Below are 72,089 nucleotides of genomic sequence, written 5' to 3' on the forward strand. Positions count from 1 at the left end.
TCAGCTTGACTGATATCTGGGGCCCTTGCTCATGGACTTGTTAGAGGTGAACAGATTGACAAGGGTTAGGTAAAATCAGACCTTAGAAACCTGAAGACAGGTAAATTGCCAGTCTGCCAGTTGGGGCAACTCAAGCCACTGAGAACTGTCTTGTTAGTTAGCACTGCAGGCCAGGTTTCATTATATAATAAACAGAAGTTTTAGGGATATGCAATGTAAACTTCAAACCACAAACTTTTTGGCAACCCCCATCCCCCAGATCAATTTGGTATGTGTTTTTGTTCAGTTTGTTAGTTGTTATGTGACAAAGTTTAGAAGAAATGAGGTGGGGGCTACCCAAAACTGAAGGCAGGGAGGTTAACTGGGTGGCTGATTTGGCACCTGCTACAGATGTTAAAATGGAGGGAGAAAATATAGAAGGGGTTCTTTGAAATCCTCTCTGAAGGTCAGTGTCGCTGTCAGAAATTTATCTTAGCACCTGGGTTGAGGCAGACAGTTCCGAGGAAATGAACGCTTTGAAGCTATGTTCTGGTGGCTGAACAGATGGCATGGTTTAATCTTCAGAGACATTATACAAAGCAACGGAACTGTACGATTTAACCTGAGATGTATTGTGAACTTATGGACACAAACTATTTAAGTCAACGTTCCATACAGGGTCCCCTGAGGAACGCCTAGTGTAACAGAGATATACTCTCGCGTGCCATTACACACAGCTAATTTTCATGTTTGCAGTATCCCTGCAAGTTAGCGGTTTGCTGAGAGAAGCTTATCTTTCCACATTAAAAGACTGTGATTGACGTGGACAGTGGAAGAAGCGAGAACACTTTCCAGTGAAGGTAATAGTGAACCCTCTTACTGTCAAGATCTAAGTTGGGGAATGTGTCCCTTCACTGATAGCACAGCAGAAGTAGACAGTACGCCTAACAGTTTCAACATAATGGACATTAAACATACTTGGAAGTCAGTGTACTACACCAGAATACTACAAGAGTTATAAATATTGATTTTCTAGGTAAATACATTCTTTGTTCTAAGTAAATGTACAACTTGAGAACTAACTCTTATACCAAGGAATGTGCTAAGTCATGAAAGTTTGTCCTTAAAATGTTCCTCTCCTTAGGAATGGGATAGTAAATAGTCCATCCTTAAACAACAGATGTACAATTATTTCTCTTCTAAATAGTTTCATGCTCAATTGTCCCTCTCTCAGGCAGAGGCACATTCAATCAGTCCTCTTCCAAACAATGCAGGGTGCTGAATTGTTCCTCTCCCAACAAGTGAACGTGTCATTGTACCTCTTACCAGCAATGAGCCATTCAATTATTCAGGTGAACATTGTGGAAACATTTACATTCTGAGCATATTAGAGCAAAGCTGGGTCCAGGCCACTGGTTTACTAATTAGGAGACAGAAAATGATTATTATCACTGACACTGGGATCAGGGAATGGAACCTAGGACAGGGTCCAGGAGATCTGTGGGCAATGATGACTACAGATGCACTGAACCAAAGGAGAAGCAAACAGTAGTACAAAAACAGCAAGGAAGACGTGAGAAGTGGGAGGCTGGGAGGTCCAGGTGAACCAATCTGTATCACCGCCATCTGTGGTAAACCGAGTGATACTGATGTCACTAAACTTTTGACATTGGAAAATCATTTCCAAGTGCCATATTGAATGGACCATTTGCCTTATAGATGAATTTTGCTTTGCTATTGCCAAATATCTGAGGCAAACAGCATAAAAAGAAGCAATCTGTTTAATTTGGTTCATGGTTTGAGAGTGTCACTAGTGAGGTTCTCTATCTCATGGTGGTTGGAAAGAAGAAAGTGAGAGAGTGAGAAAAAGAGGGGCTGAGGGAGGGAGGGAGGAAGGGAGTGTGGAAAAAAGAGAAGGGGAGAGGAAGGGAGGAAGAGAAAAGAAGGACGAGCCAGGAATGACATACAGCCTTCAGATACTTCAGGGATCCATCTCTAATTGGGGCAGTGTCCTTAGCTAGAGCCCATGGCCTAACATTTCCTGACCGCTTAAAAGAGTATTGTCATCTGAGAAACAAATGCCTGATAGATAAATCTGTGAGGACATTACATACTAAATCCATAACATAATTTGATTTAGTTTGAAGGTTTCGAATAAGTGGTTTTCTTGCCCCTCTTTCTCTATCTAGTGATCTACTGGATCTCTGTATCTTCTACCAGTCACAAAGGGCTTTGGTTTGGGATGGCCTCAGCTGCTAGCTCTGTTTTGGAGAGTGATATAACCTTTGGGAGGTAATGTATAACAAGGGCAAGTAGGTTACTGGGTGGAGGGCTTTGATGTTGATGGCTTGTCACTGTTTCCCATTCCGCTTAGAAGTGAAGAAGTGTTCCATCCACATGTGTCTACCACCGTGGAGCCATCCACTGCCATGCCTTTACCACCACGATAGACATATACACTGGAATCATGAGCTAAAGGAAATCCTCCCCTCCTTAAGCTTCTTCTTGTCAGGAATATGGTGTCAGTAATTACACACACTAAATCACAGTTGTCTCTTCATTTAACATATGAGATTATGGATGTCACACAGACAGGACTCTGCTATGGTGAAATGATTATTATTTAATATACATTAAGTATGGCTGAGTTGAGAGCAAATACCATCTCACTCCCAGAAAGCTTTTCTTTTACCTAGATAAGGAAATATAGCAAGAAAGAGTCAGCCGTGGAGTGCCCAACTACCTAGACACTCAGAGGGAAGGGAGCTACACCTGGAGAGTCAGAAAAGAAAATTGAAGATGATCCATCTATTTACACCTTAAAAATGTTAAGGACTTTGACAAAGGCAGAATAGAAATGACAAGCATGGGCAGAGGTCACAGCACAAACATCCTATAGAAGCTCCTTCATCAGAGAAAGCTGCTAGCCTGAAGTATTTTTATGCCTAGGACACCTGGAACAGATTCACTGTGGTGGACCTGCAGTGACACTCTCTGGAGCTTTGTTTCCCCTCTGTGTCCCAGCAGTTACACAGAGTGCAGAAAGGCAGAAGAGGGAGTGAGTGGCAGCAGGAAGCTCAGAGTGTGGTCTCAAGCTCTTCCAACTAAATCCTGATGATGCCAGTGATGAGGGCTTGGAGGAGACGAAGAACACTCAGGAGTGTAGAGTTATGACATACCCGAAGGACCCTATCTCCATGCAATTTGAGTTCCTAATCCTTCTGTGCCTCTTAAACTTCTAAATGCAAGTTTGAAAACAAATGTCCCAAGTTATGTTCTTACTGGAGAGACCCCATAGCCATCTTGGAGGAATGTTTCTTAGAGAAAGAATTTACACACAGAGGTGGTCTTTTATAATTAATCAGCATGGAGAAGTGGGTTTTTTTTTTCTGGAAGGAGAAAGCTACATCCAATCAATGCAGAAGTGTAACCAAGATATTGAACCTATAAAGTCCATTAAACATTTAAAATTATCAGTAGTAATGCTTGCAAAAACAGTATGCCACTCTTTTGAAAATAGGAAAAAATCTGAAATATATCAAGGTAAACAATCATCATTTATGCTTTCCTCCCCCAGTCAACATCTTATACTCAGTGGATTTTCTCCTCTACCATGCTTGAGCATACGGCAACCAAAAAACTGTCTTAAGCAAAATATATATTTTACCGATATTCTCATTTTCCTGATTTACTGATATTATATATTTACTGATATTGGATATTCTGCATTTTACATGTTAATATTTTTTTGGCTCAGGCAAAGAATTGGATGCATCAGAATCTCAACTCAGTGCTGACTTTTGAGCTGCTGTTGAGTTCATTTTGGAAGACAGAAGAAGCTGAGATTGCAGTCAGCAGAGGGCCTCCTAAAAGCACTCAGAGCGAAGAGGCGAAGGCAGGAGTAGACACAGGCTTCTCTGATCTTTCTGTATTTGGATGATCCATTGGAAGGCACTATTGAAGGGCAGGGCTCACACTGCAGTTCATCTTCTCTGGAAATGGCCTCGTAGGCATGGTCAGAGGTATGTTTTTTAGGGAGTTCTATATCCCATTAGGTTGCCAGTTAAGACCAACCATCACAATAAGCAATATTTTTAATTTTTAATGCTAAATATATACAGCATAACATAAATTTACCATGTTAGTATACATGTGACATAGAGTACATTCATGTTGCTATAAAATACTCATCTACCATCACAAATGTTTCTCATTTTTTCATTCTGACATTGTACCCCCACCCCCACATTTCCTCCCGTGATAGCCCCTGTCAACAGTCGTTCTCCTCTCTGTCTCTATGAATTTGCTTATTTGCCATATAGATGGAATTGCACAATTCTTGCCCCTCCAACTTGCTCATTTCAGGGTTTATCTATGTTGTAATATGTGTCAAATTTCCCTCCTTTTCAAGGCCAAATACTATTCTGTTCTATGTATATGCCACACTTTGGGCTGTTGGGAATAATTCTGAGTGTGGGTGTGTAAGTGTCCATTCACCTTCCTGCTTTAAGTAGAAAGGCTGAGTCATGTGGTGATATATCCTTGTGGTTTTAGGAGTGGTCATATTGTTATGTTGCCATGTTACAAATGGGAAAATGGGAGCAGAGAGAATATGTGATTTTATAAGGCCCCATATCGAATAATTGACAGTGCTGGGATTTAAACCCCTGGTAAATTTGGCCTCTGTACCGATTTCTAATGCAGCTAAATATGGATTTGCCCTTTTCTTCTGTGTCAAACCCAAGGTATTACCTAAGGACTTGATAGAATTTTAACTCAACTGAAGCAGAATCTCAGGGATGAAACCCACATTGTGTTCTGGGTTCTTATAACTCCCCTCCCCCCACATATTACTCCGATAAAAGAGGAGTTGGACTCCTGGCATGTAATGTGTCAAAGATAAACTTCCAAGTCATCACTAAATAAAGAAGCCAGACCCAAGAGAACAAATAGTGTATGAATCCATGCACATACAATATCTAGAACAAATGACGAATTCACGGAGACAGAAAGTCAATTTGTGGCTGCCAGGTGTGGGGGTTGGGAGGAATCATGGGTTCATAGCTGTGCATGGGTGTGAAGGATCTCACTGGGGAAATCCTAACTGTTCTAAATCTGATTTATGGTGCTAATCACCAAGTTAATAAATAGCATTGAGTCATATACTTGAAATAGGCAAATTTTATGATATGTAAAATATAGCTTAATAAAATCTGGTAAGGCTTTTTTTCTTTTAAAAAGATATTATTCCAAGTAGTTCTGATGCTCATGACCTGAGCACAGTACTATTTCCTAGATGAATGAAAGTAATCACAAGTCACTTGCAGCGTTTAAGGAAACAACCAAATTCCAAGTGAAGTTTTTCCATCCACTGGGTATGTTTGGGAAGAACTGATGAGAACTTAATTATTCTTGGATTGTTTCATGTGAAAAGTATTTGCTCTGCAAATATGAGGACCTCAGTTGATATCCCCAGCACTCAAATAAAAGCCCGATAAGGTGGTACAGAACTGTTATCCCCCTCTGAAGGTGGGAGGTAGAAACAACAGAATTAAAGGGGCTCAGTGGCCACGCAGTCTAGCTTAGCACCAGGTTCTGTGAGAGAGTCTGTCTTAAAAAGTAAGGTGGAAAGCAATTGAGGAAGACACCATCTTTAACACCTGGTCTACACACACCAGCACATGAAACAAAACCCATTTGTTCTCTGTTTTGGTCATACACCGCAACCGGAGAGAGCTTTAAAACTACAGCCACCCAAACAAACCTCATTTAAACATTCAAGGTGTTAGAAGGGAATTCTAGTCTACAGCCAAGATGAGGGCCACTATTAATGGCTGCCCAAACTTCCAGCTCTTGTGTCTAGCAAACCAAGAAATACGTGGACTATTCCTTATGGTTTAGGGTGGTAGTTCAAATTCCAGTTAACCCAGTGACCCTTCAAGAACTAGGATAGAGGAGAAAACAAAGGAGAGATATTTCCTTGCATTTTCAGGGTGAGATGTAGGATCTTATTTGCCATTCTTTCTCCTACAACTTCATCAGAGAGACACTGTCATCTTCCTGCAAGGAAGATTAGGAAATATAGCCACTAACCGTAGAGCTTTATGCATGGCTAACCATAATGGTTCTATTTCTAAGGCAGAAGTAAGTGAAACAGAACTGGAGCCAACAAGAAAGCTCACTGTTAGGAGGTTACTTTAATTCATCTTCTCGGACAATAAAAATTTAGATAAAGTTGCTAGATAACATGTAGACTGCCCAGTTGATTTGAACTTTCAGTGAACAATATTTTAAAGAATCATTGTGTTCTAGATACATAGAAGGCAGACTTGAGATAAAAAATATTCATTGCTCTATGGGGTGTTCAAGTTAAGCTCAACTTTCTGTATTTCCATTTGCTAAAGATGACAATTGTAGTGTCATTTTTGAAAGATCTCTAATAATTACAGAAGCTGACTCAAAACATGGCCTTTGTAACTCTGGAGTTAGCTGCAATTCTATGAGTGCTAGTTGACTCTTTTCCACACCCCGTAGCATTAACTCCCTTGTATCTGTTTTGAAGTCTTCTCTCTAGATCAGTGGCTCTCAATCTTCCTAATGCTGAAAACTTTTTAATATAGTTCTTCATGTTGTGATCCACCCCAGTCACAAAATCATTTTTGTTATTCTTTCCTAAATTATAATTTTGCTACTGATATGGATTGTAATGTAAATATCTGATATATAGCACATAAGTGATAGATGGTGCCCCTGACATACAAACACCCCCCAAAGGAGTCACAACCTACAGGTTGAGAACTGTTGCTCTTGATAAAGGCCACTCACTGCCTTCTGTACACAGGAAATCCAGGCACAGAGCACTTGAGGAAATTCTAGTTTTATATCTCACTAGAAATATGACCCCAGGCATATTTCTGTGTTGAAATTTTTCTATTTGAAAAGTATAGGCAAAATGATGACAGTGACATTACATCAGGGTGAGTTGCTATGAACATTTAAAGAGCATGGGTCTAAAGTTTTAGCACAAGGCCAGCCACAGGGTAAACATGTAATAGTGTTAGGATAATTCATCATATCTCTTACTGGCCTATAATGCATACATCTGCTTTGTCTAGATGTTTTTACTCAGGACCCATTGCAATGCAGTAGTAATGTAGACACATGTGGTTATAGATACTGAAGGGCAAGAGTGCACTGCTGTGTGGATTGTCATTGGAGCAAATTTCAGTCCTAGTGCTTAGATTCCGAGAAGATGCCTCTTCACTTCTGTATTTCTATATGTCTGCTTATACAGTTTCTCTCCCTTTTTCTTTCTCAGTTCTGTCAGCAGTTTATAGCTGTATTAGCCTTTTTTTAAAAATTAGCTTTTGATTTTATCACACATCTTTTTGTCCTTGTCTCTGGTATTTTCTCTGTCATTTCAGCCCTTTGCAGGTTTTTATTAAAACTCTTTGACTAATTTTAAATTGTTCTCCTTTTATTTGAAGGTTTTTTTAAAATGTGTATTTCACCACAGATAAACACATTCAGGTTTGACATGAATATATAACTATAGCCATGTGCTCGTTTTTGCTTAAAGGAATTGGGCTAAAAATGCTTCCTCATATTCTTAACATCATATTTACATTAACAATTTATGTTGAGTTCTTTCATGTTCCTCTTAGTATGTATATGATCTTTTACAGATATGCATATACAGATACATACCAACAGTATGCTGGCATTGGTTAACAAGTATCTGTGGGATTTTAATAAACAATCTTTCATATACTCTAATGATCTTACAAAGTGATATTTCAGAGATCTCTCAAGACATTGAAAATTGTCTAATTTGCTTTCAATAATGGTTAACCTAACAGTCCATGGCATGGCTGCTGACTCAGCCATGTGTCCGTTGATTGGCATCAGCTTATTTCGTGTTCTTTAGCAGAGCGACATTGAAATAAACACACTGATATTCACATTCTCAGGCAGGTATGCTTTCGTTCTCATAGGAGACACGCTATTCACTGAAATGGGTGGATTAAAGCAAGTGTGTTTTTCTAATTCTAACAAATGATAGATGAATTGTTTTGTATAATGCCATACCCTTCCTATGTGAGAGATTTATAAATGAACACTTTCCAGGTAATCTTTGTTGGCAACACTGTAGTACTAACTTGACTTCAGGAATTTTATTTCCCACTTTCATTCTCAGTCTCTTCTTCCCTTCATTAATCCCCCCACTCCCCATTTCCTTCTATTTTTGGATATTCTTGCAATTTTTTTATTTTGTATGATGTTGACATTTATATAACAATGTCACACTTCTTAACAAAACAGAATAGAGAATTCGCACATCGATCTCAAAGTAGTTGAGCAGTTCAAGTGGTAGGATTAAAAAAAGAGTATTTAAAGGAGATTGATGGACCAGGAACAAAACAAAAATAGGTTCCCACGGCATATTCTCTTAGACTGCTCAGCTGTCCTGACAGAATATATGGAATTACTTAAAAAAGAGACAACCACTTTTTCATAGTTCTAGATGTTGGGAAGTTCAAGATCAATGCACTGGTAGCAGGAGGAGTCTCAGGAATTCCCCACACTCCAGGTTCGTTTCTTTATGAGAACACTTATGCTCTGGTATGAACAGACTACCATTGTAGTCTCATTTAACCTTAATCACATCATCATAGGTCAAATATCCAGATCCAGTTTTGATAGAGGTTAGGTCTTCAGTTATATGAATTTGGGGGAGGAATGAAATCCTGTTTATAGTACACACATACAAATAAGGACACAGGGGTTCTGAAAAGGCTCCGCAGGGAAAAACGCTTGCTGCCAAGACTGATGAATTTGATTCCTGGAAATCTACAGAGTAGAAGAGAGAACTGGCTCCCAAAAGTTATCCCCTGGCTTACATATACCATAACACCAATTCCCTCAAAGAAATAAATTTTTAAAAGATTTAAAAATGAATTTCACACAGGTAAAATATTTAATCATATAAAGAATAAATGAATCAAAGTCTTACAAAGTGCCCAGATAATTACACGTACCATCTGGTGTCCTTGGTAACCCGTGACTCAAGACTAAGAGGCAGTAAAAGAAAGAATAGACAAGCTTGTGTATTATGAAACTTTAATATTCTGTGTGACAAAAGACGCTATAAACAGACTCAATGCACGGACTCAAATAATAGATTGCAAATTTTAATACTGCAAATAGTCCAAGAGATATTATCTATAACATAAAAATATGCTCATGGTTTAACTAGGAATAGATTGTATTATAGGAAAATGAATAGAAAAGGCCAGTCTAGGACTACTCTTTTTTTAAAATCGAAGTCTGACATAATGAAGACCCTAATATGTATCCATGCGTGGTGGTTAATAGTTATTGTCATCTTGGCAAGATGTAGAATCACATAGGCAACACGCCTCCAGGCATACGTGTGTGATTGACTACCTACAATAGGCTAGCCTCTGGGCATGCATGAGAGGGCTTACTAGGGTAGGTTAACCAAGGTCGGAAAATCTTCCTTAATTGTGGGCAGCATCATTCCATGGGATGAGGTCCCTGACTCAATAAAAGAGAAAAATAAGCTGAGCACTATCATTCATTTTCTGCCTTCTGATGGTGGGTGCAGTCTAAATGTGACATCAACAATGACTTTTCCACATTGATAGACTAAGGATCCCCACCAGTTCTTGCCAAGGAGAAAGCTAGTTAATATATTCTGAGCCCTACAGTACAGCTAGGACAGTGTTCCAAATACAGAACATGACCAACACCCAAAGAAGTACATCTTTTCTGTGGGTTAACATTAGCACTCAAAAAATAACTACTATTCTGATTTCTATCATCATTGACTAACATAGGGCACCCTTGCAAGGCAGGCACTTTACCAACTAAACCACTCCTGTATATAATATCCCTTTCCACACATTAGATCATTAGGGCACCATTGAGGAGTAAACCAATATCGTACCTGGCTAATGAAAGCTCCTTGTTTTTACAGCAAAGGGATCCTTTCCTACACGTCTTTATCGAAGAGAGGGAGATAGAGCAAAATGTGTGGATCAATGCATCACTGCATTGCAATTTAAGATTTTACAGGTGCTTTCACATAAGAAATAGAGAAGTTCAGCCTCCTGTGTCTCACAGTGTAAATGTGACCTCTGGGTGAAGTGTGCGCTTCCTGAAAAGCTTCTCTTGGGAGCCTGCCTGATGCTCTCTCGCAGGTGACTGATTCAATAGCAGCCAGTTCAGGGAAGTGACTAATCTGTTTAGAGTAAAAATTGTTTTATAACCAGAGATGCTCTCCCAGAAATTTGAAAACTGAAACACCCCACGCCTACCACAACCCATACAGAGTGCCGCTTCTCAGACCTCGGTCTCTGGTTCAGTCCTCCACAGCAGGTGCCTGTTTCTGGACAGCATTCTCAGCCTCATTTGGGAGAGGGGCAGCCCTTGGTTGCATTAGACTACTCAGAGGGAGGCAGAGAACTTTCTCCAAATGTTGGCCCAGATCAGCAGGATATTTGAGCCCTTTCCCCTTTGAAATGCAAATGAATTGTACGGTTGGGGAGAAGACGAAACCTACCGAATGGCAAGTTTCCTTTGGGCAATTTGCGACTCTCTTGAGTTTAAAGTGTTTGGAAAACAATTTTTTTCCAACCTTCCTTGTGTGCTCTGTGGACTCAGGGCTGCAGGAAGGGAGAGACCCTGAGAGTAGCTGAGTGCTTTTGCTTACTTGTGCCCGTGTTCCTATTTACTGTCTTTCACGTCAATCCGCTGTGTGGTCTTGCTGAATGGGGGAGGTTGATACTTGATTCAGACTCTGGAACTTTGCTATATCTAAAGATCTCAGAATGATTTTAGTTGCTAGCAAGTAAGGGACATTTGGGGTGACAGCTTAACATTTTCAATCTATTCTTTACCTATAAACGGGGGGCAACAATAGCATCCTCCATGTGCAATGGTTGCCAAAATACAATTAGATAAATAATATAGAAAATGTACTTGCTAAGTACTTGAAGGAAGTTTATTACAGTATAAATTCTATTTTCCTATGAATTATTGATGTGGACACCAATCCTTACTGCGTGGATGATGATAGTTTTTACAAAGTATCTACTGGAGTTTATCTTATTCTTCTAGGATTGTGACTTAAGTTTAAACTTGAGTGGGAAAGTAGTATTGTGTATTCCAAATTCACAAAGACATCACCAGTTGACCTCAGCACCCACTCCAGAGGGTTCATTAAGACAGTTCAGCCATTTCAGTAGCTCTGGCCTCTAGAGTCTACAGCCATCTGGTAATGACAATGACTTGATGCAGACAGGTTCTTTCCAACACTCAGACCTTTACCACTTTATCCAAGCCAAAAATAAAGAGGGAAAGGAAATAAGCAATTCTGGAGGACAGAAAAGAACCCCAAGAAGTCTAAGGGAAATCACAGAGGAGAATTGAGGAAGACTGCCGCAGGATGAACACCGGATGCAGTAGAGAGAGTCCTCGCTAAGCTGCTCAAAGACAAATTCAAGCCTTAAGTTCAAGAAGCTCAGCAGCTTTTGAGAAGGAAAAACATACGAAGCATTGACAGCCAGGTGAAAACAAAAGACAGACCACTAGACATGTTTTAAGGCAGCCAGAGCAAAGGACAGATGGCATTCAAATTAGCTGCTTTGAGGAAATCCTGTTTCAACAGGCATGAGATTGCAGAAGACAAAAGGCAGGCGTTTCAGAAGGCTGTCTGCATAAAATTCTACTCAGGGCTAAAGTGAAAGGAAATAGGAACAATGTCAAAAAACACAAAATTGAGAGTTTATTACCGCTGTGCCAATGACAAGGGGAATGCCAAGGATTGATTCTTTTCAGACGAGGGAGTTCATAAGAATCAGAGGACTAAAAGAGGGATGGAAAAATTAATGTGTGGTAAATTTTAAAAATGAAGAAATTATATAAGAACTTCTTGACTTTAGTAATCCATTGACATTTTTAGTCTTTTCATAACCACTAAAATAATAGTAAAATAACACAATATGCAAACTAATAAACATGTGACACACACACACATTTAAAAATCAATAAGGAAAGAAATGAAAGGAAAGAAAATTAAAAGTGCAGAAAAAAATCACAAGTGGCAAAAGTCTAGTTCTAACCCCATAGATGGCAATAACTACATTAATGAACATTGATTAAATATCCCCATAAAACATGAAGGTACTGAAATCAGATGAAAGGCAAAGACGCTTTAAGATACACATTTTAAATAAAAGCGTTAAAAAAAATGAAATGAAACAATAAACTAGAGAATTCCACAGTATGAAAATATTGAATTTTTGATAGCATTATTAGGGAAAAAGAGTATTTCACAGTGATATAAAAATTAATACCTTCATAAATTGCATTAGATATCAATAGGTTATGTACCAACAAATGCAAGTTCAAAATATACAAACAAACATTTATATATATATATAATATATATTTCCCTAATATAATATATATATTCCTTAAACTGGGATTATAAGAATTAACCAGTAATTTAAAAGATTGATAAATTCAAAGTCAATATACAAAAATCAAATTGGTAAATATAAAATAAAATGTTAAATAATAACATATACAATATCATTAGTGGGTTAAATATGAAATACTACATCTAACACACATAGGACTTTACTGTCTCATAACAAATACTAAAAGAAAATAGGAGACTTTTATGGATTAGAAGATTAAATATTGTTAAAATCTCAATTCTTTTTGAATTTGATCTCGATATTCAGTATAATGCTGATCAGCACTACCATTTTTTTTTGAAAATTATAAAATTTGCTTTAAGATTTTATGCTCTTTTAAAAGACCAAGGAGAACAAGAGAAGCTTGATGAGGAAGAACCAAGTAATACGAGCTTTGTACTGGCAGATTCTGTAGAACAGATTCCTATTGCCAGGACACATCTACTGAAGAACAGTCACATCACTGGGTTTGAAGACCCTAAGGGAGGTGACGAGGGTTGACTGAAGTCATAGGATGGAGCCCTGACACAGTGAGGTTAGCATCCTTAGAAGGGGAAATGTGAGATAGTAAACTTCCTTTCTTCACCGTGGAGGACACTGTGGGAAGGTGCCCGTCATTAAGCAGGAAACAGCACAGATGTCATTACCAGGAACTGTACTAACTGGTGCTTTGAGCTCCGGACTTCTCAGCTTGAAACTATGAGGCTGTGATCACTGTCGTTTCTGACACACACTCAGTCCATGGCATGTTGTTATGTTACTGAGGCAGACTAAAACAGCCCATGCCAGGATTCTCTGAAAACTTTTATCTTGTCCCGTTCTTCTGATCCAGTAAAGGCGACTGGGTAATAAGAGTAGTTAGGCTTTAGTCACTGCTAGGAGTGGGGATGAGGCGACTAAATTTATGTGTTTGTTTCTTTGGTGTTTATGTGTTGTGGTATACATATGTATAATGTGTGTGTGTGTGTGTGTGTGTGTGTGTGTGTGTGTGTGTGTGATGCCCATCACATACATGTAGAGGCCAAAGAGGACATTGGACATTGGATGTCTTCCTCTGTAGCTTTCTGCCTTGTTCCCTTGCTGAAAGTTCTGGGTCAGTGGCTAGCTAAAGCCAGTGCTTGGCTCTACCTGTGCTCAACTCTGAGCCTGGAGTTACAGACAAGCACAATCATGGCCAGCTTTTGATAGACTGCTAGAGAGTCTAACTCAGGTGCTCACGCTTGCACAGTGACCATTCGTACCCACTGAGCCGGCCCATACCTCTCTGAATTTAAATGTAGATGGGGCAATAAGTGGAAGGGAAAATTCAGAAAGTTACAAAATGACAAGAGATGGGTTTAGTGAAAGACAGGCGTATCAAACTAATGGCTGTGGATGTTAAGGGCCACATTTGATCCTTCCTATGATGGTATCCCATTGATAAAGCTGGCACTATGTGTACTGAGAGGAAATTGTCTGTTTAGTAATCTGTTCTGGTTCAACCGAATAGCAAGTAGAAACAGGTAACTAACAGCACATACATCATGCTATTTATTCACGGAAATCAATCAGAGGATTTTAAATTTAGATGAGGAAAAAAGATTTATTAGGGTACAAAATGAACAGAGACTTGACCATATACTGTTACAGTAAGCTGAGAAATTTCTATTTACTGAAAGAAACAAATAAAGAAAATAATTATTGCATATAACAATCACTCATTTAGAATATGTGACAGATCCCATGTTTAATATATACACTCATATATGCAGATAAACATGTTTGTGTATTCTGATGTCCTTATCATCAATAAGCAAAAGACAAGAGAAAAACTGAGCAAAAGCCTTGAACAGCCTTTTAAAACCTGAAGGAAGATACCTGATGACTCCAGATAACATAAAGGGGCTTACTTAGCCTCCCTATTCCTCAGGGAGCTGCAAATTAAATAAGATAATTGAAGACATGAGATAACCCTAATCCTAACCACACACTGCCACCAGAGTGACCTAATTAAAAGACTGCCAGCACTAAAGTTCTACATAGCATAAGTTAGATTGGTTCTCACATGCACTGTTGGCAGGAGTTTCAGTGTTATCACCAATTGGGAAAACCGTGTAGCACTAACCACCTCTAAGACAATGTGTGCAAAAATTCAACTCTACGTTTCCATTACTAGGTACGTATTTTACAAGAATATGTGTACATGTGAGTACCAAATGATATACGGAGATGTTTTTAAATTTTCTGGGTTTTTTTTTTTTGTTTTTTTGTTTTTTTGGTTTTTTTTGGTTCTTTTTTTCGGAGCTGGGGACCGAACCCAGGGCCTTGCGCTTCCTAGGTAAGGGCTCTACCACTGAGCTAAATCCCCAGCCCCTTAAATTTTCTGTTTTGAGTGTTTTGCTTGGATGCTTGTGTATTTATTATGTGTGTATGAAGTGCTCATAGAGTCCAGAAGAGGGGAATCAGACCTTCTATAATTATAGTCTGGGATGATAGTGATGAGCCTTGTTGGTGCTGGGAACTAAATGTGGGTCCTCTGTACGAGCATCAAGTGCTTATTACCTCCAGGCTTTATGTGGAGGTATTTTATTACAGCATTATTTAAGGCTTTAGTCTTGGAATCCAAATAGAATTTCCACCAATAGGAGAGTGAACAGGTGTTTATGCAAATCATTATTAAAATGAAGGACCAAGAAGATACAACAACAAGTGAGTGTGTACAGGATGAGGACGGCACGGCAGGATGCTTAGAAGAGTATCCACGAGCAAGTGAATGCAAGCCTCATGACTTTGGTCTAGTTTGTGGCAGGGGACAGCAGGACGACCTTTGGCGAAGGGGCTGAGGCTCAGGAGAGCTCCCAGGTTTTCTGGCAATCGTTTCCCAAAAGTGCTTCTCACCTGGTGGTAATTTATGAAGCCTGCACCCTCGTATCCTGAGCAAGCTTCTGCATATATGTGTATTTCAGTGAAATGTTTGTTAAAATCTATGTAACAGAGTTGGAGGGGAGTTACTGGAAAAATAGAAGCACCTTATTTCCATTTCAATGTGTTGCAGCTGCTCTATGAATCAGTTAAGATACTGCTGCTGTGACCATTGTTATTGGAAGCCACAGAATTTCTGGGAACCTGGACTTGGCACGCAAGTGAGTCAGATCAAGAAAGAATAAATTGAAAGTTAATAACACAGTCCAATTAACCAAAATGTCAATCTGAATGGTCCAACCAAGGGACAGAGCCAGGGAATGGGGAAACTAGGAAAAAAGATAGAGCCAGTGGCTTTTGATTGTAGTACCGGGTTGCAAACATTGGCAGACCATCTAGGGTTTGTTGCTAAGAGACAACAAATGGAATTAAATCAAGTACTTAGAAAATTAACCTATAAAAATGAAAGGTTTAGTTTGGCTTATCCTTCAGGGGCTGCAGCCTAGGGATAGGGACAGGGTCACTGGGACGGGGTCACGGACGGGGTCACTGGGACGGGGTCACTGGGATGGGGTTACTGGGACAGGGTCACTGGGACGGGGTCACTGGGACGGGGTCACTGGGACAGGGTCCTGGCGAGGTTCTGGGTGGTCGCAGTAGAGAGTAGGTGGAGAAGAAAACTGCTCAGTTCACTCCAATATGTGAATGACTGTGAGGAAAGGTCTGGATGCGAGAAGAAAGAGGTCCAACAGGGCTTTAGGGGGCTTGTAAAGGTTGATCCTAATTATCAATCCCATTTCTTTCCCCTCAGAAAGGGCAGGACCTACAGATAAAAGCAGCAAATATAAATTGCTCTGAGGACAAAGCGGCAGTCACTTGCTTGTTCAGCTTTCTTCTTTCTAGTGAGTGTAGCTATGCTGTTACTGTCACCTCAGCATACACTGTCCTTCACTGACCCCAGAACCCAGCTCCTTAGACCTTCCGATGTAGACTGGCTCTTCAGGAATACTCCCAGCCTTCAGCACTGCAGCACAGAGACTTGGGATACTCAGTGGATTGAGTGGATGTGGGGTTCTTATCTCTCCAGTATGAAATGGCCATTGCTAAACTATCTAGCCCCCATTGTGTAGGTAAATCCAACAATTAATTTCTGTCCCTATAGAGAACTCTGATTGATGAGGAGATCCTGATTCCCCTACTCCTAAGGGTCCTGCCACCTTAAAAGTGGTCCATGCCATGTAGACAAGGAGTGTAAATCCTTTAAATGAGGCTCATTCAACATAATTTTCTTTGTATGAATTTCTAAGTATGTTCGGGAAATTTGGAAGTTGCACTTTTCTCTAAACAATGTTCACACATTGGATAAATTATCCCTTTATAAATTAAAGATAAATTATAGGGTATATGTATATATATGTAGATAGATAGATAGATAGATAGATAGATAGATAGATAGATAGATAGATGGATAGATAGATGGATAGTGATCCATGCTTAGAACCCAACTTCTTTTTTTTTCTTTCTTTTTTTCCCGGAGCTGGGGACCGAACCCAGGGCCTTGCGCTTTCTAGGCAAGCGCTCTACCACTGAGCTAAATCCCCAACCCTAGAACCCAACCTCTTAAATTGAAATCATTAGTGGATACTTAGAATTCAAACTTGGTTGTTTTCAGTATGGAAATAACATTTGTTTTACATTGTGAAAAAATAACAGAACCACCATTATTTTCTTACAATCCCTTTGTCTACCAGTAACTCACAAAGGACCTAGAGAGATGATTGTTGATGACGATCCTTCTGAGAAAGGTAATTTCCTAGATATCTGACACACCTGAATCATAGCCATTGACTCACTTTAGTTGTCGTTATTCTCCCCTCACAAGGAGTAACTGATGCCTAAATCTGTCTTGAAGTGATTTGTGTTATGACTACTCAGGGCTGCAAAGAGATTTGAAATCCTCTGTATCTTCCTTCTTCTTAATTCATCTTAACTCTTTAAGAGCCTTATAGAGCCTCCATGGTCAATTGGCATTGGGTGAGCTAGGCACCACTAACACTTTTTGTTTTGTTTGAGACAGGGTCTCTCTGTGTAGTTCTGACTGTTCTGAAACTCATGGTATAGACAAAGCTGCCGTCATTCATACTTTTGAAGAAAACTATTCAGGCTGGTGAGATGGCTCGGAGGTTAAGAGTATACGCTGCTCTTTTAGGGGACTTCCAGTTCCCAGCACCTACTCCCAGGCAGCTGACAACTGCCTGTAGTTTCATTTCTAGCAGATCTGATGCCCTCTTCTAGACTCCGTGGACACCAGCGCTCCCATGATCCCCCACCCCACCCCACCAAACATGCAAGTACATGCAACTAAAACCAAATCTTCTAAAAAGAATAGTTTGAGACTAACAGTCCTCTTTACATCTGATAGAACTGACCCACAGAGCTAGGAGTTTTCTCTGACGAACGGGTTTTGCTTGGTCTACGTTTTGGTTGGTCTACGTTTCTTAGTCTTCACTGATCAGCTCAAATTTTCTGTTTTCTTGTGATTCTGTCTTGATAGACTATAATTCTGAATTTTGTCGTGCTGGGTTACTCAAATTACCGGTTGATGATTCTGCATATTTGTCTCATTATCCTTTGTATTTTGATGTCCTGGGCGATTATTTTTATTTCATTTCTAATTCTATTTGAGTCTTCCCTATTGGTCTTTTAAAAAGTTTCATCTACCCAGAGATTTTTTGCTTGATATTTTTTGAAGATCCAAGTGTATGTTTTCTATTTTTCTACTTTCCAGCTTCCATATTTTTATTTTCCAATATGTTTATTTCTGTATTCATCTTTGCTATTGCCATTTGCTGTGCTAGGCTTCCATTGTGTTTCTTTTGACTCATGATAGGAATTTTCATCTTGCCTTTAGAAACACGGTTTTTCAACTCTACATTTGTAAAAAAAAAAAAAAGATATCATTTTCTTACTGTTATTGATTCCAAGTTGTATACATTTGCAGTGAGAAAAGAAATGTTATTTGTCGTCCTAAATTTGCTATAGCTTATTGTGTGACCTAAGATATGCTCTACCTTACCTGTGTTCTATAATCACCCAGAGAGAATGCATCACTCTGCTGTTCTGCCTGTGCCCAACACGTGAAGTCCATTTAGTAGGCTATATTTAAAGTGCGCTTCAAGTGTGGTGTTTCCTTATTGATGTTCTATCTAGACCATCTACCCATTACTGGTAGTGAAATATTAAAGTCTCTATTATGAGTCTTTTGCTGTTTATCTTTCTCTTCAGATCTGTTTGGGCTTTGTATATTTAGATTCTCCTTTCTTGGCTGCATATACATTTATATCATTTTTTAGTGAAATGCCTTATCTCTCCTGTTGTAGTTTTTATTTGCTCATTTTGTCTGCTCTAAATATAACTGCTCTTGTTCTCTTGATTTCTATTTGAATAGGGACAAATTTTATCCATTCATTCACTTTCAGTCTATCTATATCTTTGAATCTTATGATTGAAACTCCACTGGGAATGTTTCTTTAATTTTTCTTATTCTTGCTGTGCTATATTAATATGTGTGCAGCTGATGGAGCAGCCAGCTCTTCCGTATTTTATGGTGTTGTTTCAGTAGATGTATAAAGAACTCCTATTAAAACTGTATGTGAAGATGCTAGGTGGGTAGTTGAAACAGTTCTGGCTCTGTGAGCTTACAGAAATGCAGTGTCTGTATGGCTCTGATGGCTAAGGTCAGAATTGGCGATCATTGCAGGGACCCTCCGTGCCAACGTTGTGGGTGTCTGAAAAGGTAGTAAAGATTGTTGGGTCATAAGGAGGAAAGGCTTTTAAGGTATCCTTGATCTATTTTTCTCCTACTTGGGAAGTTTTAGTAAAGAGGCCTCTCCTGACATTTGGTCTGATTTGCAAGTGTGGTGTTGGCGCTACATCTGAAGGGCAGTGCTAAGATGTAGAGAAGAGCTCCAAAGTCATGGGGAAATGCTACCTGCCATCACAGCATATGTATTCACTGGTTTGTGAAAGGTGTGGGTGCTCTGAAGAGTTCAAGTTTCACAGAGCCGGCTCTGGAGCCCAAGTAGAGCTACATTTGCTCTGCATAGGGTTCATGTGCTTCTTTTGTATTATTCCATAGTTCAGAGAGGCACTGTATCCTATTTATTAAGACAAGTCTCTGACTCAAATCTGGGGCTTATGAATTAGGCAATCTAAGGTTCTGCCTGTCTTAAAAAATACCAGTACTAGAATTTGAAGCGTACCTCCATGCCCCATTTTTTTATATGGGTCTTGAGGACCAAATTCAGGTCTTAATTTCCATGATATAAGCACAAACTGAGTTATCTTCCCTGTCCCATTATGAGGCTCTGAAGGAGGCTGTGAAGTTAGGAAGTATCTTAATTAGGCTTTTACTGTTATGAACAGACACTATGACCAAGGCAAGTCTTATAAAGGACAACATTTAATTGGGGCAGGCTTATAGGTTCAGAGGTTCAGTTCATAATATCAAGGTGGGAACATGGCAGCATCCAGAACTGGCCTGGTGCAGGAGGAGCTGAGAGCTCTACATCCTCAAGTGAAGGCTGCTAGCAAAATACTGACTTCTAGAGAGCTAGGACGAGGTCCTTCTAGCCTACACCCACAGTGACACACTTACTCCAACAGGGCCATGCCTTCTAATTGTGCCATTCCCTGGGCTGAGCATCTACAAACAAACCATCATAGGAAGGAACACTTTGCCTTAAGAATGAAAAGAACTGAATCCCGTTCTCACCCTTACATAACTATGGTATGTCAGTTTCCTCTCTGCGTGGTGATCGATTCTCTTGAATGGTAGGATGAACAGAGGAGACTGTTACAGCCTTTGAACCTCTAAGACCTATGGTCTCTGAGTGCAGGATGTAGAAGCATCACTGTACTGAACTTGGGACCTCACCTGGGCGCTGAGCCTCTTTCAAGCCTACCAAAGACCTTCAGGACCCAGTCCCTTTTCTGAACTTTATTTCAAGTTAAGAGGTGGGTAGGATATCTAATGATCTTGGCTGTCTATGACCTGTGACCTGACTTGAGGCCATCATATTGACCAAAGGCTGATGCAGTACTTAACTGAGAATTATAGAATCTCCCTCGGAGATGACAGCGGTGGTGATGGTGACAAAGGTGGTGAGAACTGTTGCCTGAACATGCATTATCCTCTCTGTTATGTGCTTTTCCTGCATGACATCACTGAACTCTCAGGACAGCTTTCCTTCCTCTTCGTTTTATCAATGAAATAATGAATCTGCAAGCAAGATTCTCTAAGTCACAGAGTGAAGGAGAGCAGAAGCAGAGAGTAGAAATCAGGGCATTAGCTCCAGGATGCCCTTCTTGGTTACATGGATGCTCTATCATTTGAGCTTGAGCAAGTTTATATTGTTATAATGTATTATTATGGAGCCTCACGGGTCATCCCTTAGAATTTATAAAGTATTTTTAAGTTATGTACATCTGACGAAGTGTTTTTCACACTGTTTGCTGTCTGGTTTTTGAGCTGAGAGAATTAGCTTTGGGTGAAGCAAGTGAATTTACAGGTGTATTGTGGACACACTTTTGATTCAACATTCAGGATTTCTTCCTACATGGCAAGTAACTCTATTAAAGGAGAAATAACACCTCCCTGAGACTTGCCTCATAGGTGAAAATGTGAGGAAGTTATTTGGAAGGTGTGAAATGTTCTAGGAACACACATCCTTATGATTTTAAACTCAGAATTGGGTCTCATCTCCCCATACATGTATCCGTCCCTAGCCCCTTCCAACACACACCTTAATGAGCTCTACGTGGTACTGCAGATGGGATATGACAGAGTGAAGGCAGACAACTCTCCTTCCCTTTGGCATTTCAGCTGTTTAAGGCTCTGGCACCTCACAGGTCCCAATGGCAGAACAGACATGACAAGTTAATTCTGAAGCCAGGAGACTGAAACAAGCCTAGGGATTGTGTAATGAGAGGTATCTGATTTCTGCAGCAGGAAATAGGAATCCAGACACGACAAGCAGATTATCAGAGACAAACTGTATTATGCAAGAAGAGAAGTTATATCTGTCAGTCTCTATCCACCTAGTATGGCTGATGAGGTAGGGTGCCAGGTTGGTGACTATTTCACTGTGTAAAGAGTTTGGAATCATATTTGATGTTGGTAATTTCATGAAACAAATACTAGAAATGTTTGCCCCTAATTTTTAAAAGGGCTGACAGAATTATATGGTCCATGGAGCTTTTTGCCAACCATGAACTGAACCATTTGAAACCATGAGCAAAAGTGCATAATTTCTTAAGTTGTTTGTGTCAGGTTATTTCATAACAGCAGTAAGACACTCTTCTTTCTCTCTCTCTCTCTCTCTCTCTCTCTCTCTCTCTCTCTCTCTGTCTCCCTTTCTCTCTCTTTAAATATGTATCTCTATATCTCTTATTCTACTTCTATGTCTTTCTCTTACATACACATACACAAAAATCACACACTTGCACAAATGAACACATAGACATACCCATATGCACCTTCTCTCTCTCTCTCTCTCTCTCTCTCTCTCTCTCTCTCTCTCTCTTGCATGCACACACATGGACTAACCCATTCTGTACATCAGATAAGTAATTTCATAACTGTTCTTCCACAAATCTAGGGACAGACTCATGATCCAGTCTGGCCCTAGAATGGGAATCTGCCAAATATCAGTCAAAAATAATATGGTATAATCTGGATGACAAGGAGGGACAGGCCGAACTGCATTCATCTGAGAAACTCACAGAGAATGCTCAGAAAACCAAGATGAAGCCCTAAATTCAAGTTCAAAGTTAATGTGTGATATTATTACATTGTTATCAGTCCAGCAGACCAAAATCAACCCACAATACTGAAGATCAGGTAAGACATGAAGGCATATTAGAGCAGACCTGAAGTGAGGCAAGAAAAAAAAGGTTTTAGGGTGATCTTCAGTGGACTAAATTATTTCCTCTGAGTGTCATTGTTCCCAAAGAAAATGACCTACTCTTGGTTCCATTTTACTTGTCTTCATTTGTAGAGTGGGTAGAGCACAGGAATGCAGATGGGACTAGCTTAAAGGATCGAGGTGGGGGCAGACAAATCTAGGGACCCTGGAAGGACATTTTGTTTTCAAACCATAATGAGAGGTGTGGTTGAGGAACTGGGCCACATCAAGACTGTTTTCCCAGTATTAAAGTAGAGATAATAACACTGTATTAGTGCGCATTCTCCAGAACTGAATCAGCAGGACACACAACCATTGTTCTCTGAAGTCTAAAATCTCAGGATTCAAGTCACTTCTATAAAATGTCAGGAAATTTACATATCACCTAAGAAGTCCTCCTGTATATTTTGAATCATTTCCAATTATGTGTAGTACATAATGCAGTGGAAATGATGTATAAAATAGTTTTCATACATTATTTAGCAAATTATTACAAGAAAACAAAAGTGAGCACAGATTCAATTTCCTCCCAGGCCATTTTGATTCACAGCTGGATAAACCCATAGTGTGTGTGTTTGGGGGGAGGTGGTCATTACAAATAATTGTGTCACATGATCATGGCCACTGAGAAGTCTTAAAGTCTTCTGTGTGAAGACCTTGGAAAGCAAATTGATGCCACTAAGTCTAAGTCCTGTCTTTGGCTTCAGAACCAAGGAAGCTGACAGTGAAAACCCAAGGCTGAGCTCAGGAGACCATGATGAGGCAGATGGTGATATCTGTTCTCACTTAGTTTATAATATATAATATAATGATTCCTCATTCTGCATCCCTTTGTTTTGAGACCATCAACACAACATTCATTCTTGAGTTGGCAGATGTAGGTGCTTGTCTTGACTGGGTATACCCTCACCAACATCCCCAAGGAACAAGGCGGCATCAGGCCCACTGTGACTGCTTGCTTTCCCTAAATACCAATATCTACACTGGTCTTTGCAATGATAACCATCACCTCCGCTCTCCACTGAGCACTAGTGCTGGGCTAAGCATGTAGTATGAGGTAAATATTTTACTCTTTTACCTTACTGAAAGTGAACCTAAGACATAAGGAAATTGATACTTGGACAAGGATAGTCAGCATTGCAGAGAGAGTGTAGAAAGCACTTGAAGCAAGGATGTCTTTATTTGGGACCATATTGATTCTAGGATGGAGGAGAAAAGCAAAGTTTCCTAGTAGGTTGGGAAAGATGGCTATGATGTCAAGTCATGAAACAGTTGATGGTTCCCTGACTTAGTGAACTGGCTAAATAGCTAGAAGTAGGGCATTTCAGAGTTTATGTCATTTATGGGGTCCCAGTGTGTTTGGGGCTACAGACCCTTCCTGTTTTCACAGCTGGACTTTCCTGTGTCACGTACTTGCATCTGGTCTAACTCTCTATGTTAGTCAGTCACACAGATGCAGACAGCCCTGGGTCAACTTGCTCCTTACTCTCCCAGCAAGGAAAGTGTAACTTCTCACCTTCCACTAAGCAACATCTTGGGCCTCATCCTCTTTGGAGAACATTGGCCCTCAGGAGAATGCCACATGCTGCCTGGTATAATGACAAAGGAACCTGACACGAATGTGACAGCGTTTGTGTTTGAAAATTCTTTATTTGATGGTTCCAGTGATCCCTTTTATTTCTGGCATGATGAATATCACCACACAAGAGGGACTCTGCTGTATATGGATCTTTCCTGGAAATCTTGTCATCCTCCCAGCTGTCCTACCTAGGAGTTGACAGAAACCTATTCTAATCTTCCTCTGGGAAGTGGAGAGGGGAACTGAAAACTGGCAGGAGAAAGGAACTGGTTGGAGGCCCCAAGGTACTTTCTCTGTAGTCATTCACCCAATTTCTGAACGGTGCACAGAGGGAGATGCAGCTGCGGCTTTATCCTGCTCTATTTCTTATGGAGTGAGGGAAAAAGTCAATGGAAAAAGTGGTTAAAGAGATTATGGGAGGCAACACAGCCTCACTGGCAAGCAGAAAAAGCTCAGCATGAAGTTTGGCAGATGAAGTGGAAACTTCTTTCCTTTTTTATTTGAAAAGTTGGTTTCTGAGACAAACATGTGAAGGAACGTTTAGCTGAAGCAGACACAGGAGAAAGGACTTTCTGCTAAAGCAAGCATGTGAAAGGACACATCATGAAGGATTCTTTGGTAACAACATGCATGTATTGATCTGCCTTACATTGTGTAGTGGAGCTCCATAGAGAGGACTGAGCCTGAAATCTTCTGGTGGTATGCTGGGGACTCAGACTGACTGGTTCAGTGATGTCAGCTGAGACAGATCTTCGCTTTGCTGAGAGAGCCACAGCCAAGAGCTTCTCCTGGCATTCCTCCTGGTCCCTCCTTCTGGCTTGAGGTTGAGGCCTGGCTGTCTCTCCTAGGTTGTGTCACTGGTGCTGATGACCTGGTATTTCCATGAAGTGTTTGTGTATGAATCGAGCTGCTGCTGCTAACCCTTAAACTGACCAACCTGCCAATTTCCAAATAGCACAAGCAGGAGATGCTCTGAAGAACCTTACCATGTGTCCTTTCTTTCTCACCACCTCTGGTGGGTGGTAGGTTAAAAAGGAGGTTCGAGCATTTAAGAATCATCGTTAAAAATTGGTTTTAAAATATTAAAGTTATAGGCATAACTCTTTTTAGCATGCCAAAAATAAAAAAAAAAACAACAAAATTTCTACTGTATTCCAGTCACCTGTTCTCTCTGACCTTTGAATCAGCCTTGAAAAGAGAGAGGTTGGGGTAGACTAGGGTCTAACAATGCCCTTCAAGGGCACATCTTCAATGACCTAAAACCTCTTGCTAATCCCCATCTCTTAAAGTTTTTAGAACTGTTCAAAAGCACCATAGTCTGAGTACAAACAAAACATATATTCTTTAGGGGACACTTATTCAACTATAGCCCCTCCTGACACCTTTGCCAAACCCTATAGGCTGCAACTTCCCTTCTAAGAGTTGGACTCAAGATTGATGTAACTCCCTCACCTCTATTTCTTAAAGAGAATTAAAACTGGCTTGTGTTTTCAAAAAGATTTTTCTAAATGTTAAAGGCAGCTGCAAGGTAAAAGCAAAAAGACAGTATAATGATAACCAACTCTAGGAACCACAGTGGAAAGCAAGCACAGAGGGCTTTCCTCTTACAACAAACCTAATATTAAGAAATTGCCCTCTTACCAAATGAGTTCATATGTAGATCTCAGACTTATCCGTGCTCTGGTAGAAGACGGAGTCAAAGGATCTGACCTGGGAGGAAGAAAGAGAACAACATGGTTGCAGGCTTTACCTCTTCCTGTAGAATCTCATCCATTGCTGTGTTTTTTATGCCCCCTGTGGCTGATGCCTCCCAGGTCTTGGTCTGTAGTTGACAGCACTTCTAGGATGTCTCTTGAATGACTCAACTCCTCTTCACTTATCTCCTTCTATGTTCTTTCTTCTTGTCTAGCACCTGGCGCCATCATCTGCCAAGTTGGACTATAGAAGCCAGAACGAAAGTCTTTCCTGACTGTTCTCCTGTATCCAGTTGTCATTTAGTGTCTGCCAAGCAGCTCCCTCAAATCTCTTTCTTCTGTCACATTCTCTCATTCACAACTTCCTTTGGTCCCCGACTCCCAACTCTTCCCACAATCAGGTCACCTTCATCTCTCATCTGGATCATTGTCTCAGGCTCTAACTAGCTTTACTTCCTTTAATGTATTCCCTCACAGAAAAATAAGACATTTCAAATATAAATGCAATTAGATCATTCCTTTCCTGCTTACAGGTCTATGAATTTCTTCATGTACTCAATGATGTAATTATAATTTCAAAAATCAATTAGTATCTGACTCTCTTTACTTTGTAACTCCTCTAGGCTTGCACCATTGCGTACACCCACCCCTCTGCACATAATATTTGAACTTGGTGACTTGACACTTGTGTCTGATCCTGTCATTCTGAGCCCCTATACTTTTTCTAATATGTTGCTCTAATCTATGAAACTTGTCCAGCTCTTTCCTTTAAATGGAAGAATCTGAGCCCAAGCCCCTTGTCTGGCTTCACCTAATAGTTCTTAAGTCTTACTCGCTCTAAAATGTGCTCTTCTTGCTCAAGTGTATGAGTATACGTGTGTGTGTGTGTGTGTGTGTGTGTGTGTGTGTGTGTGCAAGTTGCATGCATATGCATGTAATGATCACTGAACCTGGAGCTCATTGATCACGTTGGCTAGCAAGCTGTTTGATTCTCTCCATCTTCAAAGTTATACACGTGTGCCACCATGTCTAGCTTTCACATCTATGATGAGGAACTAAAGAGAAGACCTCATACTTACAAATCAAGCACTACTGACTGAGGCATCTTAACCCTACCCTTAACACGCATCTCAGGATACCAGTTTATATGCCTTACTTGTGAGTCCTAATGTAATAATGGTGGCTGCTCACATCTTTTAATATTTATGGATTTGGCCATGAGGAATGTGACATAACATCTAATTCATTATTAATCTATTGCTTATCATCACAGAAACAAAACACAAAGTATGCAGCATTTACTAGTCATCTCATTAGTAGCTGAATAGATAAATAGTTGGATATGCTGACTGTTAGGGGTTTCCAACTGATCCTTGGAAGATCAGTCTGGGCCAAGGAGTGCAGCAAAGATCACACCACAAAACAGACTATTTGTGGGGGAGTCAGAGTTAGGGACAAGAGAGAGAGAGACAGAGAGAGAGAGAGAGAGAGAGAGAGAGAGAGAGAGAGAGAGAGACAGAGAGACAGAGAGACAGAGAGAGAGAGAGAGAGAGAGGAAAAAGAAGAAGAGGATGAGGAGGATGAAGAGGAGGATGAGTAGGAGTATGAGGATGAGGAGGAGGAGAAGGAGGAGGAGAACAGTAGAGAAAGAGAGAGGAAAAGAGAAGGGAAGAGAAGAGAGAGAAAGTGAGAGAGCACGGCATGATGGTGTGGACCTTTTGAAGCATACACATGTCAAATTTTGCAGCTGGTAGTACTGTGGCTGCTGGTGCTGAGAAGCTGAACGCTGGCTGGGGCTAACACTGTCCATAACCTTGGAGGCTATGGCTTAGTTGAAAATTCGCATAGAAGGCATAAAAGTTGAGTCACTTGACAAATGTTTCCAGACTATTGTTTTCAGTTGGGTTTCTGGCAATATGGACCAGCAAGACAAGGGCCAGACTTCTTTCTGGTCAGCAGGAGCTTGACCTTGAACCACTTGATCTATCAAATGGCATTGTGTACTCTAAGCAAGCAAGTTGCCTGGTCTAGTTTGTTGACAGAGAAGTAAGTTTGAAGACAGAAGTTCTTTTCTTTCCTCTGTTCTAATTTCGCTTCCTTTTCTCCCTTGTTTCTCCTGCAGATGAAATCCATACCTCGTCTGTATTGCCCACTTCAATCTTAAGCCATCTGGGATGCTCTGGGCTCACTCTCCTTGTGCTTTCTTTAAGGATGTATTGGTGGGAACAAGGCTTAAGGTGGGGTTTTAGCATCTAAATTGACTACCCAGGATGTTCTCAGCGTGAAAGGCCCTACCTAAAGTACCCTGCAGGAGGAGGCAGTGGTGAGGGAAGCCACCAAAGACAAGAAATTAGTGTTCATTCCCCACAAACACCTTCTTGTGCTGATTCTCAGTCAGTAAGAGATTAGACAGGGGAGAAGGTTTAAACATAGCCATACTTCTCATTTCCTGTTAATCCTCTCTCCTCCATTCACACCCTAGCACATGTACAGAGCCCTGGGCACGAGTCTGGATGAACACACCCATGCAAAGTTTCTTTTTGGTTCTAGACTTCTCTGGGAAGCCACAAGCAGAGATTTTTCACTGTTATTTCCCAGAAAATGCAATCCTGGCCGAAGTGGAAGAATCTTGTGGTCTTTGAGATTTGTGTGAAGTAAACTGAGAAAGGAGAGGTATGGATAAGAAGTAAGAAAGAAAATAACCAGATGGAAAAAATGTTTTCATCAGGATTGTGGCTGAGGGAAAGAGACCCTTAATATTAACACAGGAAAAAGAAACTATGGAATACCAGATGTGTATAAAAATATGGCAGGTGCCAGATTCCTTTACCTTCAATCGTGAAAACAGTCTCTTAGAACGGACATGGAGCCTGTCTATACCCACACAAACTTGACTGTTACTGTTCAGTCGAATGCTCTACTCTCTCAGTACAGGCATCTATGCTGAAGGGGGGAGGCTTCCTGGCTATCTTCCTTGTAGGGTATTTATGTTTCTTTTCTTCAGCCTAGCTAGCTTTCTGCTTCTTGAACTATACCCCTGTTTTGTTGGGGTTGAGTTATGGTAATGCCTTTAATTTTTCTTTATTTCTGTTTCTTTTAAACAATTCTTACTCTGCAATGTTTGAATATCCAATGTTTAAATTCCATTGACGCAGAAAAAGTACTCTCATTGTCAATTTCAAAAATCCTTTCTTAAACCAAACCCTACACGAGACAGAATAGCTTGTCCCCCAACGATTGGCTCCCAAGTTGTTCAGAACATCCTTAGCTCAAAGGCATGGATGGGCATGCAGGGACTTCAAGAAGATGAAAGGTGGATACAGCTTTCTGCAAAGATGTTGAGTAAGTGTTCTGAGTAAGCATTTTACAAATTGGTTTCACTCCTTCATCTGAAGGCACCTAGATTTCAGGCAGAAAGAACTTCAGGCAGGGCTTCATTCCCCTGCATGCAAGCAATTCACTGGCTGTTGTTTATTTAAAACTGCTAGCCTGCTTTTTCGTTCTCAATATGTGACAACTGTGAAAATCAAATCTGAGAACGGGAAAGTTACTCAGTACAATGGCAAGCTCCACAGAATAAATATAAAATCTCTCTCTCTCTCTCTCTCTCTCTCCCTCCCTCCCTCTCCCCCGTGTGTGTGTGTGTGTGTGTGTGTGTGTGTGTGTGTGTGTGTGTGTGTTTGGAATAAGTTGTGTGTCTCTTGGATAAAATTTTAAACCCTACAGTTGCGTGTTTCACTCTATCTTGCCTTTCCTCTGTCTTCCCCCCAATTCCAATTGCAGAGTGCTTTATAATAATGGTTGGTGAGAAGTGCCAGTTGGTACTGGAGCTTTTAAATTGTATTTATTTTATGTGTGTGTATGTGCATGCACATGCGTGTGATCATGTGCATGTAGGTGTGAGTGCAATGTGTGTACCATAGTACGGATGTCAAGGTGGGAGGACAACTCTCAGGATTTAGTTCTCTCCTTCCATCATGTAGGCTCCAAGGAGTGAACGCAGGTCATTAGGGTTGGGAACTTTACTTTTATCTACCGAGCGATCTCAACAGTCACATTGCCTTTATTTTCACTGCAGTCTTTACTATCATTGCTGTCTCCGTGGTCCTCATGGTCCTCTTCCTCTTCCCATTGCCAACATCTCCTTCCTTGAAGCTTATTTTATTTTCTCTACCTGTATTTTCCTCTCTGTGGTATCTAAAGAAGAAAGCTGAGTAAATGACATTCTCTGCACTTTCCTGCCACTTGAATTCTTGTTTAGCTTTACCGGCAAGGAGACTTTGTGAGAGAGTAGAGGGGCCTAGGTTTTCTTACCATTTTTCTGCCTTTTTTGTTAGTGATCCTGGAAAGGGCTGCATCCCTTTGTGATCCTAGCAGTTCCTTTCTAGGTGCCGAGCATCTCAGCAGGAGTCACCGTCTACTCCCAGCAGATCTTCCGGCTTAGCTCTACCACCACCTGGAGCCATCTTCCTAGTGTTGGTAGTACCCTCCTGGGCTCAGAACAAGAACACCTCTGCCTTTAGCTCTGTCAGCCCCACAGGAGGTGGCTGCTTCCGGCAGCGACTCATCTTTGTGTTGTCAAGCCAGCCTCAGCCACACTTTGGTCACTGGATCCTTTACTTATGAAATGTCAAGTTTGTTGTCTGGTTTTTTTCTGTTTTGTTGTTATTTTTGTTTTTCTTCCAGAAAACTGACTCTTAAAGAGATTTCATTTGCTCACCCCATGGAGGCAGGGATTACAGTAATTTAATATCAAATACTTTAGGGCTAACTGCTTTTCATTAGTTCCTCTAGCAGAACATCAAAATGTAACTAAGTAACTTCCAAACTGAGTTTCTCAGGGCTACAAAAGACAAAGAGAAGCATATGTGTCCCCCACTTCCCTCAATCATTTCTGACTGTATGTGAAAAGCCCCAAAGGTGGTCGTTCTGCTAACTGATTTTAGAGCACTAATAACAAGAGTCATTGATCCCACTTTGAATTTCTCTCTGTTGTATATATATATATCCCCCCACACACACATACATCCTCTCCTGCTCCTCTGCTGCTACCATAGGGAAAAGCATCTTGAAGACCTTCAGTGCTAGCAATGGTGCTTGAAGAGCTAATATTTATTCGGCGGGGGGGGGGGTGTCCATGTGTTCATCCATCCATCCAAGAAAGTTCTGTCCATGCTCACTGCTATGATAGCCACAGGAATTAGTATTCAGAAGGGTTATTCTCTAAAGTGCACCATGCAATGTTCTCACCATACGATATCCAAAACTAATTTGAAATCACACCCACGACAAGTCCGAAGGTATTCCTGGCATCACTCACCAGTGTCTCACAGGAGTATTTCTGCCAACTTGGTTTCAAACACACAGCATACATACCTTACACTGTACATGCTGTCACACCAGCAAACTGCCTTGCTGTTTGCCCAGGTCTGTGGATACCGAGGAGTATAAATTGCACTGTATTTTGTTGCATGTAAACATTTTCTTCTCTTAGAGAAATGTGTTTAGAAAAAAATCAAAAAACCTAATATTTTCTTACCATCATTCTTTATAAGTATCAGATTTGTACATCTTCAGGTTTAAACGTTAAATGGTATTTAAATTGCTGATTTGAGTTTCATAAAACAAACAGCAAGCAGACGAATGAATTTTAATGAGATTGAAACAGCATTAGCAACAGTGTTTGAAAAGGCCATCTACACACCCCTACTGCTCTGTACTGTACACACCCCTACCATTCTAGCATACATGTGCATTAGATAAATATGTAGAGAAATGTTTTAATCATTGTCATCTATAAAAATTCAAAATTTCAGTCCCCAAAACTGCTGAAGATGCTTTGTTCTACAGTTCCAAATACCCTGCCAAGGTTTAATTATTTATGTAAAAAGAAACAAGCACACACATCTCATTAGTATGTAAATTTGCTTTAATTTTTAATGAATGGTAAAATAATATGTATACCAAAGAATTGTTTAAAATACATTTAATTATGATTTATTATCAGGAATTGTTTGCTTATTTTATATACTTACATACTGTGGACAAAAAGAGGTCAGAATGAAAAAGTTCAAGGAACCCTGCACAATAATACCTTGATAATTCATCCAGAGCAAGCCCAGGAATGTCGTTCTGTATTTTTGCCTAGCCACTGGGATGCAGGAGTGCCCACATACAGCTTAGGGAAGGTGATAGGCTGTCTAAGGTAGGGGTTTCAGCCTGTGTTTCTCAGGGTGAAAATACTGGAGGTGGGGACAGAAGCTGTGGTTCTCAAACTCCTGTGTACCCAGACATTGCTGAAAACCTCGATGAGTTGAGAACAGTGGTTCTCATTCTCCTGTGTACCAAGAGTCTTCTGGGGACTGAAGGGAGTTGGGACCAGGAGACTGTGGCCTTAGTAAGGGGTTTGGAGTATCTGGCCTAGTTCCATGCGGGTGCCAAGAATAGAGGGACTTTTACAGGAAACTTAGGTATGGTGATATATGTTGAAGGCCTCCCCCTGAGGCAGTCCTTGATGAAGGAGACAGTCCTTACTGTCCAAACTGCTTTATTCATGGTAGATGAAGATAAATACATCTTACTCGGGGTGAAACAGAGCTTAAATACCTTTTGCAGAAAGGGATGTCCAGGAAGGGAAGCGCTTTGACTAAACACTCAGACCTATCTAGATACTTTAGTAGCATGGAGAACTCTAGTCTCTATGCTGTGTGAGTGGTTGTAATGCTCTTAGTTGGGTGTCATGGTTACGTGCTCCAACCTAGGAATCTGGTCAGGAGCTAGTTTGAACTCCTGCCATTCTCAATTATGAGATTTACCAGAGTTCTGAACTTGCTACAGCTTTACCAGTTCTTCTGTCTGGTAGTATGTTTTACTGTCTCACACAGGAAGACAGATGTAGAATGGTAAATGGGTGGGGTGGAAGACTTAGAAGATAATGGTAGGAAGGCAACCTTTACAGAAGCTGTGAGGTGAGAGGGGGCCAGGAGAGGTGTTCATCTAAGACACCGAAACTGAGGACATATTCTTTCTAACATGAAATCATGGTTTTCCCAGCTGCTCTTTCCCTCTCGTTCTTAAACAACAACATTTTGCATTGTTTATTTTGCATGTATGTGTGTTCATACATGTATAAGTGCTTGTCTCTATCTTTGTTGGCACAACTGTACCATGGTGTGAATGTGGAGGTTAAGGAACAACTTATAGGAGTTGGTTCTCTCCTTTTTGTACCACGTGGGTTCCAGAGACTGAATTCAGGTCATCAGGCCCAGTAGCAAGTGTCTTAACTTAGTGAGGCATCTCACCAGCCCTCTCTTTTGTACCTAATAAAAGCAGCAGCAACAATATACTAAACTAACAATTAGTATAAAGTTGGGGACTAAGAAAGGCTGAAGGTACAGGGTGAGCTCTTCCACTTTCCTTGAAGTAATGTTAATGCTAATTTTTATTTTTATTATTTACTCATACCTGACATTGGTAATGTGTCCAAGAATATGAAACTAGGTAGATCATGAGCCCAAGAAAACCTAAAATTATTATTCTGCTAAAGAGACATAGTAAATAGATTAGTGTCTCACTCAACCCACTAAAGAATGTTTCTTCTTTAGTATGTGGGAATTAGCATAGAGCCCCATAACTGAACAATGTTCAGGGGGTAAGAGGCTTTGGCGCACTCAGTCCCAAACAGGATGCCGTAATCACTATCACCACCCCACCTCCCTGAGGCTCAACTTTCTATGTGGAAGAGGAGGCAGAAAGATTCTAGGAGCCAAAGGTGAAGTCTGACTCCAAGGAGATGGTAATAATACACTTATGAACCCAAAGGCTCACAGACAGCAAGCACAAGACCTGCACACATTGAAGCCAGATGAACTGAGGTTCCATCCCTGAAAGGCAAAAGTGGACACAGGGTCCTATCCCTAATCAGAAGCTCTGCAATTGATATCCACTGGTGAAGAGAAAATTAATTTTCTCCAATGGAGTCTCATACCAGGGCAGGCCCCGTAACCAGGAGTAGTTTGCCATTACAAAATGAATTTAATGGTATTTTGGTGAATCTTTGGTCTTATTTTGCTTTGCTTTGCTATCTTCATTTTGTCTTATTAGACTTTTGTTTGTTTGTTTTGATTTTTATTCTTGTGATTTATTTTGTGTTTTGCTCTTTTATTTTATTTTTTAATGAAAGAGAAAGAACGGGGCAAAAAACAAAGTTGGATGAGTAGAGAAGGGAAAGGGTATAAGAGGAATTGGGAGAGGGAAAATCATGATCACAATATATTGTATAAATTTTTTTCAATAAAAATATTTTTTTTATTATTGACTAAAACTGTCTCAGTGTGTTTGTGTGGGAGTATGTGCAGATGAGTACAGTTGACCAGAAGAGAGTACAGGATCCACAGGAATTGGAATTACAGACAGTTGTGAGCTGCCTGACATGGGTTTAACTGAACTCAAATCCTCTGTAAGAGCAGTGTTTGTTCTTAACTATTGAGCATCTCTCAAGCATCAGTATTGTTCACTGAAAGACAATTTTGTCCTTGTCCCCCAGGCTCCCCAGGTTGGTTTGATCTTAGTTTTTGAGTATGGAGGAGTGTTCGCTCCATACCCAATTCTCAGGGTGTCTCTTTCCTCATTCATTTCCATCTCTTTCTATCTTCCCCTTCTATTTCTCCTAAATTTTCTCTCCATTACTTTTTTGTCCTTCTTTCTTTTCTTGTCAATAGGATGTCTTTGGCTTGGAATAATGTGCTTACAAAATGGGTGAATATACTAGAAAGATTGTCTCAGGATAAGTCAAGTCTATGAAAAGCCAAATCTAAAAGTATGAAGCTCCCAGGTTGGTGTCTTAAGTCATTTGGTCCACAACTCCTTTGCTTTCAACATTCTTGATTGCTCTCTGATCTGATAACAAATGGCTGCTCAGACAAACACACACACACACACACACACACACACACACACACACACACACACACACACACAAACACTCAGGAGAAACAGGTCCAGAACCTATGCTGCTTTCTCCCTGTCTCCTTTTCTTCCTTTGAAAACCCCAAAATGCTTCTTCTCATATCTTATTGTCTGGACTCAGAGCTTAAAGCTACCCTTGAGTGGGTCTTGGTGAAGGGACCAGAATAATTATATTGGCCTGGACTGTAGTACAAAAGGAATCAGTCATCCAAGCTGTAACTAATCTGGGATTTTTACCCGCTGCTTCAGTTTTCCAGATAATGGCAGATAACATCAACACTTGAACCAAACACACAATACCATGACACTCACAGAACAGTAGGTGATGGGAGCTTTAGGTATTATTTAACTTCCTTGCTCCCCAAACCCCCACAAGGTTCAGTGTAGAGGGACCTAAGAAGACTATCAGTTTAGAATCTCCAGGCTTGGGGAACTTAAATATTTTGTAATAGATCACATTGGAACCTTGGTATATATGGTTAATGCAAAACAATCTACATTGTATATTCTTTGACTATCAAAAGGACAAAGAGATCAGGAAGAACATTGAAAAAGTAGTATCCTCTCCCAAACCCATATTTTATAACTATATAGTCACAGAACCATAAACTCAATTCTGAATAACATCAAGAAAACCATACAAATTTCTCAAAAAATCATGAAAATAGTTAAAAGTTTCTACCTACAAAAGGAATAAATGTCACCAGATGTAGTAAACATGAAAATAAATGTGAATGCCTTTCCCCCATTTAAAATCACCTTAAAAGTTAATTAGCAGTTAAAAGCAAAGATTTTTTGTTATAAATTATAAGATTTTATAACATGTGTACAAGAAAGTTGTCACAGAGTAGCAACATAGGAGATGAGAAGCAACAACGCTCTCACCTGTACTGAAGTAGGATAATACTGGTTGAAGGTAGCTGGTGACGAATTAATGGTATATATTGCAAACTTGAAACAACCCCCTGCCCTGGCCAACCTTGAGTACACTGTATAAGCCAATGATGAAAATATAATAAAATAAAGACTATAATCAACTAATTCAAAGGAAGCAGGGAGAGGAGAAAAAGTGAACAGATGGGATATAAAAGAAAAGTGCAGAATGTAGGAATGTAATCCCCACATTTAATCACACTGGTGATTACCACAGCCTCCGTTATACTCCTTTCTCTACCCCCCTCCCTAGCAGCACTGGAATTAGTGACGCATACACAACCACTCAGAGCTTGTTTGAGTGCTGGGGATTCAAACTCCAGTCCTCATTTGCACACACCAAGTGATGTTACCCAATCCATCTTCCCGGTCTCCATTTTATTACTTGTAATTGCTGCATAATGATTACATTTATCCTTTGGGTACAGGTGATAATTTGATACATGGGTATTTTTTGTAATAACTGAACCTGAGTAATTAGCTTATTCAGATATTCACATATTTATCATTAATTTGTGATGAGAGCATTAAAAATTCTAGATATTTTGAAGTACAAAAGTGTAGTATTAATTATTAATTATGCCCTGGCATGGGTTTGTTACCTGCCTCATTGGGTTATGTTCCCGAATGAAAGACACACACACACAGCCTTTATATTTAAGATGCCTTAAGTGGCACAATAGCTGGGAGACTGCTTAGCGTCTAGGCTAAGCCAATAATGTGGGGTCACTACTTCCTGATTATATGTTCCATCTTGGACACGCTGGACCCACTTGTCCAGCACTTTGAGTTGTCCTTTCTTCACCCAGAGCCCAGGGTGGTCTCCTTGCTTCTATACCCGATGGTGGCCTCTGTCTATCCCCTCTTTCCACACTTTCCTGGCATGGCAGATCTTCTCTCTTCTTCAGGTCCTAAGACTGGGAAATCCTGAAATCCACCCTTATCTGTCCTTCCAAGCTATTGGCTGCTGGCATCTTTCTTTACCAACCAGAACCAACTGAGGGCAGGATTTCATGCATGACTAGGTGAGCGGAGGAACGGATACACCTATAACTTTACTTATCAGTCAACTAGTAGTATGGACCCAGTATCTGGCTTACATTAAAGATGTCTAGCAGTAGGTAATGTTACACATCAACGATCAAGATGGTGTCTCAAACCCTTTGGTCCACAAGTCAGGCTACTAGGTGGTTACCAATGGCTGAAAGCCCTTCCAAGGTTTGAGATTGTCACTTGGCTAGATGTTGTAGAAAACAGTCTTTTCCTCTCCTGTGTATTCTCCTTTGGTTCTAAACACAAACAAAGCACCCCATTTTCCACCATGAGATCGCTGAGTGCTTCTATATGTTCAAATGCTGCCCCTAAACCTCTACAGTCACATATGTCTTTCAATTGTAGAGAAGAAGGCTGGTGTGCCTGCTATGGGCATTAAGATGATCAGACTCATCAAAATCACTTCCCATGCATTCAGTAGATTGACACTGATTTCTTTTTTTTTTCTTTTTCTTTTTTTTCAGAGCTGGGGACCGAACCCAGGACCTTGCGCTTGGTAGGCAAGTGCTCTACCACTGAGCTAAATCCCCAACCCCTTGACACTGATTTCTTATCATAGTGTTTTGTGTTTGTTTAAAAGCCTCATTATTATGAATCACTAGATGGGAGGTGCAGATATCCAGTAGAGACCTTAAAGCAAAAATAAAATAGACAGGAATTAGGATATATTGCTATAAAAATATGTACATTTCTTATGTTGGCTATTCAAGGCAAAGAAGACAGCTGGGATCTAAGAAAGAACTGGAACCTGGGTCGGAAAAGATAACAACACAAGCTCGCTAGCCCGTTTTTTCTTATTTTTTTAAATAATTACTTTATATTTTATTGTCTTTTCGTCCATCTTATTCTTTTTTCTTGCTCCTCATTACACATTTTAAGCCATAGTGATCCAACCAAAAGAATCTTGGATTAATGTCACCTGTGTTTATCAGACTTACCTAACCTATCTTCAAACACATTTTAAATCTTTGTCAGAAATGTTCAAAGGAAGTCTCTTACTTCAGCATGAAGTCACTTGGAAGAATTGATGAGCATAACTTTATTGGGTTAGAAAAGTAATCAACATGCCTTTTCTGTTTTGATTTTTACATTACTAGTACATGTATATATTCATGCATATGTGTGTCCATGACTGTGAGTGTACGATGTGGGTTGCATACATGTTATGCATGTGGTAACAGCCAGAAATGATAATTTGTGGTGCTATTTCTCTACAGGGGCTCTAGAGATTGAACTCAGGTCATTGGGCTTGTGTAGCAAACGCTTTACCTACTGAAACATCTTGCCAGCCCTGAATTACTATTTTTCTGATGTATATGATCAACTTCCTCATCTCCCTCCGAGACAGACAGTGTTGGATAATTTACTTGAAAATAACAACCAATTTTCCCTAATCTCTGGGTATTTTTAATGTTGACCAAAATTTGAGAAATTCTTGTGTACTGAACATGGTAGAGTCCATGTCTAATCTCAGCAGGGTGGAGGCTGGGGCAAGGGCATTGAGACCAAGGCTAATCTGTCGGAGCCTAGGATACATAGCAAATACCAGGGCAACCAAAGCCAATTAGCAAGGACCAAAAAGAAGAAAAGAAACAAAATAAAACACAAGGCTGAGGTTGGTGAGCTTGTCATTTTCCTTAGAAGAGCCTTAAGCTGCAATCTAGTGCACCCTGTCTTTGCCTTGCCAACATGTGGAACATTTCTTACCGAGACTGAGCAAAGCCTTGGTATTGCAGGGTTAACTCTTCTTAATCTTGTCACAGAATCATATCCCCTTCTACTCACACTCCAATTTTTGTCACCAAATAAACTACCAGAGGGAGAAAAATATCTGATCCTGCTACAGGTAGGGGCTCCATGGAGGAAACTTGGTTTATTGCATTGGTCTTGGTATTTTTTCATTACCCTGTAAATTTGTGAATGACAAGATGAATAATGTTTTAAAACCATGTTTAAAGTCCATGGAACAATCGTCACTCTTCCTATTGTTAAGAAACCCTTAGGGTAGGAAACTTGGTAGGATGGTTGAGAGCACCTGTTGCTTCTGTAAAGCACCCAGGTTTGACTCTCCTTGGGCATAGAACAGCTCATAATCATTTGTACGTCTTGTCTCAAGTCTGCCCTTCTTTGACCTCTGCAGGCACTGGATATGCACATGGTGCACTTGTATACATGCATGCAAAATACTCATGCATAAAATGAATAAAACAAATAAAAAATTTAAACAGATTGCTTTGTTCAGGTTATATGGGCACTTTGGTGGTCCTGTCTAACTATGCATTATAAAAACTGTCTGCGTATGAAAGAATAATAGAAATTCTACCTATCTTTTCCTATTTCTGCTCAAATGCACCACCTTAGAAAGGCTTTCTAGGTTGGCCTTACTTAAATTTGTCCTACCCCTGTACTGTCACATCATATTAACCTATTTAATTTTTTTACTTAACTGTAGCTACTTTATTTTTTCAATTGTTCAAAAATTTATCACTGCATAATTTCACAAAAATGGGGACTTTGTCCTGGTTCTATCCCCAGAACTTAGAGCAATACTTCACACAAAAAATTTTCATTAACATTCTAGAATGTGAATTTGTTGATATCCCCTGAGATGGACTTGCTAAACTCTAGCTGCTGTTTAAAATGGAGTTAGGTCCTGTGCTGAGTGTATGCCAGGAGCTGGGGAAGGCAGATAAGGAGTTCTCCAACTTGATGCCCACACACAGGGCTAGATATGGGTTTGTTTTGCTGGATGAGGAATTCAGCTAATTTAGGGAAACTGCAAGCTTTTGGCTCCTGATTCCCCCCTGGTGTCTAGCTTCTTCCTTTCCAACTTGGCATGGACCCAGCATCTCGAAGGAGGCTTCTACTTCTAATGAGTTGGATCAAGTTTCCCAAAGGGATGCATATTCTCATATGTAGAAAAAATAACATTTGGTGCAATTTGGCTCCTTGTGGCAGAGAACATATCATGGTGGTTGTTAACAGGAACTAAAAGTTAACTGGTCTATTGTTACCATCAAAGAGCTATAATACAGTAGGACTGTGTGGACATTATCTCCCCTTCTAAGTACTGCAATTCAATAGGAGTATGTGGGCATTAGAAATTAATAACTTTGACATAGTCATATCCATGTGTTTGATTATATGTAATATAATCTTTTAAAAATAATCTTAATTAGCTAACGAGATGGGTGTAAAATATGGTAATTTCTTATACAAATTAGTCAAGTGATTTACTACAAACAATTTTGCTAGGGTTTGAATGCTAACCAATATGTTTATCCTCCAAATCCTGGGCTTTTGCATTTTTATTTAGTTCAGAGATTTTAAAGAAAGGAAAGTGATTCAGATAGAGGAAAAGTCTCTCAAGTCAAAGGACTAGAAATTTCTGCCCAGTAAAATTCTATGTTCAATGAAATACAATTGTGAAGCTGTCCAAAGAGTCACTAATTGTACCTTGGCCCTTTCTGCTATGAAGGACTTAATTATCTTGCGTCATTAGAAATGTCTCTTCCAGATTGAGGAAACAGAAATTTATAGTGATTGAGGTCCAAAGCTGAGAAGAATGGAATTAGAAGCAAAAACTCAAGTTTGATTTACAGATTTACCACTCACTGGCTGTTTGGCTTTGGGCGATGTGCTTAGTCTTTCTTAGTGCCCCTTCCTCCCATGCTTCATGCTCTTAAGGGTACCAGTCTTTCGGCTCACTACTGAGCAAGTCTGAAAATCAAGTTCTAAATGGCAGGTCTTACTCATTACCTACCAACAACACCTATCACCCTTTTAGCTGCAGTCCTTTGTTAACAGAACACTATAAAGGCGCTAGGTGGGGTGTTCCCCCACTGCCTCTTGAAATGAATCGTGATTGGTCAAAGACAGCTGTGGCAATTGGATTTCTGTTTGCCTGATACAGCTCTGAAAGTGGTCTGATAACTCATTTCTGGACAATGGTATGGAAGAAGTTTACTAGATTCTTCTCTGGTGAAGTAAAACACGTGATGGGCAGTGCATGCCTTTGTTTAGTTCTATAACTTCCCCACTTGCCTTCCTGCTTGGAGCATGCAATCCATACATTTGATAAATATATATTGAGATCCCACTATGCACGAGATGCTAAACTGGGATCTATAGAAACAGTAATGAATAGGATACCTAGACAAAGGCAAATAGCCAATTTCAAAATGAACTCTGATGTATCAACTTGAGGGAAGCAAGTGAAGAAACTTTCAGTTACAAAGAGGGGTAGCGATGAGGGGCTTGGTAGTTTGGAACACATCAGAGACACAGAGGAGGAGATGGTAAGTGATTCGATGATTGTGATGGTTTGTATATGCTTGGATCAGGGAGTAGCACTATTAGGAGGTGTGGCCTTGTTAGAGTAGGTGTGTCACTGTAGGTGTGAGCTTAAGACACTTACCCTAGCTACCTGGAAGTGAGTCTTCCGCTAGCAGCCTTCAGATGAAGATGTAGAACTCTCAGCTTGGCCTGTACCATACCTGCCTGAATGCTGCCATTATGGACTGAACCTCTGAAACTGTAAGCCAGCCCCAATTAAAGGTTGTCATTTATAAGACTTGCCTTGGTCATGGTGTCTGTTCACAGCAGTAAAACCCTAAGACAATGATATACTTATTTTGAAGATAAATATGAAAGGATTTCCAGATGGTCTGAATGTAGGGAGGTAAAGAAATGTGGACATGAAGGATGACTCCAATGGTTGAACATGAGAGGCTGGATGGATAGAATTGTCATTTACAGGGAAGGATCAGACTGAGAACAAATTAGATTTGAGGAAGAAATAAATGTTCAGAATGGGATGTGTGGGCTTTGGAGGCTTCTAAAAAATGTCCCTTAAAATGCCAGTTGTTCATTGAGCCTTATAGATGAATATTTTGTGCCAGGGATGGAAACATTGTAGGCATAGGCTTACAACTTATGTCATGATCTGTAAGGGGAAAAAAGAGACTTAATTCATGACTTCCAAGGCACATAAACTATTTATACTGAAATGGAGAGACTAGCGGGTAGAGGATGGATCAAGAACAAGGACAATTCTTAGATCAAAACCAGAAAGTGTTTCACTAAGAAAGGCCTTGTGCTGTGTGACACATGCTGCAGATAGGTCAAGTAGAGGTCAAGCTGAGAATGAATTGAGGGCTTAGGCATTATAAATGTTACTTATGGAAATGTATTCTGAAGTTTTAAACTATGAGGAAAGAGGAGGAAATAAAAAAAAGCTGAGACTTTAGTCACAGACTTATTGACAAAGGTTGACATAACTACTCTTACATTTAAACTACTATAAGCCAAACACTCTATTGCTTGTAGCAAAATGGTGCAAACTAAATCTTTGTTTCTGACATGGATGTTTCTGAATGCAGAGTGGTGTGGTATGGGGCTGCTTTGGTGTTCTTGGGCAAGTTATTTGAGATTTAGGACTCTCTGTCTCTCTCTCTTCCTCCCTCTCCCTCCCTCCCTCCCTCCCCCTTTTCTCTCTCTCTTTATCCTTCCCTTTCTCTTCCTCCCTCTCCCTCCCTCCCTCCCTTCCTCCCTCCTCCCCTCCTTCCTTCCCTCCCTCTTTCTCTCTCTTTATCCTTCCCTTTCTCTTCCTCCCTCTCCCTTTCTCCTTCTCTCCTTCCCTCTCTCTCCCTCCCTCTTTCACTCCCTCCCTCCCTCTCTCTCCCTTTTTCTCCTTCTCTAAGATTAGGTTTCTCTGTGTATCCTGAATGTACTGTAATCTATATTCACTTTGTAGACCAGGTTGGCCTCAAACTCAGAGATCTTCCTGCCTCTGCGTCCCCAGTGCTGAGACTTGGATTGTAGCTGGGATCGATAGCATTTGTAATTAAACTTAGAGATCTTGCCTCTTTCCTGTTTCCCATCTTGTAAGGGCATACTAAGAAGACATAAAATGTTGACACCTTGTCCAGGCTGAAAACTTTCGTTTATGTTTTCTATAATGCACCCAGTCTAAGTTATTCTGTTATAGAAGCACAAAATATAGAAGAGTGTTCAGAAAACCAAATGAAACAATCCAGAGAAGATATAACACAGCTCTTTAAATACTGTGGATGTTTAAAAAAATAGAAGTACTTAATTTTGCTTCCTGTGCTCTGACCTGGCAACTTTGATTCTTCATTTTATATCCTTGATGAAACAAACAGACATGCAAAGAGAAAACAAAAACAAACAAACAAACAAACAAACAAACAAAAAACCCTCTCATACCTACAGAGTCTAAATGCCCTTTCCTTCCCTATAGGACAGAAGTTTCTGAACAAAAATTACCTAGAATAAACTTCCACAATGGGGACCAGGGCTCTGAGCTCTCAGTGCTGGCCATTGTCCTACAAACAATGTATCATGATCCTTTCCTCACAGCTATCTCCCTCCCCCGCCCCAGCCTGCCCTTCTTTGATAGAGTTATTCAGTTGTTCATCATGCCCCAGTGCCCACCAGAATATTTGAGTTTTCTGTGGTCTTCCTCAGTGTATTTACTGCCAAGCAGTGCTGCCTCAGAACTATTAAATCAAATGGCAAGTGTTGGCAGGTTTTCGACCTGTGATTGCCAGGCTCCATGTCCTTTGTAGGTTAGCATCTGGAGTCTTTAATAACCTGATTGGCTCTCTGACTCACGCCACCTCTATCCCTTATAGCACAGCTTATTTTGTCCCTGGTGCAGGCTTCGCTTGCACAGACTCTGGCACCAACCAACCTTTTAACCAGACTCAGGAAAGTGGATGGTGTATACCCGAAGATGGACCTCATGTGCTCCAGCTTTACAGGGGTCTAGATTCCAGAGCCTTTTCTGGTTTTTTTCTTCTATTTTGTGCTTAACTTTCCATTCTATACTCATGTCCCTTGTGTCACTAACCACCTTTCTCCAGCTAGGGCCACCCGAAGGCTAACTGCAGTTCAAGCTTCCTACATTTTGACCTTAGCTGAGAAAGACACTTTATCAGGCATTGCTTTAGAAACAACAAATTTTAGCTCCACGCCTATGGTAAGAGGGAGGTCAAGACAGATAAGGCAATGGCTTTCCGAAGAGCACACAGATGGTGAGAAGGAGTATTGCATCTTTGAGCCAAAGCATTTTTAGGGTATAAGATACACCCACATAATTGCGTTTTTTCTACTTTACGCCCCCAACCCCCCTTCCTTTAAGAGTGTCTTGTCTAATAGGTAAATGATGGAAATCTTATTTTGTGAAAAAAGATGTGCTTTGATGTACCAATGGAATATAATTATCCGTACAAGGGCTGACCTGAGAGGATAGCTCTCTCTCTCTCTCTCTCTCTCTCTCTCTCTCTCTCTCTCTCTCTCTCTCACTCTCATTGCCCTATTCTCTCTCTCTTTCCCTCTGCCTATTTTATATTGTAATGTGGCCTACATTTAATTTCTGAATAACTCTCTGGTTTTTGTCTGTAGGGCTGGGATAGATGCCTGCCTCTCAGGCTTCAAACCAACAGCAAGTGTCTTCACCTAAATTGACAACAGAGCACATGGGCAAAAACTCAACAAGTAACAACATTGTGCTGATTTTCCCCATTTGTCATTGCCCTTTACCAACATCCTATCCTTGGGCAAAAGCCAACATAGTTCATCCTGAGCATTCCTTAGGTTCTCTTGATGAATTTCTGGTATTGATTCTGTTTATACATTAAAGTCAATGTTTCAATTGTACAAAACTAAGCTGAACAGGTGAAATGCAGTCATAAAGTCTCTTCCTACCACTTCACAATGCCCTGGCTCTGACAGGATATATGGGTACTGAAATGCTAATCATTTGTTCAAACATGCCTTTAATCTCAGACAAAATTTCCATCTACAACTTCCTCTGGGTATTCTACAATGGCTTCAGAATTTCTTATATTTGACCGAATGAAAGACCATCACTTCAACAATGGAAAATAGAAAGGCTTTTCAAAGGAAGGCACTATACAAGAAACATTTTTTTTTATTTTATTTTCTTGACTTCAACAGTTGACTCTTATTATCTGATGTTGGATCTGTAGTTGGGGATTTCTTTCCACTTTGACCGAGAAACTCCTGAAGAAAAGAGAGCTCAGATTTATTAAAAGAACAATAATATTTCTCTGAGACATTGTGTATTAAGTTCACTGTGTGAAGAAAGAAAAATTGGTAAATCTGAACAAGGTTACTATGTGTCATGAAGACAACTATCTCTGCAGAGGCTGTCTCAGGCTCACCTAGGATACATTTCCTTTCAAATTTGTCCCCTAGCCCATCCTCAGCAATGCTCACCTTTTCCACCAATCCCATATTGCTCTGTGACCTCTTAACATTCACTTTTTTTAATTTTTTGTATTTTTTTATTAGATATATTTCTTTACTTACATGTCAAATGTCATTCCCTTTCCTGGTTTCCTGTTCATAAGCCCCCATCTCCTCCCCCTCCCCCATACAGGTATTCCCCCCATCTATCCCCCTTACTCCCCCATCCCCCATATTTCCCTGGACTGGGGGTCCAACCTTGGCAGGACCAAGGGCTTACCCTTCCACTGGTGCCCCAACAAGGCTATTCTCTGCTACATATGCAGTTGGAGCCCTGGGTCAGTCATGTATAGTCTTTCAGTAGTGGTTTAGTCCCTGGAAGCTCTGGTTGGTTGGCATTGTTGTTCTTATGGGGATGCAAGCTCCCTCAACTGTTTCAATCCTTCCTCTAATTCCCCCCAAGGGGGTCTGTTCTCAGTTCAGTGGTTTGCTGTTAGCATTGGCCTCTGTATTGGACATGCTCTGGATGTGTCTCTCAGGAGAGATCTATATCCAGTCCCTTTCAGCATGCATTTTTTAGCTTCATCAATCTTATCTAGTTTTGGTGGCTGTATAGATATGGGCCACATGTGGGGCGGAATCTGAATGGCTGTTGTTTCAATCACTGCTCTAAACTTTGCTTTCATATCCCCTACTATGGATATCATTTCCCCTTTAAAAAGAGTGGGAGCATCTGCATTTTGGTCATCCTTCTTGAGCTTCCTGTGATTTGTGGATTGCATCTTGGGTAGTTCCAGCTTTTGGGCTAATATCCACTTATCAGTGAGTGCATACCAAGTGTGTTTTTCTGTGATTGGGTTACCTCACTCAGGATGATATTTTCTAGTTCACTCCACATGTCTATGAATTTCATGAAGTCATTGTTTTTGATAGCTGAGTAGTCCTCCATTGTGTAGATATACCACATTTTCTGTATCCATTCCTCTGCTGAAGGGCATCTGGGTTCTTTCCAGCTCTGGCCATTATAAATAAGGCTTCTATGAACATAGTGGAACATGTGTCTTTTTTGTATGTTGGAGCATCTTTTGGGTATATGCCCAGGAGAGATATAGCTGGATCCTCAGGTAGTGGAATGTCCAATTTTCTGAGGAATCTCCAGATTGATTTCCAGAGTGGTTTTATCAGTTTGCAATCCCACTAACAATGGAGCAGTGTTCCTCTTTTTCCACATCCTCACCAGCATCTGCTGTCACCTGAGTTTTTTAATCCTAATCATTCTGAATGGTGCGATGTGGAATCTCAGGGTTTTTTGATGGCATTTCCCTGATGACTAAGGATGTTGGACATTTCTTTAGGTGGTTTTTGGCCATTCAATAATCCTCAGTAGTGAATTCTTTGTTTAGCTCTCTGAACCCCATTTTTTAATAGGGTTATTTGTCTCCCTGTGGTCTAACTTCTTGAGTTCTTTGTATATTTTGGATATAAGCCCTCTATCAGTTGTAGGATTGGTAAAGATCTTTTCCCAATCTGTTGGTTGTTGTTGTGTCGTAACAACAGTGTCCTTTGCCTTACACAAGCTTTGCGGTATTATAAGATCCCATTTGTTGACTCTTGATCTTAGAGCATAAGCCATTGGTGTTTTGTTCAGGAAATTTTCTCCAGTGCCCATGTGTTCAAGATGCTCCCCCAATTTTTCTTCTATTAGTTTGAGTATATCTGGTTTGATGTGGAGGTCCTTGATCCACTTGGACTTAAGCTTTGTACAGGGTGATAAGCATGGATCGATCTGCATTCTTCTACATGCTGACCTCCAGTTGAACCAGCACCATTTGTTGAAGATGCTATCTTTTTTTCCATTGGACGGTTTCAGCTCCTTTGTCAAAAATCAAGTGACCATAGGTGTATGGGTTCATTTCTGGGTCTTCAATTCTATTCCAATGGTCTATCTGTCTGTCTCTGTACCAATACCATGCAGTTTTTAATCACTATTACTCTGTAATACTGCTTGAGTTCAGGGATAGTGATTCCCCCAGAAGTCCTTTTATTAAGAATAGTTTTAGCTATCCTGGGATTTTTGTTATTCCAGATGAATTTGCAAATTGTTCTGTCTAACTCTTTGAAGAATTGGATTGGTATTTTGATGGGGATTGCATTGAATCTGTAGATTGCTTTTGGTAAAATGGCCATTTTTACTATATTAATCCTGCCAATCTATGAGCATGGGAGATCTTTCCATCTTCTGAGGTCTTCTTCAATTTCTTTCTTCAGAGGCTTGAAGTTCTTATCATACAGATTTTTTACTGGCTTGGTTAAAGTCACACCGAGGTATTTTATATTATTTGGGACTATTATGAAGGGTATCTTTTTGTTCTAGAGCTTTTAGGTATGCTGTCAAGCTGCTGATATATGCTCTCTCCTGTTTCTTTCTGCAGGCACTCAGAGCTATGAGTTTTCCTCTTAGCACAGCTTTCATTGTGTCCCATAAGTTTGGGTATATTGTACCTTCATTTTCATTAAATTCTAAGAAGTCTTTAATTTCTTTATTTCTTCCCTGACCAGGTTATCATTGAGTAGAGCATTGTTCAACTTCCATGCCTAAGTGGGTGTTCTTCCCTTATTGGTATTAAAGACCAGCTTTAGCCCATGGTGGTCTGATAGGACGCATGGGATTATTTCTATCTTTCTGTATCTGTTGAGGCCTGTTTTGTGATTAATTATATGGTCAATTTTGGAGAAAGTATCATGAGGTGGTGAGAAGAAGGTATATCCTTTTGTTTTAGGATAGAATGCTCTATAAATATCTGTTAAGTCCATTTGGTTCATGACTTCTCTTAGTCTGTCTATGTCTCTGTTTAATTTCTGTTTCCATGATCTGTCCATTGATGAGAGTGGGGTGTTGAAATCTCCCACTATTATTGTGTGAGGTGCAATGTGTGTTTTGAGCTTTAGTAAGGTTTCTTTTACATATGTAGGTGCCCTTGTATTTGGGGCATAGATATTTAGGATTGAGAGTTCATCTTGGTGGATTTTTCCTTTGATGAATATGAAGTGTACTTCCTTATCTTTTCTGATGACTTTTAGTTGAAAATTGATTTTATTTGATATTAGAATGGCTACTCCAGCTTGCTTCTTCTGACCATTTGCTTGGAAAATTGTTCCACTCTGAGGTAATGTCTGTCTTTGTCTCTGAGGTGTGTTTCCTGTAGGCAGCAGAATGCAGGGTCCTCGTTGCGTATCCAGTTTGTTAATCTATGTCTTTTTATTGGGGAGTTGAGACCATTGATGTTGAGTGATATTAAGGAATAGTGATTATTGCTTCCTGTTATATTCATATTTGGATGTGAGATTATGTTTGTGTGCTTTTCTTCTCTTTGTTTTGTTGCCAAAACGATTAGTTTCTTTCTTTTTCTAGGGTGTAGCTTGCCTCCTTATGTTGGGCTTCACCATTTATTATCCTTTGTAGTGCTGGATTTGTAGAAAGATATTGTGTAAATTTGTTTTTGTCATGGAATATCTTGGTTTCTCCATCTATGTTAATTGAGTTTTGCTGGGTACAGTAACCTGGGCTGGCATTTGTGTTCTCTTAGGGTCTGTATGACTTCTGTCTAGGCTCTTCTGGCTTTTATAGTCTCTGGTGAGAAGTCTGGTGTGATTCTGATAGGTCTGCCTTTATATGTTACTTGACCTTTTACCCTTACTGCTTTTAATATTCTTCCTTTTTTGTGTGCATTTGGTGTTTTGACTATTATATGACAGGAGGAGTTTCTTTTCTGGTCCAATCTATTTGGAGTTCTATAGGCTTCTTGTAAGTTTATGGGCATCTCTTTCTTTAGGTTAGGGAAGTTTTCTTCTATGATTTTGTTGAAGATATTTTCTGGTCCTTTGAGCTGGGAGTCTTCACTCTCTTCTATACCTATTATCCTTAGGTTTGATCTTCTCATTGTGTCCTGGATTTTCTGTATGTTTTGGACCAGTAGCTTTTTCTGTTTTACATTATCTTTGACAGTTGTGTCGATGATTTCTATGGAATCTTCTGCTCCTGAGATTCTCTCTTCTATCTCTTGTATTCTGTTGGTGATGCTTGTATCTACGCCTCCTTGTCTCTTCCTTTGGTTTTCTATATCCAGGGTTGTTTCCCTTTGTGTTTTCTTTACTGCTTCTATTTCCATTTTTAATTCCTTCACCTGTTTGATTGTTTTTTCCTGGAATTCTCTCAGGGATTTTTGTGATTCCTCTCTATAGGCTTCTACTTGTTTATTTATGTTTTCCTCAGTTTCTCTAAGGGAGTTCTTTATGTCTTTCTTGAAGTCCTCCAGCATCATGATCAAATGTGATTTTAAATCTAGATCTTGCTTTTCTGGTGTGTTTGGATATTCAGTGTTTTCTTTGGTGGGAGAATTGGGCTCCAATGATGCCATGTAGTCTTGGTTTCTGTTGCTTGGGTTCCTGTGCTTGCCTCTCACCATCAGGTTGTCTCTGGTGTTACCTTGTTCTGCTATTTCTGACAGTGGCTAGATCGTCCTATAGGCCTGTGTGTTAGGAGTGCTATAGACCTTTTTTCCTGTTTTCTTTCAGCCAGTTATGGGAACAGAGTGTTCTGCTTCCAGGTGTGTAGTCTTTCCTGTCTACTGGTCTTCAGCTGTTCCTGTGGGCCTGTGTCCTGAGTCCACCAGGCAGGTCACTTGGAGCAGAGAAGTTGGTCTTACCTGTGGACCTCTGACTGAAGTTTCTCATGGGGGCCTGCTTTTAAGCTCTCCATGTGGGCGGCAACCAGGAGGGCCTGCACCGCTTTTTCCTGGGGCCCCCGTGCACCAGGGTCCCTGATGGCACTAGGTGTTTTCCTCTGGAGTCAGAAATGTGGGCAGAGTGTAGTCTCTTCTGGCTTCCCAGGTGTGTCTGCCCCTCTGAAGGTTAGGTTTCCCTCCCACGGGATTTGGGTGCAGAGACCTGTTGACCAGGTCCCTTCAGGTCCATTCGGTATCTAGACTGCAGCAGACCTGCCACTCGAGTGCCCCTATCTTCTGGTTCCCAGAGGTCCTATACAGTTTCCTCTTGGGCCAGGGATGTGGGCAGGGGTGGGCAGTATTGGTGGCCTCTCTTGCTCTGCAGTATCAGGAGTGCCCACCACTGCCTACTCTTTCTTAATACCCTAATATTAAACTTAAAAAGTTACCATGAGTTGAGAAATACCTACCTTTGTTACAAAACAAAGAGGATTCTAAAAGCACATATCTATCCAGAATCTCAGAGCATAGTCTTATGGGAAATTTGTTCTTAGGATCAGAGAGAGCCTAATGTCCACTGAGTGCTGTGCTCTAAGTGGAGAAGATGCACAAACAGAGAAAGAAGAGCATGTGAGGACAGATTGAAGGCTAGAGTGAGACTGTACAAGCTAAGAAGCTCCAGGAGCCACTGTGAAGATTCCCTGGACATCTCAGATGGAGTATGGCCCTGTTGACTCCTCACTCTTGTATTTCTTGACTTTACAACTGGAGACTACATATTTCTGCTGTGCTGATACCATCAAGTCTGTGGTAACTGTTTAATACAGCCACAGCAAACTTCTTCAGGCCTTTCATAAAGCAAATGTGATAATTTTTCTTCTCACTCTAAGGGAGGTTGATGACAGGAATTCTCCAGAGGAGGAGGCCTTGGCCTTAAACCAAGACCTTCTTCAATGTTTAACCTGTGATCTCTTGTCCTTCTCAGTGAGACTCAGCAGGAGAAATTTATTTTATAACACAGCACACATTTTGGAGTCATTCCCTTCTTTTAGCTCTACATCCAGCATCTAAAGCCTCCCCTCATGCTGACTGCTGCCAAATAAACACATTATTGGCACTAAAATTCCAGTCTGTCATTAACTCTTCATGTGATCTTTGACTCATTGGTTAATCTTTTTATGGAGGCGTTGAAAATCTCTTCACTTTCTTAAATATTTTAAATGATACCATGTATAAGGAACATCCTTTATAGTGTTGACACATAGTAGGCATTGAAATTAATGGGAGCTGCTGTCACATCCTTTATAGTGTGACACATAGGCACATCTTTTATAGTGTTGACACATCGAGATTAATGGGAGCTGCTGGCTAACTTCCCCCTCCCTTCTTTACTTCTAACCTGGACCCTGAGTTTAGGTTTGTACTTTTACATTCTCTCTCTCTCTCTCTCTCTCTCTCTCTCTCTCTCTCTGTGTGTGTGTGTGTGTGTGTGTGTGTTTGTGTGTGTGTGTGTGTGTGTGTGTGTACAAGTACACATGGGTGCATGCATGCATACATGGAAGCCAGATGTAAACATCAGGTATCCTCCTCCTTATTTTTTTGAGACATGGTCTCTCTCTGAATCTGGAACTCACTGGTTGGCTTCACTGACTGGCCTGCAAGCCAGAGGGATTTGCCTATCTTCACCTGCCTACAATTAAAATTATAGGCAGGTGTCACAAACTTGGATATTCTTATGTGAATGCTTGGGATTTAATTCAAATCCTCATGTCTGCACAGCCAACACTTTGCTGACTGGGCCATCTTCCCAAGCTCTACATTCCTTTCAACAACATTTTGGGTTGAAATTTTCATTTCGTTGGAAGTCATATCTACTTGAGTCTCTGGTATATCTGTAGTATCTGGCAATACAAGGATCATGAGTACCGTTGTGTTGCTCCCAGAGTGAGTTGTTTAATTTATTTTATAATTTCTATAGACCTTTTTTGTGGCTAGGCAAGGACATTCATTTAGTGAGCATCATATTGATGGCATTTTTAGGAAAGTAGGTGAGAATAAGAGAAAAGATCTTGGGGTCTGAAATGAGAAGCATTTGAGATGAATTCACTTTGAGTCTTTTATTTGTTAAGGATTTCTAGTTCTTGCAATCTGAGAGCTTCATTATCTTTTTAACTTGTACATTTACAGATTTATGAGAGTCTGTTTCTAGAACTGTTTTCAGGATCATTCGCTCCAAAGGAATTTTGGTGCACAGACCATTTTTTCCATGTAGAGACAGATTAAAGGGTTACTGCTTTTAAAGTCAGTAAAGTAATACTCTGACACACTTGTTTGTCCTTTTAAAACACAGTGTTGGGAAACTCACTTGGATACTGAGAATTGGGGCACATATCATTTCTAGAACCCAGGGATTTCAACTTCTCCTTTCTTATAGTGCTCTACCAGAATCTCACATCTGTGTGTCCAATGAGTCATGGGTTCCTGTCCTTCTGATTCCTCCCACTACTGTAGAGCCTCACAGCAGAGTACAAGCACTGACTCTGGACAAACCTTTTTGGGATGGGGGCTCTTTCAGGCTGGTTGGACATATCTGGGTAAATTGAATATTTCCAAGTTTGTACAAATTGGAACTGGTCTCATCAACATACTCCCACTTTTAAAAGGGGGCAAACAGCTACAGAGACCTTATAATGCATCAACCATCTTCCATTTAATTCTTCTCATTACCTACCGAATTAGATACCACCATTCTTATTAGGACTGACATTGGTAAAAATTTTTTCTTTTCTCTTTTCTCTTTGACCACAAACTCTTTTAAGTTTTAAGTTGGCGGGCACCCAACTTAAAAGTTAAGCACACTTGCTATTGTTTATCTCTAGAAATTTCTCTTTCTTCAGCTCTATGATCTCTAAGACTGGAACTGATCTGAGCCCAAGCATGAGAGTAGTACTCTGATTTTAATTCAAGTGGGTCTAGAGGAAGACACAGAGTCCAGTAAGATAATAGATAAAAACTCTTGGCTGCCAGTGGGTCAGTTCTGATGCTTGAGCAGTACTAGCGAGGAGTTCTGACAACTTAGTGTTAGAGATCAAAGTTTAAATCAGGAAGAAGGACTGACACTTTACCAAGCCAGACAGGAAGTTTCTTCAAAGATAAAATTTTTAATACTTGCTGGAGATGTGGCTCATCAGGTGGCTTACAACTCTAGCTTCAGGGGATCTCACACCTTTTCTGGCCTCGGCAGAACCTGAATGCCTGGTACACACACACACACATACACACACACACACACACACACACACACACACACAAATAAAAATAAAAGTGTATAATGAGTAATAAATAGAATGTACCTCATAACTAAAAGGCAGGTGACAATAGCAAAATCATATTCAGCAACCCCATGTCCCAGGGATGTGTTCCAAGGTTTACAGTAGATAACTAAAGCCATGGGGTGTATCAGGCTCTATGTATACAAGCTTTGTTCTTAAACTTACATATACAGATTTCATATCTTTTCCATTTTAAGTAAGCACTAGACATACAGTATTTCTTTATGTTTTGCAGTTTGAGGTGTGAGAGCACAGTTTCTGTGTATTTCCTTTTTGCACACGTATATAGATAGAAGATTCATTCCCTAGTTGTTGCAGCAGTGATAATGACAAAGTTGGTGACAACTTTGAGAACAGTCATGAAAAGGGTTGCAAACCCAATAAAGAAGACAGAATTATCAATTGCAGCTTGCTTACCTATACTGACAACATCTCCTCTTTCATTAATTCAATAATATTTTATGTGCTTTTAAAATTCTTTTCTTAAGTCATTTGTCTGTATGTCCCTGTTTTCTAAGGACAAATACTGTTTTACTTCTAGGTCCTTTCATTTCATCTGCTAATGCAGTCAGCATGTTTTCCACAAATACCTTCCATCTTCAGATATTGTGTTAAGTCTTAGCACTGAACTGGGCATTACTACAGTTTAAACTGTAAGACATTCATCCTTTGTAGATCGCTCCTGAGAGACACAGCCAGAATACAGCAAATACAGAGGCGAATGCCAGCAGCAAACCACTGAACTGAGAACGGGACCCCGTTGAAGGAATCAGAGAAAGGACTGGAAGAGCTTGAAGGGGCTCGAGACCCCATATGAACAACAATGCCAAGCAACCAGAGCTTCCAGGGACTAAGCCACTACCAAAGACTATATATGGACTGACCCTGGACTCTGACCCCATAGGTAGCAATGAATAGCCTAGTAAGAGCACCAGTGGAAGGGGAAGCCCTTGGTCCTGCCAAGACTGAACCCCCAGTGAAGGTGATTGTTGGTGGGAGGGTGGTAATGGGGGGAGGATGGGGAGGGGAACACCGATAGAGAAGGGGAGGAGGAGGAGTTAGGGGGATGTTGGCCTGGAAACCGGGAAAGGGAATAACAATCAAAATGTAAATAAGAAATACTCAAGTTAATAAAGATGGAAAAAAAAAACAAAACAAAACCGAAGACATTCATCCTTAACATATAGATGTTAGCAAGTTCAGCAAAGTATGTTCCATATCCCTCCTTAGGAATGCTCAGCATTTTGCCTAAAGAAAACACTTCGCAGTTTTCCCTCGACACATTCGAATCGTCTGCAGCAGTGCACTAATGCCAATATTAAAGGAAGAATTGATTAAACATAACCTTGCATCACAGTGGTGGACATCCTGGACTTACAGCTCTGCTCTCATTTGGGCAGCCTTGAAATGATAGTTTCACTTTTCCGAGCCTCAGTTTTTTCTTCTATTATCTTCTTAGATAATAATTGCATCTTACAGATTGTGAGGTGTTCGGGCGAAAGACACACGGGCAAAGCTTAGGAAAGACTATCTCTAACTGCTTTTTTCACCCGCTGATGCCAGGCGGTGTTAGGCTTGCTGAGTGGCACGACCAATCTTTCAGTCCTCCTGTCTATTGTTGAAAGGCTTATGCTGAAAACTTTGTGCTTATAGATTATGAAAGCCAGAAGAAAATTGTCAGTATTTTATCACCCTAAACATCCAACCAGTCCTGCTGCCTGTGCCATAGACCTAATATTTTAGACACCCTGCCCATTCCACAGCTCTAATGTTCTAGCATATGTCAGACAAAATATACCTGTTAAGCAAGAATTAGTTTGCACTTATGCCTTGTAAAAACCAAAGGCATTTGCAAAGAGACATTCTGACAAGCATGAATTATTCAGTTTTTCTACACTGAATGAATATACTTTGAGTCATATTTTAAAATATAAAGAAATGAAATGAAGGCCAGGGAGAGAGCTTAGTCAGTAAAGGACTTGTCATGAAGCACGAGGACCCAAGTTGAAACCCAAAACATACATAAGAAAGTCAGGTGTCATAGTACACACCTGAAAATCCCAGTTCTGGACAGGAAGAGACAAAAGAACACTGCTCAGAGCTTGCTAATAAGCCAGTCTGGTCTAGGCTAATGAGAGACTGCCCTTCTCCAAACAAGCAAAATGGCTAGTTCCTGAGCACCTGTATATGAAGCAGCCCTCTTATCTCCACAGGTGCACACACACCACATTTTCAAATGACTATACTTGCACACACATACATATACACACAAGAAACAGAAAATAAAAACCTGACAGTTCATTTGGTTGTGTGATCAGACCTCACTTTGGGGCACATACAATTTCCATTAGTTTTTATAACAGAATCTCATACAAACATTCTTTCTAAATGTATGCTGATTGCATTGGGGCCTGATGACCAAGTGACAAATGTTTGCTCTGCTCCTACACAGAGGACTGGGAGGCCAAAACTCAACAAAGGCTCAGACTTCTGAAACTTTCTAGATAATCTTTACAACAGACTTACATTATTACAATTTTGTACAAGAGAAAACTGAAGCTTAGAGAGGTCTGTTTTATGAGCGAGAAACAGAGTTGAGCCCTCTGGTTCCCAATCTTTCCTTTTTAAATTTAAAGGTTCTATCGCAAAGAATTTTCCCGAGTACTGTATTTACATCATTTCAATCTCCCTTCTCCTCCCTTCATTCTGCCCATGTCCTCATTCCCTCTCAAATTTGTGAACTTTATTATTATCATAAGTCTCTGTCTCCCTCTCCCTCTCCCTCTCCCCCTCTCCCCTCCTCCTTCCTCTCTCCCTCCCACTCTCCCTCCTTCTCTCTCTCTCTCTCTCTCTCTCTCTCTCTCTCTCTCTCTCTCTCTCCCTCCCTCCCTCCCTCCCTCCCCTATCTCCAACCTTCTTAAGATCAGTTTCCCAGAATTCTCACTGCTTCTACAGAAGTACAGCCAATATAGTGCGGGTCCTTGGATTTCACCATAACTGTCAGCCTGACAGCTTCCCACTATGGGATTAATAATAATTATTGCCAGTAATCAAAATTAAATTACTTTTGGTCAAAGTACATAAAATCACAAAGTTAGCATCAAGGCATCTTAAATTCCTTTCCCCACAGTCTCTGCATCCCTCCCTAATAGAGACCCATGTAGTCCAAGAAAATTTCTTCTCAATTCTGGTCTCTAGGTGAGGTTCACAGTCATTAGTTACAGCCCTAACTCACAGACACAATATAAGGGGTTGGATTCCTCTTTATCTGGACAGAGCTGGTAATAATAGCAGTGGCCACTCATGGTCGTTGAAGAGAGGGGCACAAAGGCAGTTGGATGTGCAGAGCAACTCTAGAAAATGCAATTATTGAGGACATCTTACAACTGGACAGACTTTCATGAAGACTCAGAGGGGAATGATATGATTTCCTTTCTGCTTATGATAGTAATGTAAGGCAGCTTTAGATAATTTAAACACACAAGACAGTATTCAAATATAAGATGTCACTGCCCCAATGTGCACCAGTGATTTGTGTTCGTATTTGGAGTTTGTGGTCATAGCTGTTGTTTTTGTTTTGTTTATTTTTTGTTCTTTTTCAAACATGTATGGGTACATATACACATGCTCGTACCCCCCTCCTCACACACACATATATGCACATGCACTCACAGAAATATATATTCACACAATAAAATTATTTGAGTCTTCCTTTAGCTCACTAGGAAAAACTAAAATGTATTCTAATTTTTTTATTAAATCTTTGACTGTATGCATTTCAACACATTTATGAATTCCAGAATGATGTTTTGACTCGTGTACATCAAGTAATTATTGAATCAAGTAATTACTTGATGGGTAATTAGTTTACCCATCACCTAAAATTTCTATCATTTCTTCAGGGTAAGTGAACACAGAATTCTCTCTTTCATTGTTGTAAACTTTACTTACCTTTATTTCATGTGGAGAGTGTTTTGCCTGAGTGTGCATATGTGCACCCTGTGGCTCGAGTTCATGGAGGCAAGAGAGGTTGTCAGGTCCTCTGCACCTGGAGTTATGGTTGATTATGAACCACCATGTGAGTGCTGGGAACTGAACTTACGTCCTCTGCAAGAGCAGCCAGAGCACCTCACTGCTGAGCCATCTCCCCAGCCTCTCAATACTTTTAAATAAAAATCTGTGTTTGCTTAAAGGCAGTCAGAATATCAGCAAGACAGCTACAAATTTTCTTGCAATTACACAGTGGTATTCTATTGACAGAGCATTATATAAACCACATCAGTCAACTGAGGATGAAAAGACTGTGGTCTCCCTGTATAATTTGTGCTGTGCACTGACAAGCATCTGCTTCTAATTTCCATGCCAATTTACAGACTTCATACTGTACCAGGCTAGTGGCTGTTGAAAACACTGCCAGGACAGAGCTTCTCAAAGACACATTTTCTAGTGTGCTAGCTATACAAAAGGAGAGACTGTACAGTTTTTTTAAAAAAACAAATCTTACACAACCTTACAATTTCCGTTGTTTTCTTTGAAAGAACGAGTTGTGTGCATGAGTTAAGTGCTTTATCAACAAGAAAGGAAAATCATGCTGCCTTCTAATCGTCTCAGTCTAATCTTGCTATCCTTTGCCCTTTCCCTACTTTTTTGCTGTGTCAGGTCTGCCTTCTGTTCTGAAGGCAGCAAGGCCCTGTCTGTCTTCATCCCCCTGCTCAGCTGGCTTCCTTTCCTGAGGCCTTTCATTATCTTTGCTACTTCTCTCCCAGAGTTTCTGCAGTTTCACCAGTGGACCAGCCAGGATGCTGCTCTTGATTTTAGGGCAATGCTCAGAACAGAACAACAAACTGAAAGGCAGTCTTTTGGTTGCATTCAGGACTTTCAACTTCTCTTCTGTCTCCCCTTTTGGAAGGATAGAAGCTTTCATCACTAGCCTTCTCCTTGCGTGACTTCAAGACTTAATTTACCTGCCTCAGACCTGGTCTTCAAACTCTCTGAGCACATCTTAGACAGCACTGTGAAGTTGACTGATACATGTGAATGCTCCTTTTCACACTCTTCCTGGTGACTTTTTTCACAAAGTATCCTATGATGACATTTCTCCTCTAAGCTTCCTAGGCTTTTTTTGCCCATGCTTAGTTATTTTCTCAGGAGGATCAGAGTTCCTGTACCCTGATCCCAGGGACCTAGTACCATGTGATCCTCGCATGTCCTTGCAATGCTTCTATTTCATCCATTTTGAAATTTGTTCTATTGTGGCAAAGAATACCAGGACTAGTCCCTCTTTGCTAACCAAAATTTTGGACCTGTTCACTAGTTATGTGAAGTTTTAAGCTTCTGTCTTCCAGAAAGTGAAAGACTGATTTCTGATTGTCCCAGGAAAGAATAGTATGTGTTTCTCTCCAGAGTGGGCTAGAGGGAGAGTGGTCATGGTATGTAGGGAGCTGGGAAGCATGATCTTTAGGGAAGAGAGTAAGGTGACCCACATTTTCTGTTCTGCCCTTCTCATTCTGAGCTCCCAGGTAGCCCAAGGAAAAGGAATGACTTTCCCATGGGCAGTCCTAGAAACCAGTGTTACATTTGCTTCAGTAAGAGAGCAAATTATGAAGTAATTTTTGTTGTAACCTTTGTAATAAAGCTTATTAGTTATACTATAATTCTGAGATGGCTTGAACACTGACACAGAACTTTCTTGTATTTGTTCCTGGGACATAGTCCGTCATAAATCTCTTCATGACATCTCTGGGCTTTGCCAGGTCCCTTGGTAGAAAGCTCTGGATGTTGTTTGAACATGATCAAGGCCAATGGCTGCAGGTTCAAAAGGAATGCATCCACAGGTACCTTATTGGTTCTGCTGTAGAAGTGGGTATTCACTGGAGTGACTGTAGATTTGGTCTTACAGGCAAGTCTCAAACAGACTGCCTTCCAACATCACTTCTGCAAACTACAGGGTTCTTTGAAATACTAGTCTCCATACTCAGTAGTGGAGTGACCTTACAGGTGCATACAATAAGGTATAAGAGCCTCTCTCAACAGATTAAGGTCTAGCTTAAAGGGGAGCTGCGTCTGACATATGGTCAGTTCTGTAAACCTGGTGCCTAGACACCATTTTTCTTGATTTTGCCTTAGCAAATAAAACCAGTGAAAGTCTTTATGTTCTAAAGAGAGACAGTAGAGATCAGTGGCTTATGGTGGCCTATTGTAATTATGTCCTTTCTTATCTATTCCAAAGCAGCCTCCTCCAAGCCTACTTAATTAGTCCTCCTACACCCTTTATCATGGCCCTCTTTGTGAGGCATAATGATAGAATGAGACCACCAGGGTTGTACTGAGGCCAAAAGGCAAAGCTTCATTTGAGGCAGGAACTTCCAGATTCTTTACTGGGGTTTTATGAGGTGGTATCAGTTGGGCAAGAGTGGTTCTAAGAGAAATGGAAATGCTGTAAGCAAAAGTTCTTTATGGCAGAACTTCTGGATGAACATCAGGACACTGTGGTCAGGAAGCTCTGTGGAGACAGGGGTCACATAACTTCTGAGAAGTGCAGAGTGTCCTGTTTCCATTTTCCTAAATGCGCTGGTTCCAACAAGGTTTGTACTTCTTGGTGTCTTAGATGACTCCATCTTGGGGCAAGACTCTTCAAATCACTTAACCTGACCTCCAATCATATCACTTCCTTGCTCTGAAATCCTCTCCCGAATCTCCCCATATAATGTTTCCTAAAAATATTATCTCACTGCTCTACTCCTTGCCTTGTTCTGTTCTTAGTCTCTCTCTCTCTCTCTCTCTCTTTCTCTCTCTCTCTCTCTCTCTCCCTCCCTCCCTCCCTCCCTCCCTCCCTCCCTCCCTCCCTCTATCCCTTTCCCCCTCCTGCAGTGCAAATGGTGTTGGCCCCATTCCTATAAAAACTATATTTTCCCAAACAATCATTCTCTCCCAAAAAGTATATTCTTCTCATGTGGATCCAGCCTATTCGCTTGTATGAGCCCCAAACAACAAGGTCTGTGCATCTTGGTGAACTTCATCCGCAAACTAACTTATTATACGGAGGGAGAATTCTCCCTCCTCTTCTCACATTCTAATACACTCAAAGAGTGTTTTTCACCTCCCCATGATAGGGCCAGCCTGGCTTCCTTTGTGGAAGCTGTAGGGATAGCAGTGGGGACAGGGGTGGTAATACCATACTTCCAATGGGTGGCTTTCAGTAGAACTACTAACAGCAATCAATCAATGGTCTCCAAAAGTGACAAGAATAGCTCTCTTCTCTGGCCTCTGTTATTCTTCAAAACAGACTTTCTCATTACTTTTGCTACAGATATCCTTGCCCTTCTGTTACCTGGAAGCTGGAAGTGATTATGGGCAGAAGTGAAGGTCCATGAGGCATACTAAACTGATGGAAATTTCACTTGGACCACTAATCGAACTTCTAATTAAATGACTGCTGATTTTATCATCATTCAATTGATGGGCAGATGGCTCAGTCCAAAAATTTCTGCCAGCTATATAAGTTTTGTAGCTGTGTGAGAAGAGGACAGAATGAGATGGGGAAAGAAAAAAAGTTATATGTGTGTGTGGGGATTAAGGGACACAGAGACACGTGATAAGCATGAGGTAAGGCCGGGAGGGAGAAACTAAGCATTCTATCTTGCTTTCTGAGTGTAGAGAGCACCGGCTGTATTTGAAAGGCTTGCGCCCAAACTTTGCTTTAGAAACTTTGCACAACTATTTCGAACTATCCATTACAGCTGAACATGTGCCCAATCTATGACCTGGGAAATCTATGCCATGGTTTCTATCTCAGAGAAATGAACACATGTGCACCCAAAATTAGCATACAGAAACATTCATAGAAGAGTTATTTATTCATGGCACAAATAGGGAGAAAATATAATCACTATTGATAACTATTGATATTAGCTAGTACTTGGAGTTTTGGTGAGAAAATGAAGACAAGGAGGGGAAAGGTAGCATCTGGTGCTTGTGGAGGGCAAGAACATGTCCAGTTAATCTGTGGACTGAAATATAAATGAAGGTTAATCTCATGAGGAAGAATAAACAATGAATAAACATGGGAGGCACTTAGAGGTGCTGCATAAGCTAGGTAAGCAATATTCACTTTTATGAAAATTTAAATGCTGAATATATATACATATATGCAGTATACATTATAATTTAGTAAAAATATTTTAGGTGACAAAATCTTTGTAAGGCTGAAAAATTCATTTATATATACATATATAATACATATCAGATATATGTCACATGTAATATAATTTTTCAATTTATAGATTTAAAAAAAGTTTAAATCATAGGGACTTGTTTGGCAAGTTGCCTGCATATTCTAACCTCAGTTTTAATCATAATATTTTTCTTTCTAATTGTTTCTAACAAAGAGCTTTGTTAGAAAATTTATGTGAAGTCTTTCCTGGCTTTTTTTTTATTAACTTGAGTATTTCTTATATACATTTCGAGTGTTAATACCTTTCCCGGTTTCCGGGCAAACATCCCCCTTCCCTATGGGTGATCCCCTCCCAACCCTCCCCCATTGCCGCCCTCCCACCAACAGTCTAGTTCACTGGTGGTTCAGTCTTAGCAGGACCCACGGCTTCCTCTTCCACTGGTGCTCTTACTAGGATATTCATTGCTACCTATGAGGTCAGAGTCCAGGGTCAGTCCATGTATAGTCTTTAGGTAGTGGCTTAGTCCCTGGAAGCTCTGGTTGCTTGGCATTGTTGTACATATGGGGTCTCAAGCCCCTTCAAGCTCTTCCAGTTCTTTCTCTGATTCCTTCAATGGGGGTCCTATTCTCAGTTCAGTGGTTTGCTGCTGGCATTCGCCTCTGTATTTGCTGTATTCTGGCTGTGTCTCTCAGGAGCGATCTACATCTGGCTCCTGTCGGTCTGCACTTCTTTGCTTCATCCATCTTGTCTAATTGGGTGGCTGTATATGTATGGGCCACATGTGGGGCAGGCTCTGAATGGGTGTTCCTTCAGTCTCTGTTTTAATCTTTGCCTCTCTCTTCCCTGCCAAGGGTATTCTTGTTCCCCTTTTAAAGAAGGAGTGAAGCATTCACATTTTGATCATCCGTCTTGAGTTTCATGTGTTCTAGGCATCTAGGGCAATTCAAGCATTTGGGCTAATAGTCACTTATCAATGAGTGCATACCATGGATGTTCTTCTGTGATTGGGTTACCTCACTCAGGATGATATTTTCCAGTTCCAACCATTTGCCTATGAATTTCATAAAGTCGTTGTTTTTGATAACTGAGTAATATTCCATTGTTTAGATGTACCACATTTTCTGTATCCATTCCTCTGTTGAAGGGCATCTTGGTTCTTTCCAGCTTCTGGCTATTATAAATAAGGCTGCAATGAACATAGTGGAGCACGTGTCTTTTTTATATGTTGGGGCATCTTTGGGGTATATGCCCAAGGGAGGTATAGCTGGATCCTCAGGGAGTTCAATGTCCAATTTTCTGAGGATCCTCCAGACTGATTTCCAGAATGGTTGTACCAGTATGCAATCCCACCAACAATGGAAGAGTGTTCCTCTTTCTCCGCATCCTCGCCAGCATCTGCTGTCCCCTGAGTTTTTGATCTTAGCCATTCTCACTGATGTGAGGTGAAATCTCAGTGTTGTTTTGATTTGCATTTCCCTTATGACTAAAGATGTTGAACATTTCTTTAGGTATTTCTCAGCCATTCGGCATTCCTCAGCTGTGAATTCTTTGTTTAGCTCTGAACCCCATTTTTTAATAGGGTTATTTGTTTCCCTGCGGTCTAACTTCTTGAGTTCTTTGTATATTTTGGATATAAGGCCTCTATCTGTTGTAGGATTGGTAAAGAACTTTTCCCAAACTGTTGGTTGCCGTTTTGTCCTAACCACAGTGTCCTTTGCCTTACAGAAGCTTTGCAGTTTTATGAGATCCCATTTGTCGATTCTTGGTCTTAGAGCATAAGCCATTGGTGTTTTGTTTAGGAAATTTTTTCCAGTGCCCATGTGTTTCAGATGCTTCCCTAGTTTTTCTTCTATTAGTTTGAGTGTGTCTGGTTTGATGTGGAGGTCCTTGATCCACTTGGACTTAAGCTTTTTACAGGGTGATAAGCATGGATCGATCTGCATTCTTCTACATGTTGACCTCCAGTTGAACCAGCACCATTTGCTGAAAATGCTATCTTTTTTCCATTGGATGGTTTTGGCTCCTTTGTCAAAAATCAAGTGACCATAGGTGTGTGGGTTCATTTCTGGGTCTTCAATTCTATTCCATTGGTCTATCTGTCTGTCTCTGTACCAATACCATGCAGTTTTTATCACTATTGCTCTGTAATACTGCTTGAGTTCAGGGATAGTGATTCCCCCTGAAGTCCTTTTATTGTTGAGGATAGCTTTAGCTATCCCGGGTTTTTTGTTATTCCAGATGAATTTGCAAATTGTTCTGTCTAACTCTTTGAAGAATTGGATTGGTATTTTGATGGGGATTGCATTGAATCTGTAGATTGCTTTTGGTAAAATGGCCATTTTTACTATATTAATCCTGCCAATCCATGAGCATGGGAGATCTTTCCATCTTCTGAGGTCTTCTTCAATTTCCTTCTTCAGTGTCTTGAAGTTCTTATTGTACAGATCTTTTACTTGCTTGGTTAAAGTCACACAGAGGTATTTTATATTATTTGGATCTATTATGAAGGGTGTCGTTTCCCTAATTTCTTTCTCGGCTTGTTTCTCTTTTGTATAGAGGAAGGCAACTGATTTATTTGAGTTAATTTTATACCCAGCCACTTTGCTGAATTTGTTTATCAGCTTTAGTAGTTCTCTGGTGGAACTTTTGGGATCACTTAAATATACCATCATATCATCTGCAAATAGTGACATTTTGACTTCTTCTTTTCCGATCTGTATCCCCTTGACCTCCTTTTGTTGTCTGATTGCTCTGGCTAGAACTTCAAGAATATATTGAATAAATAGGGAGAGAGTGGGCAGCCTTGTCTAGTCCCTGATTTTAGTGGGATTGCTTCAAGTTTCTCTCCAGTTAGTTTAATGTTAGCAACTGGTTTGCTGTATATGGCTTTTACTATGTTCAGGTATGGGCCTTGAATTCCTATTCTTTCCAGGACTTTTATCATGAAGGGGTGTTGAATTTTGTCAAATGCTTTCTCAGCATCTAATGAAATGATCATGTGGTTTTGTTCTTTCAGTTTGTTTATATAATGGATCACGTTGATGGTTTTCCGTATATTAAATCATCCCTGCATGCCTGGGATGAAGCCTACTTGGTCAGGGTGGATGATTGTTTTGATGTGCTCTTGGATTCGGTTTGCCAGAATTTTGTTGAGTATTTTTGCGTCGATATTCATAAGGGAAATTGGTCTGAAGTTCTCTTTCTTTGTTGGGTCTTTGTGTGGTTTAGGTATAAGAGTAATTGTGGCTTCATAGAAGGTATTCGGTAGTGCTCCATCTGTTTCAATTTTGTGGAATAGTTTGGATAGTATTGGTATGAGGTCTTCTATGAAGGCTTGATAGAATTCTGCACTAAACCCGTCTGGACCTGGGCTCTTTTTGGTTGGGAGACCTTTAATGACTGCGTCTATCTCATTAGGAGTTATGGGGTTGTTTAACTGGTTTATCTGTTCCTGATTTAACTTCGGTACCTGGTATCTGTCTAGGAAATTGTCCATTTCCTGAAGATTTTCAAGTTTTGTTGAATATAGGCTTTTATAGTAAGATCTGATGATTTTTTGAATTTCTTCTGAATCTGTAGTTATGTCTCCCTTTTCATTTCTGATTTTGTTAATTTGGACACACTCTCTGTGTCCTCTCGTTAGTCTGGCTAAGGGTTTATCTATCTTGTTGATTTTCTCAAAGAACCAACTTTTGGTTCTGTTGATTCTGTCTATGGTCCTTTTTGTTTCTACTTGGTTGATTTCAGCTCTGAGTTTGATTATTTCCTGCCTTCTACTCCTCCTGGGTGTATTTGCATGTTTTTGTTCTAGAGCTTTTAGGTGTGCTGTCAAGGTGCTGACATATGCTCTTTCTTGTTTCTTTCTGCAGGCACTCAGCGCTATGAGTTTTCCTCTTAGCACAGCTTTCATTGTGTCCCATAAGTTTGGGTATGTTGTACCTTCATTTTCATTAAATTCTAAAAAGTTTTTAATTTCTTTCTTTATTTCTTCCTTGACCAGGTTATCATTGAGTAGAGCATTGTTAAATTTCCACGTATATGTGGGCATTCTTCCTTGATTGTTATTGAAGATCAGTTTTAGGCCGTGGTGGTCCGATAGCACGCATGGGATTATTTGTATCTTTCTGTACCTGTTGAGGCCCGTTTTTTGACCAATTATATGGTCAATTTTGGAGAAAGTACCATGAGGAGCTGAGAAGAAGGTATATCCTTTTGCTTTAGGACAGAATGTTCTATAAATATCCGTTAAGTCCATTTGGCTCATGACTTCTCTTAGTCTGTCTACGTCTCTGTTTAATTTCTGTTTCCATGATCTGTCCATTGATGAGAGTGGGGTGTTGAAATCTCCCACTATTATTGTGTGAGGTGCAATGTGTGTTTTGAGCTTTAGTAAGGTTTCTTTTACATATGTAGGTGCCCTTTTATTTGGGGCATAGATATTTAGGATTGAGAGTTCATCTGGTGGATTTTGTCTTTGATGAATATGAAGTGTCCTTCCTTATCTTTTTTGATGACTTTTAGTTAAAAATTGATTTTATTTGATATTAGAATGGCTACTCCAGCTTGCTTCTTCTGACCATTTGCTTGGAAAATTGTTTTCCAGCCTTTCACTCTGAGGTAATGTCTGTCTTTGTCTCTGAGGTGTGTTTCCTGTAGGCAGCAGAATGCAGGGTCCTCTTTGCGTATCCAGTTTGTTAATCTGTGTCTTTTTATTGGGGAGTTGAGGCCATTGATGTTGGGAGATATTAAGGAATAGTGATTATTGCTTCCCGTTATATTTATATTTGGATGTGAGGTTATGTTTGTGTGCTTTCATTCTCTTTGTTTTGTTGCCAAGACGATTAGTTTCTTGCTTCTTCTAGGGTATAGCTTGCCTCCTTATGTTGGGCTTTACCATTTATTATCCTTTGTAGTGCTGGATTTGTAGAAAGATATTGTGTAAATTTGGTTTTGTCATGGAATATCTTGGTTTCTCCATCTATGTTAATTGAGAGTTTTGCAGGATACAGTAACCTGGGCTGGCATTTGTGTTCTCTTAGGGTCTGTGGCCTTCATAGTTTCTGGTGAAAAGTCTGGTGTAATTCTGATAGGTCTGCCTTTATATGTTACTTGACCTTTTTCCCTTACTTCTTTTAATATTCTTTCTTTATTTTGTGCGTTTGTTGTTTTGACTATTATGTGACAGGAGGTGTTTCTTTTCTGGTCCAATCTATTTGGAGTGCTGTAGGCTTCTTGTATGCCTATGGGTATCTCTTTTTTTAGGTTAGGGAAGTTTTCTTCTATGATTTTTTGAAGATATTTACTGGTCCTTTGAGCTGGGAGTCTTCACTCTCTTCTATACCTATTATCCTTAGGTTTGATCTTCTCATTGAGTCCTGGATTTCCTGTATGTTTTGGACCAGTAGCTTTTTCCGCTTTACATTACCTTTGACAGTTGAGTCAATGATTTGTATGGAATCTTCTGCTCCTGAGATTCTCTCTTCCATCTCTTGTATTCTGTTGGTGAAGCTTGTATCTACAGCTCCTTGTCTCTTCTTTTGGTTTTCTGTATCCAGGGTTGTTTCCATGTGTTCTTTCTTGATTGCTTCTATTTCCATTTTTAATTCCTTCAACTGTTTCATTGTGTTTTCCTGGAATTCTTTCAGGGATTTTTGCGATTCCTCTCTGTAGGCTTCTACTTGTTTATTAATGTTTTCCTGTGTTTCTCTAAGGGAGTTCTTCACGTCTTTCTTGAAGTCCTCCAGCCTCATGATCAAATATGATTTTGAAACTAGATCTTGCTTTTCTGGTGTGTTTGGATATTCCATGTTTGTTTTGATGGGAGAATTGGGCTCCGATGATGCCATGTAGTCTTGGTTTCTGTTGCTTGGGTTCCTGCGCTTGTCTCTCACCATCAGATTATCTCTAGCGTTACTTTGTTCTGCTATTTCTGACAGTGGCTAGACTGTCCTATAAGCCTGTGTGTCGGGAGTGCTGTAGACCTGTTTTCCTGTTTTATTTCAGCCATTTATGGGGACTGAGTGTTCTTCTTTCGGGCGTGTAGTTTTTCCTCTCTACAGGTCTTCAGCTGTTCCTGTGGGCCTGTGTCTTGGGTTCTCCAGGCAGGTCACTTGCAGCAGAAAGTTGGTCTTACCTGTGGTCCCGAGGCTCAAGTTCGCTCGAGGGGTGCTGCCCACAAGCTTGGCAGCAACCAGGAAGTTCTGCGCCGCTCTTTCCGGGAGCTTCAGTGCACCATGGTTCCAGATGGCTTTTGGTGTTTTCCTCTGGCGTCCGAGATGTGTGCAGAGTGCAGTCTCTTCTGTTTTCCCAGGCGTGTCTGCCTCTCTGAAGGTTTAGCTCTCCCTCCCATGGGATTTGGGTGCAGAGAACTGTTTATCCGGTCTGTTTCCCTCAGGTTCCGGCGGTGTCTCAGGCACAGCGATCCTCCTTCTCCTGGGCCCTCCTCCACGGGAACCCAGAGGCCTTATACAGTTTCCTCTTGGGCCAGGGATGTAGGCAGCGGTGGGCAGTGTTGGTGGTCTCTTCCGCTCTGCAGCCTCAGGAGTGCCCTCCTGACCAGGCGGTGAGGTCTCTCTCCCACGGGTTCTGGGAGCAGAGAGCTGCTGTGGGCCGGGATCCGCGGGTGTGGGACTCCTGGTAAACACAGGATGTGCCCAGTCCTAGAGGAATTCTGCCTCTGTGTGTCCGGAGTTCACCAGGCAGGTCTCTTGCAGCAGAAAAGTCGGTCTTACCTGTGGTCTCGAGGCTCAAGTTTGCTCGCGGGGTGCTGCCCACGAGCTCTCTGTGGCGGCAGCAACCAGGAAGATCTGCACCGCCCTTTCCGGGAGCTTCAGTGCACCAGGGTTCCAGATGGCATTTGGTGTTTTCCTCTGGCGTCCAAGATGTGTGTGCAGAGTGCAGTCTCTTCTGGTTTCCCAGGCGTGTCTGCCTCTCTGAAGGTTTAGCTCTCCCTCCCATGGGATTTGGGTGCCCTTTCCTGGCTTTTTATTGTAAATCAATCTCCATTTGTTCATTATCCTTTGTGTTTTTTTAAAGATTTTTTTAATGATAGTTTTTGTGTAGAGTTAAAATTAAATAATCAATAGCCTCCATCTTTCTTTCTCCCTTACTATACCTTCATTGCCTGCCTTCGGTTCTTTCCAAGCTTCTCGCTTAGGTTAACCTTATAAAAAGAAGTGTACCAGGAACAACTGTGTGGAGATGAAGAGACACCCAAACTCAGGACTGGAGAGACAACAAGGAATCATATCACAAGGTTTTGGATTTGGGAATTTATCCTGAGTGCCAGAGTCAGTTGGGAAGAAAAAGTGACAATGAATACTTCACAGATGCATATGAGGGAAGTTCTTTAGGATGCTCAATAGGGATTGGAGAAAAGCAAAAGCAGAAATCCTAGGCAGACTTCAATAGCAATCTAAGAATGAGTATTTTGTGATAGCAAGGGGGTTAACAGAGATGGAGATGGGGAAAACCTTAGTAGCAAGCCTCAGCACACAGAAGGTTTCTGGTAGAGGATGGTGAGAGGATATGGGGAAGCAGGACTTAGTGGAAAGCTTCCTACAGCCATATTAACATAGAGACCCATGGGCCTCATGACCTAGAATTCTGGGCTTGCACATTTTTGGTTTTGCTTTTACTTAACTCTTTATCAATTCCAAACTTATTTTTGATGGTCTAATTGAGTTGGTCTGTGATTTTAATTCTCTTTGCCCAACAGTGAATTTCTTCACTGGGTAAGTCCTCCAGTTGTGTGAGGTATCTGGTGGTTGATTACAAATCAGCTTTATTTTGGAGCTCTGTTCTCCTATTGTTCCCCTTTTGCTTGCTTTTAGCTTACAATTCTGACAGCTGCATGGTTTAGTTCATTCATTCATTTGCAGGGATTATCTGCTAATCATGTTTTAAAAACTCTTCACAGCTTTCTCTTCTCAGTTTGATTGTATTGCAGCTCTTTTTTTCTTCAGGTAGAGTTCATAATCCAATAATTAAGTTCCAAACAAATTTGGGGAATTGATTCATTTCAGAAGAACGACTGTATACAAATTTTGTGTAGTTCATTCTCTCCTTCCACTTTTGCATGGATTCCAAGGACTAACCTTAGGTCATCAGGCTTTACCTGAAAATAGCCTCATCAGTCAAGCCATTTCATCAGCCTGGGATTTCCTTATTCTTAAATTCCTTTCCCCTCAGAAAGCTGTACTGTGGCTCTCATTGTAAAATATCTTCATTCCATTCTCTGATGGACAAATATTTATGTATTTGTTGGTTACTCATATACACACTGGTTACTCTCACAACATTTATGCCCTATTGCACTAGCTAGCATGCCTTCTCAGGTTGATTGCTAGTGTAGTCTGTAGGGTTTGCATAGCACTGATGATTACTTTTCTCTTTCAGTAGCATGTACAGCATCTTCCAGCACTATGAAATCTAGCCAGAAGGAATGAGATTCCCAGGTCAGTGCCAGCTTGATCTCATCTTCTTCTACAACTCGAGTTCACAGTATCTGAAGAAAAAGGTCTTATCATCAAGAACTGGTGGATAATCACTGACCAACAGCTTCAAAAAATTTAACTCATTCTTGGCCAGGAGCTTTGTCTTAGTTAGCTTATGACTTCTAAAAAGACTTGTTGTTCTGTTTACAATTTTCACATATTTGTGAATGTGCATATCTTAGGAAGCTTCCACAGTAATAGGTTTCCATATGATTTTTCAAAAGCTCTTTAGTGTTAATTATCCATCTTCATATTTTTCATCTGCCCTTACATCCCCTTCTCCATTTAACCCTTCCTGTTCCATTATTCCCCCATTTAAAAAAATTGCCTGGAGTTTCATAGAAATATAATTGTACAAAACTATCATCATGTTAACTTTATGACAATGACATCTCTTCATGTTCACTCTAATTGCATTCACTGCTCAAAATAACATGAAATTCTGATAAAAAGAGTTTTTATTTGCTTGCTCTTGCCTCCAGATTTAATACAAATTATTTTTAGTCTTTCACTGTTAACACTCTTATTAGTTGGCTTAAGATATAAAGTATTATAATATGAGAAATTATTAAGGTATTATATTATATGGTAATATAATGTGAGAAATTATTATTTCTTATTATAATTATTAGACTATTATATACTATTATAATATGATAAATTATTATTTTTATTTTACACTCCCAAAATTCTACTAACTTTTTTTACTATTAAAATATTGGAGAGCTGAAAAACAGTGTCCACGATCTCTGACACACCTGAGAACAGAGGTAAGACCATCACTTCTGCTCCAAGGGACCAGCCTGGAACCCTCAGGACTCGTGAACCCAGGAGCAGTCCAGTTTCTGCCTGTACCGGGGGCTGACCTAGAGCCACAGCTCTCTGTACCCAAATCCAATGGGGAGGAGAACTAGACTCTCAGATGTGCATATAGTCCTGAGAGCTCAAGGGAGACCACCAATTCTGCTCATAGTTTTGGTCCAAGAGGAACCTATCTAGCCTCTGGACACAGGAGCCTGGGGCAGTCAGGGACAGGATCCTCTTGATATCTGCCTGCATCCAGAGCTGAAATCCAGTTACCAGGAGCTCTACCATACCTGAGAGTAGAGGTAAGACCACTGCTTCTGCTCCAAGGGACTGTCTTGGAGCCCTCAGAACCCAGGAACCCAGGAGCAGTCTGGGGTTTCCAGTTTCTGTCTGCGCCCTGAGCTGACCCAGTCTGACAGCTCTTTGTACCAGAAAGCTGGTTTCCAGAAGTGCTGACACACAGGCTAGCAAGAGGGTCAAGCCCTGTTAGAGACAGTAAGACCAGCTAAAACAGGGACAACCAGATATAAAGTGCAGGAAACTAAGCAACAGATACTAAGACTACTTGGCATCATCACAGTCCAGTTCTCCCACCAAAGCTAATACTGGATATCACAACAAACCAGAAAAGCAAGAATTGGATATGAAATCACACCTCATGATGATGATAGAGGACTTTAAGAAGGACATAACTCCCTTAAAGAGGAACCAGAACATTCTTTAAGATTCACAGGAAAATACAACCAAACTGGTGAAGGAATTCAACAAAACCATCCGGAATCTAAGAATGAAAGAATAAAACAAATCACAAAGGGAGACAACCCTGGAGATAGCAAGCTTAGGAAAGAGATCAGGAGCCCTAGATGCAATAGAAGAGAGAATCTCAGGGGCAGAAGATACCATAGAAAATATTGGCACAACCATCAAAGAAAAATGTAAAATACAAAAAGCTCTTAACCAAAATCATCCAGGAAATCCAGGACAGAATGAACAGATCAAACCCAAGGATAATAGGTATAGAAGAGAACGAAGATTACCAACTTAAAGAACCAGTAAGTGTGTTAAACAAAATTATAAAAGAAAACATCCCTAACCTAAACAAAGAGCTGTCCATAAACATATAAGAAGCCTACAGACCTCCAAATAGATTGGACCAGAAAAGAAATCCCTCTGGTCACAAAACAGTCAAAACAGCAAATACACAAAACAAAGAAAAATATTAAAAGCGGTAAGGGAAAAAGATCAAATAACATTTAAAGGCAGACCTATCAGAATTAGATGAGATTTCTCACCAGAGACTATGAAAGGCAGAAGATCCTGGGCAGATGTCAAACAGACCATAAGAACACAAATGTCAGCCCAGGATATTCTCTCAAAAATCTCAATTATCATAGATGGAGAAACCAAGATCTTCCATGACAAATACCAAATTTACACAATATCTTTATACAAATCCAGCCCTACAAAGGAAAAATGGATAGAAAACTCCAACACAAGGGGGGAAACTACACCATAGCAAAAGCAAGAAAATAATCTTCCTGCATCAAACTCAAAAGAAGAGAGCCACACAAACACAATTCCACCTCTAACACAAAAGGAACAGGAAACAACAATCACTATTCCTTAATATCGCTTAACATCAATGGACTCAATTCCCCAATTAAAAGACAGACTAGCAGACTGGATATGGAGAAGACCTAGCATTTTGCTGCAAACAGGAAACACATCTCACAGACAAAGACTGA

Source organism: Rattus norvegicus, chromosome 19 (genome assembly GCF_021556685.1).
Source record: "Rattus norvegicus strain SHRSP/BbbUtx chromosome 19, alternate assembly SHRSP_T2T, whole genome shotgun sequence".
NCBI lineage: Eukaryota > Metazoa > Chordata > Mammalia > Rodentia > Muridae > Rattus > Rattus norvegicus.